Source organism: Mercenaria mercenaria, chromosome 19 (assembly GCF_021730395.1).
Source record: "Mercenaria mercenaria strain notata chromosome 19, MADL_Memer_1, whole genome shotgun sequence".
In the NCBI taxonomy this organism is placed as follows: Eukaryota; Metazoa; Mollusca; class Bivalvia; order Venerida; family Veneridae; genus Mercenaria; species Mercenaria mercenaria.
The window spans coordinates 3,356,243-3,417,190 of record NC_069379.1 but is presented as its reverse complement, the minus strand read 5'-3'; the positions used below and the strand labels follow the sequence as shown (position 1 = coordinate 3,417,190).

At 36.6% G+C, this 60,948-nt stretch overlaps 1 protein-coding gene and 1 pseudogene across 1 annotated transcript; one reads left to right on the top strand and one right to left on the bottom strand.

The window, feature by feature from the left end:
- Positions 1 to 2,287: 2,287 nt before the first annotated feature.
- On the bottom strand, positions 2,288 to 21,874 carry LOC123523232 (dnaJ homolog subfamily A member 1-like; annotated as a pseudogene).
- Positions 21,875 to 30,172: 8,298 nt separating this feature from the next.
- Positions 30,173 to 41,221, top strand: LOC123565577 (U6 snRNA-associated Sm-like protein LSm7). Its single transcript, XM_045359445.2, has 4 exons — positions 30,173 to 30,205; positions 37,410 to 37,518; positions 38,340 to 38,411; positions 41,021 to 41,221. The coding sequence occupies exons 1-4, from the start codon at positions 30,173 to 30,175 to the stop codon at positions 41,158 to 41,160; spliced, it is 354 nt and encodes a 117-aa protein (XP_045215380.1). The 3' UTR covers positions 41,161 to 41,221.
- The last annotated feature ends 19,727 nt before the right edge of the window (positions 41,222 to 60,948 follow it).

Below are 60,948 nucleotides of genomic sequence, written 5' to 3'. Positions count from 1 at the left end.
TATGATCTAGCCTACTGACCTAGTTTTTGAACCCACATGATCCAGTTTCGAACTTGGCCAAGAGATCATCAAGACAAACATTCTGACCACTGCCGCCTCCAGAGTATAAACAAGGCAAATGTTGACTGACGATGCACGACGACAGACAATGACTGGTCTCGATGGCTCCCTTGAGCACTTTGTGCTCAGGCGAGCTAAAAAAACTCAGGTGCACAACTCCACATCCTGTAAAAAATTCCTGCATAACTAAATCAAATACTACACAAAATTGTTAGATCTTTTACGCACATTTTGACTAACTCGAGGGCCATTTCTCTGTTCTTAACAAAAAAACAACACAAAAATGCTGGTGGACAACTTCACCTGCTTAAAAGCAATCCTGTTTTCATGACTATAGGTCAAGTACATTTTTGAGATATGCACAACACAATTTTGGATGGATGGATCAACATCATCACAGGACAAAGGCAAATCTAATACACAGAACCAAAGTAAACATGGAGCTGCGTTTTCAAAATGCAAAATCATGCCCACTGTGTATGACCAAAGATGTTGTTTTTTGAGACAAGTTTAAAGGTGAAGATCATACGACAGTCAAGGTCATCTATATATAGGGTCTGTTTGTAATGTTTGTTGAATGAGAGTAAATGAACTAAATTGTTTCATTTATGTGGGCTGCAAGACCAAAAATTTTGTTTATTAAGGTTTTTAAGTTTGCAGGTGGTCATATAAGGGTCAAGGTCATTTAGATGTAGGTAAGTTTGTATTTATTTATTTATTTGGGTTTTACGGCGCACCAACACAGTATAGGTTATATGGCCCCAAACAGGACTGCAAACTTGGTTCCAGATCTCGTTTACATCGAAATAAAAACATGAGGCATGGAATCAAAATTTGCATACCTGCTGGAATCAGAGTTACTGCAAAACCAAGTGTTAAGACCCTATTAGTCGCCTCTTACGATCATGCAAGGGTAAGGCAGTGGTTCCAATTCTTTTCATACACAGATCGTCCCATAACCACATGGGGCAGGTAAGTTTGTAAGTCTTCCTACAAGGATTGTTAGTGTGAGAATGGACTTTATCATGTTAATGTGGGCTTTATTCAATCTGGTTCGTAGGGACTGGCTGAGTTCACTCGCTATATGGCCGGGGACATGAAAAAGATTGGGGCACAACAGTTCTTTTGTATTTATTAATATCAAATCCTTACCAAAAGCCATGTTTTCATATCAAAACTTAGTAAATTTGAGTGAACATTATTTTTGCTCCAAAAGCTATCTGTAGTTTTAAGTAGGTACAAGGACTTGCTCTGCAGAACATAAACCCATGGGCTGACCTCTGCCAAATTTCAGGTTTGACAATTTATAAGACAAACGGCAACTGTGCAGTTTTCAATGCCTCTCAAAGTATTTATTCAGTCACCAAGGTAGAACCACCAACCTTCCATTAAGTTATCTGAATGGCTTCCTCACACAAAGAATAATACACTCTAAGCGATGTTTTTAACCAAGGGCAGTGAGGGGCAAGAGGGTTTGAAGTCAGTGACCCTAACCACCCAGCCACAGGGGCAACCTCCTTCCACTGCTGGATATAATGGAATACATTTTGCCCATACAAGAACATAGGAAACAGAAATATTCATTATGTTAAAATTTATTGTACATATTCAAAAATGTTTACAATTTTTTAACGGATTTAAATACATGTGTAAATACATCATTCTCAGAAACACTGACATACATACATACAAACACCCACTGTCCTCAAAAATAATGAAGGACATTTAATTTTCTATTTAACCCTTATCATGCTGGATTATTAGCACACATTAATTTTGTGTTGTAACATCTTAAGACTCCCTCGGGTAATTATGGTACCCTCGCCCTACCAGGGCCGGGCACCAACCAATCCCATAGGATTCTGCAGATGTGATGTAACTACACGAAAAAAATACATGCGTTGTCCCTACATTAATACCCCAAAACACTGCTCTGATAAAAATGTTTAATTTTGTATCAAAGTACAGATAATTCTATCTACTTTACAGCAGAGTTCGGCAAGATATTATACTTTTAGAGGGTATTTATATACTGCATAGAATGGATGTTTATTTTAACTTTTTATTGACTACCATATACACCCTTATTAAAGCACCCCTTACCCCACTCCCCACCGGCAATTACTAAACTCCTCTAAAAGAAATTTTTACATTTTTTTTTTTAGCAAGTATTAACCACATGTCAAATTCTAATGATTGAATTTCGACCCAAATTACTGTTGCTTAATTTTAAATGAGGGGGTGTTGGGATGGTGTCTATTATGGAACAGGTGCTTATTTCAGAAATTACAGAATTAATAACAGAAGTAGTATTTCAATTTCAATTCTGGAGGCAAGCCTCTTTAATACACAAAATATTCATTTTCAAGATAGGTTTTCAGCAAACAAAGATACTTCCTTTTAAGGTAACTTATCTGCCAACCTGTTAATTATTTACCCCTTAGCCTGCTGGCGGCAAGTGATTCTGCCTTTGCGACCAGTGCAGACCAAGATTAGCCTGCACGTCCGTGCAGTCTGATCATGGTCTGCACTGTTCGCTATTCAGTCAGTAAATTTTCAGTGAACACCCCTTTGAATAATAAATGGTATTACCCAAATTGAATGATGGACCAGTCCATTACAGAAATTTAGCAGGCTAAGGGTTAATGATTCTTAAACGTGTAACAAGACATTTAACACAGAAAGATTCCTTACAAACTGAAATCAGTGACACTTTACAGAGTACATTTTAAAATTATCAGTCTGTGAAAAAAAAATGCATTTATATGTGCCAAAATGTTTAGGTACAATGCATACAAGAAAATCTCTTCCATGCTAACTAACAACACTGAACCCAACAGAATTATGGAAATATAACCCATGAAATATCTTTCTTGATTACCACATCGAAAAAAATGGCAAATTTATGAGTGTATGTTATGGAATCATTTTAGTATTGGTCTAACAACTTCAAATGCTCCTTTAAGCAGAATATTTAAATAAGCAGAGTATTTATCCAAGAAACAAAAGAAAAGAATTTCATAGTCTTAAAATGTAAGAAAATTATTTTCATTTTATTATAAATAAAATTTATCAGAAAAGCCTTCGGAAGCAAAAACAACCGAGCAAAATAATATTCATGATGATGAGAGATAATGAAATCTGAAACACCCTTCAAGCCCCTAGCACCGGCTTCAACGGAATTCCTTTACAGTAAAACTGAATGGATTCCATGATCCCAAAGGACCAGAAAATACAACAACGCTGAATCCAGGTACAGGAAGAGTTTTCACAGTTGTCGTGTGGCTCTTAAAGACTGTTGTAGTGTACGCTGAATCCAGGTACAGGGAGAGTTTTCACAGTTGCCGTGTGGCTCTTAAAGACTTCTGTAGTGTACGCTGAATCCAGGTACAGGGAGAGTTTTCACAGTTGCCATGTGGCTCTTAAAGACTGCTGTAGTGTACGCTGAATCCAGGTACATGGAGAGTTTTCACAGTTGCCGTGTGGCTCTTAAAGACTTCTGTAGTGTACGCTGAATCCAGGTACAGGGGGAGTTTTCACAGTTGCCATGTGGCTCTTAAAGACTGCTGTAGTGTACGCTGAATCCAGGTACAGGGGGAGTTTTCACAGTTGCCGTGTGGCTCTTAAAGACTGCTGTAGCGTTTGTTCATAGAATATGTAACATACCTTCGATGCATGGAACTCAATCAAGCAAAACAAAGGCAGACTCAGTTTGATTTTCTTTGCATGGGCCACTTTATCACAAAACAGGGAATCTGGTAAACAAAGTTTGCAAATCAAAATCTGCATTATATATGGGCTAAGTGGGTGCACATTTAAAAAAAAAAAAAAAAAGTGTAAAAATTTATGACAACTGATTGTTCATTACAGTCTAAATTATATTTTCGATTTTAAAATCAGATGAACTTTAATATTAAGGGCTGATAAATATACATACTTTTCCATGTTTTACTCTGAAATTACTGCAAAAGAGTTGCGGAAAACTCGACGCCTAGTTAATAAACAAGAGCTGTCACTAATGGTGACAAATGCCCCCGCAGCGCCTTGACCTTTGAACTGGTGACCTTGACCTTTGACCTGGTGACCCCAAAGCCAGTAGGGGTCGTGTATACAATAAGTACTATCGGCATGTGAAGTTTGAAGGTCCTGGGTGCAGTGGTTCGAGAGTAAAGTGCCTTCATGCAAAAAGTTAACGTTTGACCTTGTGACCTTTGACCTACTGACTGGTCATGTACTCAATAAGTACTATCAGCATGTGCAGTTTGAAGGTCCTGGGTGCAGTGGTTCGCGAGTAAAGTGCCTTCATGCAAAAAGTTAAAGTTTGACCTGGTACCTTGACCTTTGACCTGGTGACCCCAAAGTCAGTAGGGGTCATGTACTTAATAAGTACTATCAGCATGTGAAGTTTGAAGGTCCTGGGTGCAGTGGTTTGCGAGTAAAGTACCTTCATGCAAAAAGTTAAAGTTTGACCTGGTGACCTTGACCTTTGACCTGGTGACCCCAAAGTCAGTAGGGGTCTTGTACTCAATATGTACTATCAGCAAGTGACGTCTGAAGGTCCTGGGTGCAGTGGTTCAAGAGTAAAGTGCCTTCATGCAAAAAGTTAACGTTGTGACGAACGAACGAACGAACGGATGGACAGTTGAAAACTAATATGCCTCCCTTCGGGGGCATAAAAAACAGCAGAAGTTGTTCCTAATACAGGGCAGAATAGCTTATGTCCCCAGAGAAACCATGACTTTGGAAAGCCTGAAGCCCTTGCACCTTGGCTCAAAATGTTAAAAGCAAAATAAAATCTACAACAAATACAGCATTTAAATATCAACAGTCGTTAATGAGATGCGCACTGTACACGCTGACCGCCCATTCCCTCCTCGTCCTCATCGTACGCCTCGCCACGACGATGATGTGCCCTTGGATCATAATCCTCAAGTGTGTGTTCCTCGGCTCCATCTGGAATTATCACTTCTTGGCGTTTTGGTAAACACGATTCTAGTTCCCCTAGTTTGTTTTTAGGTATTGCACCAGCTGACGGGAATACAACGTTAAATTTGACAATTAAGCGTCCCTTAGTAAATGGGTCACGATACAGAGGCATACCTTCATTTAGAATGCATTTGATGTCATCTGGCTTGACCACTTCACCTGAAGAAAACCAAAACAGTATTGATATCAAAATAAAATTGTTTATTCTCAAGGAAAACATCTGATGGTATATTCTCAATTTTGAAAAGTTAAAACTTTCAAAGAGCTGGCCATAATATCTGTGTTCATGCACTTTCTGACGCATCAATTTTAAAACTCTGCCATCCAAGATCTACTCAAAGCATGAACATTTGTATAGGTACATCTATGATACACACTGTACATATACTGTAAAAGCAGATATTTTCGCAAGGATTGAATTTTCGCAATATTCGCTAGGCCCTACATCTCACATTGCATAAATCAGAAGGATAATATACATTCAAGTTTGATACAATTTTTACAGTTACAGCAAGGAGCTGCGTTCAATAAACGCTTGATGCCCCCAGTGGCATCCTTATCGATAGATTTTGCTCCTATGTCCAAAACGAGGTCAAGGTCAAGGTCAAACTGAGGTCAGGTGATGTCTGAAGATGAGGAATGGTCACAGTTTACATCTGTATTAGTATCAATTCATTCTTGTAAGGGGTATGTATTGATGCTAGACGAAACGGTCCCATTTGGTTAACCAAGAGATGGCCCATGTAAAGCAACCAAAGTCCAAAATGAGGTCAAGTCAAACTGAGGCTAGGTGATGTCTGAAGATGAGGAATGGTCACAGGTTACATCTGCATTAGTATCAAGTCATTCTAGTAATGGGTATTGATGCTAGACGAAACGGTCCCATTTGGTTAACCTTGTACAGACGGACAGGACAATCACTATATGCCTCCCGCATCAGTAGATGCTGGGGGCATAACAAGAGGGCCATGAAGGCCCTGTATCGCTCACCTGACCTATTGACCTAAAGATCATTGAGATTAACATTCTGACCAAGTTTCATTAAGATATGGTCATAAATGTGGCCTCTAAAGTGTAAACTAGCTATTCCTTTGATTTGACCCGTGACCTAGTTTTTGACCCAACATGCCCCAGATTCGAACTTGACCTAAAGATCATCAAGTTTAACATCCTGAGTAAGTTTCATGAAGATACAGTCATAAATGTGGCCTCTAGAGTGTTAACAAACTTTTCCTTTGATTTGACCTAGTGACCTAGTTTTTGAACCAACCTGACCCAGATTTAAACTAGACCTAAAGATCATCAAGATTAACATTCTGACCAAGATTCATTAAGATATGGTCATTAATGTGGCCTCTAAAGTGTTAACTAGCTTTTCATTTGATCTGACCCAGTGACCTAGTTTTTGACCCAACATGACCCAGATTCGAACTTATCTGGAGATCATCAAGTTTAACATTCCTGACTAAGTTTCATGAAGATACAGTCATAAATATGGCCGCTAGAGTCACAAGCTTTTCCTCTGATTTGACCTGGTGACCTAGTTTTTGACCCCCACCTAAACCCAGATTTAAACCTGAGCTATAGATCATCAAGATTAACATTTTTGACCAAGTTTCATTAAGATATGGTCATAAATGTGGCCTCTACAGTGTTAAACTAGCTTTTCCTTTGATTTGACCTGGTGACCTAGTATTTGATCCTACATGACCCAAATTCAAACTGGACCTTAAGATCATCAATATTAACATTCTGACCACGACTTTATTGAGGATAACACTCTGATCAAGTTTCATTAAGATTGGGCCAAAATTGTGACCTCTAGAGTGTTAACAAGCTTTTTCTTTGATCTGACCTGGTCACCAGTGGTGACCTAGTTTTTGACCCCAGATGACCCAATAGCAAACTCGTCCAAGATTTTATTGAGGGTAACATTCTAACAAAGTTTCATTAAGATTGGGCCAAAAATGTGACCTCTAGAGTGTTAACAGTCAAATTGTTGACGACGGACACAGGGCGATCACAAAAGCTCACTTTGAGCACTTTGTGCTCAGGTGAGCTAAAAATATTGAACCTCGTAAACATACTCCAAATTTCAATTTGCGAAATTTTGACCCAAAGAAAATATGTGCTTTAAGGATTAGTTATGTTGACTTTGGCAAGTAACTAAAAACTGGCTCTTAATACGATTCCCAACTACTGTAAAATCGTTTAATTTCATGAGCATTAAATTCGTGGTTTTGGTCAAAACGGCCATTTCGTGTGGATATGAATTCATGGATTTCAACTTTTGAACATAAAATGAATGGGAAATTTACATGTTCATTGGGATTTAATTTTGTGGAATTACTCAACCATGAAAATTAGTCCCCCACGAATATTAATGATTCAGAACTAGATGTGTGTCCTGTAATGAAATCTACACAATCTTCAACTTACTCACCATGGTAAATTGTTATAACCAATGTTCTTTTGTCCAGTGTCTCTATAGTTTTCTGAAATACCACACAGTGCTTCAACAAGCTGTAATTCCATTTCCATAATCAAAATCCAAACCGTTTACGTCGGAAAGTTTTATGCTCCTTCTCGTCAAGAACAATTATTATGTCCCCTGGTTCCAATCCCGGCTCTTGGTCACCTTCTCCGGTAAATCGGATATTTTCCCCATCCTTCATACCTGTAAGTTAAATATTTTCCAAGAATTGGAAATACAGTCTAGATAATATCCATTTTCAACAAGCAACATTATTTCAGATGGTCAAATTCAATTTAAATTCAAAGGTTGTGAATTACTTTTAACCAACATCTTAATTCTTATGACATTTTTCAAACACTTTTATAGTATGTTTGGTAACAGAAATATTGAATGAACAAACAGTTTATTTAACACAGTATAGGTTATATGGCGCCAAACAGGACTACAAATTTTGGTTTCACATCTCATTTACATCGAAATAAAAACATGAGGTATGGAATCAAAATTTGCATACCTGCTGGAATCACAGAGTTACAGCAAAACCAAGTGTTAAGACCAAACAGACCACTTACACTGGGTTGGATCCTATTACAAACGTTTTGTAATATTTTATGTAATTTTGTAATTACATTTATACTTCCCTTTAATATGAAAGTATTCAAAAAGCAGACTATTTCCAGTGCTCCAGCTAGGATTCAAAAAGGGCAGGGTGCTGGAACTGAAAAGGGCACTTCTAGGGGAGTCGGTCTGAGAGCATGCTCCCCCCCCCACCCACCCACCGCGAAAAAATTGTAACTGGTCCATGCATTTAGTGCATTTTAACATATTTTAGGCATGGTATTTTGCACACTTTAGGCGTGGTATAAGGCATACTTTGTCTTTTGATAGGCTATGTTTGTCATCTCTATTACACCTATTTATTAACTAAAAATTCTGCTGTTTGTATTTTACTTGGCATTGATTGTCAACTTGTAACATTTCTTTGTAATTGCATACTGTATAACAATATCTATGTGTTTAGGCCTATTTTACTTGTTACAATTTCAGTACACATCTTCTCCATGTTCTTGATATTTATTAATTTATACGTGCAACATATATACAGAAAATAAAGTTTAAACTTCCACTTAAATAAATGAAATCAGGCAAAGTTTTTAAACTAACAACAGTCCTAAAAGCAAGTTTAGCACTTGTAAATAGAACGTATTCCGGGTATCCAAATTTTATATCCGGGTTATGTTACACCTTTTTCTAAAGTCCTCTAATGTCCAGTTTTAAACAATATTTTTGAAAAATTATTATGATGCAAAGACAGTTTAACAGCATTTTACAGTATCTGACATTAAAGTGTACCCTGTCATTACATCTTAGTAAACTAATTTCAAAGAAATCTTCATGAAAAATCGGCCATTTCACAAAGCAGACGACAACCTACTTTCGATTTCAAAAACATGTAAAACGATAAAATCAAAATATTTTCCTATTTAAATTTTATTGTGATTGATTTTTATTAATTAGATTTAAATGTCTGTTGTCTAGACTTAAGTTTCAGTTGTGTATAAAGGGATATTTACGATTATATTACAGAAAACGAAAGTACACTTTGACAGGTGGCGCGAAAATGATAATGATTTCAGACTGGTTTGCAAACTGTTTTAACACTAAGGTTCAGTGATTTTAATGCTAGTGGAGCAGTCTAAAATATCATGGTCTGCCTCGGGCACGATTACAGCAGGTGATTGTTTGCTAATTATATCAATGCCCCCTGGCGTGTATCACTCGATAAAAAGGGGACAATAAAGCAGTGTATTATAATCACTGAGGCAAAAAAGGGAAGTTTGGCTAAAAAGGAAATGAATGGTTGTAAAACGGGCAGGGTGCCTGGTGGGGCAACAGGGCGGAACGAATTTCGGAACGGGCGATGCGCCCTGCTGTAAATAGCTAGCTGGAGCACTGATTTCATTTCGTTTCATTTTAATATCATTTCTTTTTACATTTGCATCTGACAGATATTAGGACATTTCAAAAATCTAAACCAAAAGGCAAAGTTTTTAAGCAAGCGTGTAAAATCAAAATTCATTAATTTCAAATCTAAAGGGAGGTAATGATATTAAAATGCATTTCGACTGAATATTTTGACTGAATACGTATTTGGCAATGTCATTCTTTTATACCAAGACATTTTTGTTTGATCTAGTCTCAGTGACACAGTTTAGGTCATAAGACGACATTCAGAGCTTCTGATGAATTAAGACCCCAGCTGGGTTTGGCTTAAGGCATTGGCTACCACCAACCTTCTGAAAGCCAGCTGGATGAAGTATTATACACCCAAAGTGCGATTTCAAACCGTCATCAATGTGGGTGATTTGGTGAGAAAAAAATTAACCACTTAGCCATCAAAATAATTATTAAGAGGGAAAAAAAAAACCGAAAATCAAACATTCTTAAAATGATAAATACCTTTGTCGACATGGACCTCCAATATTTTGTGATCATCCACCACTTTTTTTCCGAGACATGTCTTACATCTTAGTTTTGGATTAATTTGCTCCCCTTTTCCTGAACACTCCGAGCACACTGACTGCATCTGTTGAACCATCCCTGGCCCGAGCTGTCTTATGTGTACTTGCATACCGGTACCTTTACAGTTTGAACATTTTTCGACAGCGCCTTCCTTCCCGCCTTTACCTAATTAGGATTAAAGGAAGAAAAGTCTTTCACCTTTTAAATAAAAATTTGCATCCACTTAACTAAATATTCTCTTTCTTAACAGCAGTTGTAGGGTAATACTAACTACAAATATTTAAACATAGCTAATATTTACATCAGGTATGTGCTATGAAAAGGAAAAGAAAAATTGTTACTTATATTCTCTGAAACAATTTTTTTTATTTTCTGGGCTAACAAATTTCCTGTTTATGATCAAAATTGATATTTTGTGGGGACGCAAATTTCTGCATTCAAACTTTGAACACGAAATAAACAGGAAGTTTACTTGATTGTTGGGATTTAATTTCAAACATTTATTCAACCGTGAAATCCATAAAAACTAGAGCTGCTTTTGAGAAAAACACGTCTCCCACAACTGCCTAATCATCTGAATAGTAGTGTAAGATTGGATGAGAAATGTTCGAGCGTAAACCCTACTCCCTATATATTCTTAACTCCCAATCAGACTTTCAGTGCTTTGATTACCAAAAACAACTCAGACTTTCAGTGCTTTGACACAACCCAATCAGACTTTCAGTGCTTTGATACAACCCAATCAGACTTTCAGTGCTTTGATTATCAAAAAACGATGTTTCAAGGGCCATAATTCTGAAGTGCCTGGGCCGATTTGGCTAGTTATCGAACTTGGCCGAGAACTTATGGGGTATTCCATGCTCTGGAGAGCTCAAATCAAATCACAAAACAAGGAGCTACGTTCAATAAACGCTTGATGCCCCCGGTGGCATCCTTGTCGATACAAAGCAACCTAAGTCCAAAACGAGGTCAAGGTCAAACTGAGGTCAGGTGATGTTTGAAGATGAGGAATGGTCACAGTTTACATCTGTATTAGTATCAATTCATTGTTGTAAGCGGTACTAATGCTAGACAAAACGGTCCCATTTGGTTAACCAAGAGATGGCCCATATAAAGCAACCTAAGTCCAAAATGAGGTCAAGGTCAAACTGAGGTCAGGTGATGTCTAAGATGAGGAATGGTCACAGGTTACATCTGTATTAGTATCAATTCATTCTTGTAAGCGGTATTAATGCTAGACAAAACGGTCCCATTTGGTTAACCTCGTATGGACGGACAGGACAATCACTATATGCCTCACGCATCAGTAGATGCCGGGGGCATAAAAACAAGGAGCTGCGTTCAATAAACGCTTGATGCCCCCAGTGGCATCCTTGTCGATAGATTTTGCACCTAAGTCCAAAACAAGGTCAAACTGAGGTCAGGTGATGTTTGAAGATGAGGAATGGTCACAGTTTACATCTGTATTAGTATCAATTCATTCTTGTAAGGGGTATTGATGCTAGACGAAATGGTCCCATTTGGTAAACCAAGAAATGACCCATATAAAGCAACCTAAGTCCAAAATGAGGTCAAGGTCAAGTTCAAACTGAGGTCAGGTGATGTCTGAAGATGAGGAATGGTCACAAGTTACATCTGCATTAGTATCAAGTCATTCTAGTAAGGGGTATTGATGCTAGACGAAACGGTCCCATTTGGTTAACCTCGTATGGACGGACGGACAGGACAATCACTATATGCCTCCCGCATCAGTAGATGCTGGGGGGCATAAAAATCACTAAGAAATTTACCACTATATGAACATATTTTTTATACAAACCATCACATTTGGCACAGATAACTTTTTTCTTCAGGGACAATTTCCTTGTTGTACCATTATACAAATCTTCTAGCGACACTCGTAACTGGTGTATAACATCTTTACCCTTCTGTGGGCCTCGCTGTCTGCTCCGTCCACCACCACCAAAGAACATATCGAATATATCCATTGGTGAATGGAAATCAAAACCGCCCCCAGCTCCCCCACCTGCAAGACAAGATATAGTTACAGACACATTCAAAACTTCCAGTATTAAGAATTTAAGAGACCATTTCAGATGACCTGTGTTAAGAGACCACTGTTTGCCCTTCCCTTTGGTGGTCTCTTAATATAAGTTGTAAGTGTTTGAATACAATGCAATTAATCCAGATGCAATGCCAAGATTGGCAAGACCTTGTTTTCTTTAATCTCTCTGGATCCAAGGTGCCTCCGAAATATTATTTTAAACATGGGTGGTACATGTACTTTGGTAGAACAACCGACCTTCAACAAGCCAACTGATGACTGAGAAAGTTTATTTATTTTGTTGGGTTTAACGTCGCACCAACACAATTATAGGTCATATGGCGACTTTCCAGCTTTGATGACGGATGAAGACCCAGGTGCCCCTCCATTATTTCATCACGAGCGGCACCTGGGTTGAACCACCGACCTTCCGTAAGCCAGCTGGATGGCTTCCTCACATGAAGAATTCAATGCCCTGAGTGAGGCTCGAACCACATCGATGAGAGGCAAGTGATTTGAAGTAAGCGACCTTAGACTGAGAAAGACTTGAACCCGAAGACATAGGGGTAAAGTGATTTACTATTAGGCAGCATGCATAACCCCTACACATTAAAGACTCAGACCATTCTACAGAGAAACTAATACCAGATTTTTTACCTCAGTTATATGCAGTCATAGCAGTTCGAATTTAACAGCAAGTTTAAAGAGAACATTACCTTTGATAGCTTCTTCACCACCCTTGTCATAGGTCTCTCTTTTCTTTGCATCCGACAGAACCTCATAGGCTTGACTTATATGCTTGAACTGTGAACATATGAATAATTAATTCTGATAATACTTTTCCAACCCAATCTTGATGAAATATTAACTCGTTTGGAGACAGAAATGAGACGTGCCATGAGAAAACCAACATAGTAGCTTTGTGACCAGCATGGATCCAGACCAGCCTGCGCATTCGCGCAGTCTGATCAGGAACCATGCTGTTCGCTTTCAAAGCCTATTGCAATTAGAGAAACTGTTAGCGAACAGCATTGATCCTGATGGATGCGCAGGCTGGTCTGGATCCATGCTGGTCGCAAAGCCACTATGTTAGTTTTCTCATGGCATGGCTCAAATATAATATCTCCAAAAAACTGTTTGTAAAATACTGAACATGAAACTGATGCAACAAGGCAAAAAACTTTCAAAAAAGCAAATTTTTTTTATAAACATGAGCACTCCGAAGTAAGATTCTGACTGACTTAAACAAAGGTCTTCCCTTTTTCTTGCATTTAACTTTAAAACCATTATGCTATTACTGTGCATATACATAATCAAGCCTTTTTGCACCATCTTCAGAAAGCCTTTAACACTTATGGTACTGGGAAAATGCCTTTTGAAATCAACTGATTCTTTTTTGTTTAACTGAATTTGGAAAAAAATGAAATGTTGCATAACATCTTTTTTTGTATATTAATACTTCAAAATGCGGGATGGCATTTTAATTAGTGTTAACAATAAATGATAGCTGTACATAGTTTATCAAACTCAAATACACATACAAAGCTGCAGAACTATCATAAAAGACGGACAGACAGAACTTCAAGAGCTCAAGGCAAATCTAAGTTTGGGGAGCGGGGCACAAATGTGTGTATAAATTCCACTCTACAGGAACTGATGTTATTTCTAAGGCTTTAATGGAAGTGATACAGATTAAACTTGTATCAATGACCTACCTACAGTGAATATACAGTTTTTATTGCAATAATAGATGTCACTAAATCCGTGTTGTATGAATGAATAATAAATGATTTGTTAACACAAATAAGTAAGACAGATCTCATACATTTGTAATACAAAGATCTATATCTTTTTTTTTATCTCAATGTAAATTCTAGTTTCACAATATGATTAAACTGCATTTGGGGATCTATTAAGGAATTGATATAGACGGAGTGGCAGCTGGTTAAAGGTCACATTGACTAGCCAAGTAGCAATATAGGGAAGGAGATCTCCTACAGGTGGGAGGGGGCCAGGTCAGGAGCTGAGGGATCTTCGAGGAAATTTGGAAAATTTAGATTCTTGCACTGGCCTCAGAGGCTTTGGTGCATTTTCTGACTGAAAATGTTGTGTTTCATTCTCTGAATGTTACCTATTACAATGTCCACCTTGAAAAAAATTTGGCATTTCAACAATCGAAACCAAGAGGCAAGTTTTCAAACTGTATCTAACTTCAGAATTAATTCCTTTCCATCTATCTTAGTTGTGCAAACAGGCCTGTCTTCAATCAATAATCAAAAGGGGTGAAAAGCCTGAAAATTTTACAAAGAGCTAAAAAAAACAAGCAAATTCGATGAATTGGTATCCCCCGCCGAAAGGGTTTGTGGTGAGGAATGGCAAAAAGATATATCCGGCAAAAAGTTAAGGATGTTAATAAGAAGCAAATAATTTCATTAGTCAAAATCAATTTAACAGAAAACAAATGTTTAATTAAAGAGTACATCATAAATGTATGATACTTTGATCCTGACTAAAGAATTTGTTTTGAATGGGATATGCTTACTGTAATAAGCTTAGCTTTTAAAATTAAATGCAGTTAATTGAAATGTGAGCTTGAAGTTTAACTGGAATGAAATATTGTCTTTGAGTGGTTTGGCACCAGGTGTTGCTGTTTTACTTGTACATTTGAACTTAAAAGATCAGATGTCCTTAAGAGAACACAGGTAAGATATCTTGAACATGGCTGAGGGCAAGGTTTGTGCAGTCACAACTTAACATGTTGAAGGTTTGAACATTTAAAAAAAAAAAAAAGGAAAGGGAAAATTTAATATATCTATATATAGATATATGTATATTTTATTTTTTAGGGGGTGGGGTTGCAGGGGAAGGGGGAAGGAAACAAAATTTCACATGCTGTTTATAAATATTGATTGAAAAAAAAAAAATGAAAAAAAAAAAAAAAAGGGAAAAGGGTGAAGTTGGTGGGGGGGGGGGGTGGGGGGGGGGGCAGGGATGCTTGACAGTGGTGGGCATGACTGGGGTGGAGAAGTGAGGTGGGGGAGTGGTACAACTTGGAAGGTTTGAAAAAATCTAAAATAAGAAATGAAAAAAAAAAATTTTTTGGGAGGGGGGGGGAGGGGGAAAGGGGGTTGGGGGGGAGGGGGTGTGCCCAATGCAAGTGGGTGACCAGGTGTGGGTGCGCAAACTTCACATGTTTATAATAAATGTTCACAGAAAAGAATGAAAAAAATTTTAAATGAAATTCTGCCAAATGGTAAGTTTGTTATGTACAAATATGTGGATTTTTAGACAAAAGGGCAATAACTCTGAAGTTACAAAAAAAAATCCTACAAAACTGTCTGTGCAAAAACCACATTATAGTGCTCTAAATTCTGTTAAAGTTTCATAGTTCTAGGTCAAATATATCAAAAGTTATAATGCAGAAATTTGGCATATCTATAGTACCCTATAAGTTAACACTAGAAACTTCTAAGGGCCATGACTCTGGTGTTACTTGGGCAATCTGTCTGAAACTTGATGGGGCCCATAACCTCATAGTGGTGAACATGTATATGAAGTTTGTTTGAAAAAAATGTAAAATAAGGAAAAATTTTTTTTTTTTATTTTTTTTTTTTGGGGGGGGGGGGGGTGGGGAGGGGGGGATAGTGGGGGAGGGGGTGTGATCAAGGAAGGGGGTGACCAGGTGTGGGTACACAACTTCACATGTTTACAATAAATGTTCATGGAAAAAATGAAAGAAATTTAATGAAATTCTACAAATGGTAAGTTTGTTATGTACAAATATGTGGATTTTTATACAATTAAGGGCAATAACTCTTAATTTACAAAAAAAATCCCAAAAAAATTTTTGTGTACACAACCCCATTTGGTGATCTAAATTCTGTTTAAGTTTCATAGTTTTTAGGTCAAATATATCAAAAGTTATGATGAGAAATTGCCATATTTATAGTACCCTATATAGTTAACACTAGAAACTTTAAGGGCCATAAAATCTGGTGTTACTTGGGCAATCTGACAAACTTGACGGGCCGCAAGAACTCATTTGGGTGAACATGTATTATGAAGTTTTAAAAAATATTCCCAACCATTTCCCAGATATGGCTCCCGGGCGGACGGGACAGAAACGGCAGGACGGCGGACGGACAACGCCAAAACTATATCCCTCCGACTTTCGTCGGGGGATAACAAGAGGACCATGATGGTCCTGAATCGCTCACCTGTTCCCACATGACCCAGTTTTGAGTAAGACGTCGTTTTTCTATTATCTGACATAGTGACCTAGTTTTTGAGCTCATGTGACCCAGTTTTGAACTTGACCTAGATATTATCAAGATAAAAATTCTGACCAATTTTCATGAAGATCCTTTGAAAAATATGGTCTCCAGAGAGGTCACAAGGTTTTTCTATTACTTGACCTATTGACCTAGTTTTCGAAGGTACGTGACCCTGTTTTGAATTTTACCTAGATATCATCAAGGTGAACATTCTCACTAATTTTCATGAAGATCTCATGAAAAATATGGCCTCTAGAGAGGTCACAAGGTTTTTCTATTTTTATACCTACTGGCCTAGTTTTTGACCGCACGTGACCCAGTTTCGAAACTGACCTAGATATCATCAAGGTGAACATTCAGATCAATTTTCATGAAGAACCGTTGAAAAATATGGCCTCTAGAGAGGTCAAAAGATTTTTCTAATTTTCAACCTACTGACCTAGTTTTTGACTGCAGCTGACCCAGTTTTGAACTTTACCTAGATATCATCAAGATGAACATGACAGACCAACTTTCATACAGATCCCATGAAAAGTATGGCCTTCTAGAGGTCACAAGGTTTTTTTATTATTTGACCTACTGACCTAGTTTTTTACGGCACATGACCCAGTTTCAAACTTGACCTAGATATCATCAAGGTGAACATTCTGACCAATTTTCATGAAGATCCATTCAAGGGTATGGCCTCTAGAGAGGTCAAAAGGGTTTTTTCTATTTTTAAGACCTACTGACCTAGTTTTTGATCGCAGTTAAACCCAGTTTCGAACTTGACCTAAAATATCATCAGATAAACATTCAGACCAACTTTCATACAGACCCCATGAAAAATATGGCCTCTAGAGAGGTCCACAACGTTTTTTTCATTATTTGACCTACTGCCCTACTTTTGACGGCACGTGACCCACTTTCGAACTTGACCTAGATATCATAAAGATGAACATTCTGACCAATTTTTATGGAGATCCATTCAAGTATGGCCTCTAGAGAGGTCACAAGGTTTTTCTATTTTTAGACCTACTGACCTAGTTTTTGGACCGCACATGACCATTTTCAAAACTTGACCTAGATATCATCAACATTCACACCAACTTTCTACAGATCCCATAAAAAATATGGCCTTTAGAGAGGTCACAGGTTTTTCTATTATTTGACCTACTGCCCTTGTTTTAGATGGCACGTGACCCACTTCGAACTTGACCTAGATATCATCAAGATGAACATTCAGACTAACTTTCTTTAAGTCCCATGAAAAATATGGCCTTTAGAGAGGTCACAAGGTTTTTCTATTATTTGACCTACTGACCTAGTTTTTGACAGCACGTGACCCACTTTCGAACTTGACCTAGATATCATCAAGGTAAACATTCTGACTAATTTTTATGAAGATCTCATGAAATATATGGCCTCTAGAGAGGTCACAAGGTTTTTCTATTTTTAGCTCACCTGAGCAATGTTCAGGTGAGTTTTTCTGATCGCTCGATGTCGGCGTCTGTCGTCTGTCTTCTGTTCAACATTTAGTTTTGTGGTATGCGATAGAGGCTGTATTTTTCAATTAATCTTCATGAATATTGGTCAGAATGATAACCTTGATGAAATCTAGGCCGAGTTCGAAAATGGGTCATCTCGGATCAAAAACTAGGTCACTAGGTCAAATCAAAAAAACCTTGTGTATGCGATAGAGACTGTATTTTTCATTTAATTTTCATGAATATTGGTCAGAAGATAACTTTGATGAAATCTAGGCCGAGTTCGAAAATGGGTCATTGGGGTCAAAACTAGGTCACTGGGTTTCAATCAAAGAAAAACCTTGTGTATTGCGATAGAGGTGGTATTTTTCAATTAACCCTTCATGAATATTGGTCAGAATGATAACCTTGATGAAATCTAAGCCGAGTTCAAAAAATGGGTATCTGGGGTCAAAAACTAGGTCACTAGGTCAAATCAAAGAAAAACCTTGTGTATGCGATAGAGGCTGTTTTTTCAATTCTTCTTCATGAATATTGGTCAGAATGATAACCTTGATGGAAATCTAGGCTGAGTTCGAAAATGGGTCTTTCTCGGGTCAAAAACTAGGTCACTAGGTCAAATCAAAGAAAAACCTTGTGTATGCGATAGAGGCTGTATTTTTCAATTGATCTTCATGAATTTTGGTCAGAATGATTCCCTTGATGAATCTAGGCCGAGTTCGAAATGGGTCATCTCAGGTCAAAACTAGGTCACTAGGTCAAATCAAAGAAAACCTTGTGTATGCGATGAGGCGGTATTTTCAATTGATCTTCATGAATTTTGGCCCAGAATGATTACCTTGATGAAATCTAGGCCGAGTTCGAAAAGGGTCATCTGGGGTCAAAAACTAGGTCACTAGGTTCATATCACGTAAAAACCTTGTGTATGCGAAAAGGCTGTATTTTTTCAATTGATCTTCATAAATTTTGGTCAGAATGATTCCCTTTGATGAAATTTAGACCAAGTTCGAAAATGGGTCATCTGGGGTCAAAAACTAGGTCACTAGGTAAAATCAAGAAAACCTTGTGTATGCATAGAGGCTGTATTTTTCAACTGATCTTCATGAAATTTAGCCAGAATGATTACCTTGATAAAATCTGGGGCTGATTTCGAAATGGGTCATCTGGGGTCCAAAACTAGGTCACTAGGTCAAATCGAAGAAAAACATTGTGTATGCAATAGAGGATGTATTTTTCAATTGATCTTCATGAAATTTGGTCAGAGTGATTGCCTTGATGAAACTAGGTTGGTTTTGAATATGGGGTTATCTGAGGTCAAAAACTAGGTCCTAGGAAAAATTTAAAGAAAAATCTTGTGTATGCGATAGAGACTGTTTTTTTCAGTTGATATTTATGAAATTTGGTCAGGTTGATTGCCTTAATGAAATCTAGGTCAAATTTAAATATGGGTCATCTGAGGTCAAAACTAGGTCACTTGGTCAAATCAAAAAAAAAAACTTCTGTATGTGATAGAGGCTGTATTTTCAGTTGATCTTCATGAATTTTGGTCAGAATGATTCCCTTTGATAAAATCTAGGTCGAGTTTGAACATGGGTCATCTAGGGTCAAAAACTAGGTCATATCTAAGAAATGCTTGTTTTATCGCAAGAGACCAATTTTTTGGGTCCATCTTAATGAAATTGGTCAGAATATTTTTTTCCCAAAAATCACTAGGTCAAACATGTTTTACACTGTAATGGAGTATTTCTTAGGTGAGGGACCTAGGGCCATCTTGGCCCTCTTGTTTAGACCTACTGACCTAGTTTTTGACCGCACGTGACCCAGTTTCGAAACAGACCCAGATATCATCAAGATGAACATTCAGACCAACTTTCATACAGATCCATTTAAAAATATGGCCTTTAGAGAGGTCACAAGGTTTCTTTTATTATTTGACCTACTGACCTAGTTTTTGACGGCACGTGACCCAGTTTCGAACTTGACCTAGATATCATCAAGGTGAACGTTCTGACCAATTTTCATGAAGATCTTGTGAAATATATGGCCCCTCTAGAGAGGTCACAAGGTTTTTTCTATTTTTAGACCTACTGACCTAGTTTTTGATGGCACGTGACCCAGTTTCGAACTTGACCTAGATATCACCAAGGTGAACATTTGCCCAAATTTTCATGAAATTTGTAAAAATTTAATTTAGGGCCTCTAGAGAGGTCACAAGGTTTTTCTATTTTTAGACCTACTGACCTAGTTTTTGACCGCACATGCCCCAGTTAAGAAACTGACCTAGATATCATCAGCTAAACCATTCTCCCCAAATTTTTTTATAAAGATCCATTGAGAATATGGCCTCTAGAGAGGTCACAAGGTTTTTCTATTTTTAGACCTACTGACCTAGTTTTTGACCCATGTGACCCAGTTTCGAACTTGACCTAGATATCTCAAGGTGAACATTCTGACCAACATTCATTAAGATCTCATGAAAAATATGGCCTCTAGAGAGGTCACAAGGTTTTTCTATTTTTAGATCTACTGACCTAGTTTTTAACCCCACGTGACCCAGTTTCGAACTTGACCTAGATATCATCAAGGTTAACATTCTGCCCAATTTTCATGAAGATCCATTGAAAAATATGGCTCTAGAGAGGTCACAAGGTTTTTCTATTTTTAGACCTACTGACCTAGTTTTAACCCCACATGCCCCAGTTTCGAACCTGCCCTTTAGATATCATAAAGATGAACATTCTGACCAATTTTCATGAAGACCCTTTGGGAAAAAATATGGCCTCTAGAGAGGTCAAAAGGTTTTTCTATTTTTATACCTACTGGCCTAGTTTTTGACCCCACGTGACCCAGTTTCGAACTTGACCTAGATATCATCAAGATGAACATTCTGACCAAAATTCATGAAGATCTCATGAAAAATATGGCCTCTAGAGTGGTCGCAAGGTTTTTCTATTTTTAGACCTACTGACCTAGTTTTTGACCCCACGTTACCCAGTTTCGAACTTGATCTAGATATCATCAAGGTGAACATTCTGACCAATTTTCATGAAGATCTTGTGAAATATATGGCCTCTAGAGAGGTCACAAGGTTTTTCTATTTTTAGACCTACTGACCTATTTTTTGATGGCACGTGACCCAGTTTCGAACTTGACCTAGATATCAAGATGAACATTCTGACCAACTTTCATGAAGATCTTGTGAAATATATGGCCTCTAGAGAGGTCACAAGGTTTTTCTATTTTTAGACCTAATGACCTAGTTTTTGATGGCACGGGGACCCAGTTTCGAACTTGACCTAGATATCATCAAGTGAACATTCTGGACCAACTTTCTTTAAAGATCCCACAAAAAATGTGACCTATAGAGATGTCACAAGGAAAAGTTTACGCATGGATGGACGGACGCATGCACGGACGACGGACGCTGCGTGATCACAAAAGCTCACCTTGTCACTATGTGACAGGTGAGCTAACAATACAAATTATATCCTATGAAATGAATGTGCTATATATGTGCATACTCAGTAGAGAACTTATGATGCAACATGTGAACTTTTCTTCATAGATTTTCACCGCCAGGTTTTTTTCCTTCTGTAATAAGGGCCGTAAACAGGCCCCTAAAAATCTCCTAAGAAAATTTCTTTATATCATGCAGTTTTCCCCAAAACCTAACTTCACATCAGGTTTTTTATTCCACTTTGCACAAATACCAAGGTATTTTTTCCTGCAAAATCACAGGCCTGGGCCCCTTCCCCTCTTCGTAAAAAAAAATTCCCAGACTCTGATCTAAAGACAAGTGAACAAGAGCTTATGATATCCTCTATTCAAATATGTGGAGACCAATTATATATATATAAATCTCTTAATTACTCATTTGTTTACTGTTACCTCAATGATTCTGAAAGTGAACAAACCTTTTCTGGATCCTCTGGGTTTTTGTCTGGATGATATTTCAGTGCCATTTTTCTGTAGGCTTTCTTGATTCGTCTGGAGTTTGCACTAGGTTTAACACCCAGCATGTCATAGTAACAGTCTCCTTCACCATCTTTCAATCCTGAAACAGAATTTACAGAAATCTTAATATTTAGCCTGCTAGAGGCAAGTGATTTTGCCTTTGCAATCAGTGCTGACCAAGATCTGTGCAGGTTGACCTTTGGTCTACACTGTTTGCTATTCAGCAAGTCAATTTTCAGTAAACACCCCTTTGAATCAACAATGACAAATGGTTCTGCCCAAGTTGAATGAAAGACCAGTCCATTTTAGAAATTTAGCAGGGTAAAGGTTAAAATTTTTAAGAATTCCATTACAGATTTTACAGATGTGTGAAGCATTCAGTAAGATTGATGCTGTACTTCTTATGCCTTGCAATCCGGTAATTCAGGACTTAATTTTCAAACTCCAACTCAAGAGTTACTTCCCCTTATTACTTTAAAAGTTGATATAGGTTGATATAGGTTGAACTATTACCTCCCTTCTATATGGCTCTAACTAAAACAGCTCATGTGCAATATTAACAGTAGTGCTTTTCTAACCATGTAAGTACGAATAACATCTATCTGAAAAGCTGTTTCATCTGTTTTTAAGATAAACATTTAAAGCATTAGCTGCATTACGGACCTTTAAATTAAATAATAGAAGTTGCTCCTTTTTTACTGAGAATTTCTTATTAGAACAATAATATCCAAATGTCCACTCTATCCATTTAGCAACTGAAAATCTTAAGACTTTATTTCTCTTCATGCTTATTATTTGATTTTCAAGTTCTTAGTAGATTTTGTCAACCTTGGCCAAATTGAGAACCTTGGGGATTTTGTCAAGGCAAGTCTTCCACTTTAATGATACTGGTTCAAACATTTATGATAGCTTAAAATTTAAGCAATTGTACATTACACTAAAATATATCCTATTGTTTTGTAATCTAAGTAGACTGTAGGTAACAGGTATGGGCAAACTGTTGGATTAGATGCATTGGTCATTTCATGGAAACACATAGAATTTCACACAGTGCCTTAATGCCGCCAATATCATTGGTTGTGTCCAAATGTTGTTGTGTTGATTATTTTGACATTTTCCAATATCTAAAAAAAATTGGCAATAAATAGGTCTGAACCTGTTTCTTTAGGTGTGATTGTTGTTTGACATGTGTTTCCTTAACAAAGAAAATTTGTTAATCTATTCAGGTGGTAATAAAAATTGGACATGACTAACAAAATGAAAGTGTCACAAAACAGAAGTCAAATCCAGTTTAAAGGGTTATTAAAATCAACGCAACTGTTGATCACAAGAGACTACCACTCTAAAGTTTGTATAAGACTGGGGAAAAAGTGATATATTCATTTAGTAAAATAAAAATATTGCAGGGTTCGATCTTAACGCAAATCCCGCGATCCGAGGACACCTATTTTAGCGGAGGGCTTTCCCGAACTTGGAAGCTGGCTGTCCGTCGGGACAGTAGTTTTCGTTCAATATAGCTAAAAAACTTATCAAAAATACCCAAAATGACAGAAAAACCTTGCTTTTGAAACGATTTCGAAGTCGACATCTGTTCTAACCACAGTCCGGATGTTTACCCCTCGAATACTACTGTACGTAGATGGTCCCCGTCCTATAAAATATAAATGTGAAATCATAGAAGAGCAGCAGGTACCAGTCTAACATGTCGGTACGGTCGGGGTTTTACCATGTGACCCCGCTTTCGGTCCTATATTTTCGCGATTATTTGTTTCCTGGGCAAAAAGGTCATGTGGAAATTTATCGATGGCGTTACGGAACCAGCCATTAAAAAGCCAAAAACAAAAGATCAGCGTTTGGAAACACAACGTGATTACGAAAAAAACCCAACGTAAGCGTGATTTTCAAAGTTCATGGCTGAAGGAAGATGTATTTGCTTTGGTTATATATGTTTATTGAATCTTTTTAACTAGTGTTAACTAGGGGTGGGCAATATACCGCGGTAGACCGGTTATTGCAATATTTTTTCCGACGATACGATATTGCGATATGATTTTCGAATACCGGTTATTTTATAACATTAAGTAACACTAACGTAAACCAAGAAGATTCACAAAAAAAAATCCTTTTCTTGCCAGCATGATTCAACTTTGTTTTCATTTTTCTCCTTTCATTTCCGGTGCAGGTAGCAGACTGGTTTACAGCTATTTTACGGACCCAATTCCACATAATAAAATCAATAAGAAAATTTAGATAAATATAATTTCATATTTGTCAGCGACTCATTAGTAATATTTCTATCAACTAGAATTTATTATTCAAACAACAGCTATACCACTTTCCTCGTTTATAATCGGTGAATTGAGCAACCTGTGTTATATGATTGTATCCGTAATCCGAATGTAGTGCTGCACAATAAACTAAATAATATTTTGACGCAGTCTACTTTCGCTTTTGAATATCCAGTAATCGGCGTCAGCAACATGTCGGACTCAAGTAACCTCAACAGTTAATAGTATTTGTGTATGACAAATTGACAATACTCCCCATAATCTAGTCAAAACTTTTATTTTTTTGTTTACTGGTATTTTTATTTATTGAGAAGGTCGAGCAAACACTCGTGTTGTTGATACTAGTCATTTTACTCATTTTTAATTGAATAAATTTGAAAAAAAAAACAGTATGATTCGCCATGTTTTGTTAATTAAATAACTGGTACAATATATCGCAGTATATTGCAATATCCACTTACAATATTGCAATATATCGCAATACCAATTTTCGTGGCAATACCCACCCCTAATTTAACACAATCGATAAAATCACTGAAAATGGGAGGGATTCCTGAAATCAGGGAGGGACAGCTGAATTTTTAAGGAGGATTCCCGCCAGGATTGTTAGAAAAAAAGTAAGCATCTAACCCTGATTAGCATACCATATATTGACCACTTTATGCAGAACGAGCACTGTGCCCTGATAGGTACCCTAGCCTATCTGCAGGTCTAGGATTTTGTTGTCTTTTACAGATATTCTTTAAATATACGGACAGTCCATAATTTCATAGGCTATATACCAATAAAAGAAATCGTTCTTTGTTTCATATAAAATTAATCTACTTCAGAACAATTTTGATACAGTTTCTAGATTTTCATTCCGTCGTAGACCTATTTTCCACAAGATATCCATACATTTTCTTCAGGAAAACAAAAAGAAAAAGGGGTGTTGAATAGTATGCAGTGAAATGCAAGTCAACTGAAATCAGGTACCCTCATATTGTCGCATTTCAGAAAGCAGTCCGCAGAATAAACACCCTACATTCGTTTTCAAGTAAACAACTGAAAAACATGCGAATATTAGCATGAAAAGTGTCTTATTTTATGTAAAATTCATTCCACGAGTGAAATAATACACATTTGGCCCCCGATTTACATGTAAATGCGCGAAAAATGGAAAAATTAGGATCTATTTATTAGGGGCTCACTGAAGCACATTTTTGACCGATTTAGACTTGATATATGAGATTTGTTAAAAACAATTTAAATCAAAACTGCAGGTCTGTAAAGTTATATACAGAAAAATCTTTAAATTTATGGATTGTCTGTAAAAAACACGAAATCCTAGACCTGATCTGGTTATGTCACACAAAAAATGGTTCAGTCCACCTGATCTTTCTGGCTAAGTGAGAAAGAATACTGTATTTTCATAATTACTGCATTTTCTGTCTAGTGTAGTGCTCGCGTACGGTCTGGTACGGCCTACGGGGCGATAGCCTGAACCCGGAACACAGCAAGAGTGATTTCCCTTGGCGCGGGCAGCACGAAAAGACATTGCTGGTGTTGCTAGTCAATATTATTTGGCTATTGTCCCGAACAGCATAAAGTACAGACTGATTCCACCTGGTAAGTTTCCCACAGTTACAATATTGGTGGCAGCGGTTCATTTTGAGCCCATACTACGCCGACCAGTAAATCGCTACCGAACTTCTATTTTTAGGCTTGGCCAACTTGCCAGTCTAAAAGCGGTTGTGACTTGTGTTGGAAATGGGACCGGGTGAGGCGTAATTGAATTTAGTCGATTACGTTCTAGGTCTAAAACACTTATTTAAGTGTAATAGGTTGAATAATTGAAAAATTATTCGACATTTCCAGACAGTTTGTTGGGACTTATACAATCGGAAATCCCTATAGTTGGCATTGTAGTATACCTTGAAGTTTAAGGATCCTTAAAAGAATTTTTTTGGGTCAGTCTGGAATTGAAATAATTAAATTTATTTCTGATTTGTTGTTGTTATTTTGATTTTATCAAAGATGTCGCAACAAAAGAGTCCAGAAGGTAAGTCAGTTACATCTGGTATTAGTGCACAAGTGGTTTCAATTAATTTTGCTACCCTTGAGCAATTGAAATGATACCTGGAATTAATACAAAAATTGCCAGTGCAATTTTGTTGGTGCTTTGAGGCGACGGGGAACATAACCCTGAAAGTTTTTGTCCGTGTTGTGTCGTAAGAAATTTACATAATCTGAGCTGGGTCGAATTGATTTTACCCAGAATAAACTATGGCCACTACAAGACAATGATAAGGAGCCTGAGGCTAGAAAAGAGCCCAGTGCTTGGTCACAAATTAAGACCGGAAATACTCTAGTAGGCCTGGGGACTTGATCACCCCTAGACCGAGAATGCATGCTGTATCTTCTGGTATGCAAAGGCCATTTTTGAAAACTCCGGCTGAATTCCTTGGGACACCAGCATCGGGCAGGAATAAGGTATCGTTACCAGAAACGAAACTGAATTTCAACCTTGGTGAAGGTAGCACTCCTTTTGGTGATGATGGTAATGCCAATGCAAGTAGACCATCATCAGATGGGGGAGTGGGAGCCGACTATAGTCAGCTGGCAAAGAAATTAAGTTCTTTGCAAAAGCATTTGGCATTTGATGGTAAGGGCAGCTGGGAAGCTTTTGATTTACAGTTTACAAGCTATGCTCTGGCATGCGGATGGTCAGATGCGGAGGAATTTGAGGGCTTGTGCTGGTGCCCTTACTGGCAAAGCTATGGACTATTATGTACTGATACATGATAGTGGTGAGGTGAACTCTTACCAGGGTTTACATAGTAAGCTTGAGGCGCGGTTTGGTGAGCACGAGTTGCCAGCTGCGGCTCAATTGCAATTTCAACAGGCTTGCCAGGAAGAGGGCGAGTCGTTAGATGATTTTGCAGACCGGCTTTTGACACTTGCGGCAAGAGCATTCAGAGGCCTGTCAGATTCGTTTGTGACTAATCAAGTCATAAGTCGTTCCTGTCAGGGCCTGTTAGATAAGGATGCAGGCCACCATGTGTTTATGCTTGATCCTACGAGTATCCAACAGGCCAAGCAGGTAGTCCGTAAATACCAACAGGCACACATGGCTATATTTGGTTTGTCAAAGCACCAACCTAAGTTGTTTGAAGAGGAGGAATGGTGCAAAGAGGAGGAACATGCTTTTGCAGTGGAGAAAGGGCCCGGTAAGCACACAAGGGGCACCAGATAATAGGACTGTCATGCAGGGGACTTAAGCAATTAGAGCTTAAATTTGAAGAAGTCATGACAGTCAGATCCAGTAGAGGTGAATCTGGTGAACTACCATAGAAGCTTTATAAAAGCAGATTCTATTTTATGCTTTGACAGGCAAACTTCGGTTTGTGTGGCGGGGAGAATGGGTCAGAGCTTTTGAAGTTTTGATAAGAGGCTCTGATGCAACCGCCTGGGTTAGCCTTGCTGATGGGGATGGATGAGTTTATGCTTTACACCAATGCATGGAATAAATAGATCAGTGCATGGGTACCATAGGTTCAGGTCGGCAAGGAGAAGGTCATTGCATATGGTAATTATGGTAGTTATGTTCTTATTTGGTAGACTTTATTGTACGGAATGACCACTCAAGTTTGAGGTGGTTCATGGGGTTCCAAGAGCCTCAAGGTCAACTGGTGAGACGGTGGCCGGAGGAGCTGTCTCTGTTGAATATTGTGCTGCAGCACGGGGCAGGTCGTGAGCATGATAAAGCTAACGCAATGTCTTGAATGCCGGTTAGAGGCATTGCCAAGAGTGTCATGCTGGGACACGACTGGAGCAGTTACCTTGTGGCAGGTGTAATTACTGTTAAGAAGACAACGAAAGTTGGGGTCCTTTAACCATGTAGACGACGCAGTGCCGTTGGTCATAGGGGACACCGAAGCTTCCATCATAGAGCGTTTGAGGGACCTAGGACCAACAAGGGCATGGGTACGACTGTCTACGGGTTTCTTGATGTAGACGACGCAGTGCCGTTGGTAAAGGGGTTACCTGGAGGTTACATCACAGAGCATCCGGGGAACCTGAGACCAACATTGGCATGGGTACGACTGTCTACGGGTATCACGAGGGAACCACAGATGACACTGAGGGTAAGAGTGGCAAGCCAGTCCTTGCAATAGTAGTCTCAGATGCGGGATGACCCTTCTGAGAAAAGTAGCCTACCAGATGCTGGTATGGATTTAGACTACTCTGAGGTAGTAAGCTCCTTTGTGGTAGATATGTTTAAAGATGCTATTATAAACATGAGTATGGTGACCACAAGGAGGGTTGAGACTGAGGCTGTTTAGGGCCTCGGTAATCGGTAATACAGTCACGTCTGGACAGTCAGTTCAGTGCCTACTGTAGGACAACCAAGTTCACAGTCTGAGGTCCTATCCCCGGAAAGGACAAACAAAAGACTTGCCGTGCTTAAGGGTGCGACAGGTACCTCTGACTCTACAAAGGGTCTGGGGTCTAGCCTTCAGAATTCCATCTCGGTACCGGATCAAGGAGCTCTGAGGGATAAAATTGGACTGTGTAGTTGGTGGTTCTTAGTGGTGGAGCTGAGTGAAGTGTTGAAAAAGGATGAGAAGTTGCTGTTTGTTTTGGATTGGTAATGAGGTAGGACAGATCCGGCATAGTCCGATCTGTTTCGTGCCAGTCAAGCGGCTGAGTCATATCGGTGAAACAAGGAACAGTTTCTTCTGTTAGATTGTGTTTTATGTTAGTGTGACTAAGGTCAAGATGGCATTCATCTTGGTATGCTGAAAAGTCTGAAGGAGGAAGCTATTGAACTCAGTCATGGCTTAACTTCTTTGGGACATCGGACTAAGAAACAGATTAGTCCGGTGAAGCCTCGTCCTAGAGACCCTTGACCAGGAATGTATGGCCTCACACAGTTTTACTAGGATAGGGCAGGCACCGCAAGGCCCTGTCACAGAGGGGACTTGAGCTCTGCTTGGACTAGCAGTAAGGTTACCTAGGCCCCCACTGTTAGGCAAAGCTCAGGTAGAAGCAGCTGTGTGAGGTTAGGGTCAGCCGTCTGTTTGACTAAAGGTTGTTTATTAGTAAGTGTTCGGCTGCTGACCATTCTTGGAGTACGAACAGTTCTTATGATAGCATTGACTATCTATAGAAGAACTGAGTCTGTTTAAGCCATAGGGGCTGATCCCGGTGCACTACGGATGCGGAGATCCATGGTCGCCGGTAGCGGTGGTATTGTGGCTAAAGTGACACAATACTAGTACTGGTTAAACCCAGGAACATCTCATATTTATGAGCAAGAGACCATGGTATACTTTCATGGTCTAAGGGACCATGGTATACCTCCATGGTCTAAGACACCATGTCTACTTCCATGGTGTAGGGACTACCTCCTTTCAATAGGAGGGGGAAAGAGTGTAGTGCTCGCGTACGGTCTGGTACGGCCTACGGGGCGATAGCCTGAACCCGGAACACAGCAAGAGTGATTTCCCTTGGCGCGGGCAGCACGAAAAGACATTGCTGGTGTTGCTAGTCAATATTATTTGGCTATTGTCCCGAACAGCATAAAGTACAGACTGATTCCACCTGGTAAGTTTCCCACAGTTACAATACTACTTTGTCTCTTAAGCCTAAGTTTTAACACCTGATGTGTCTCCTCATTTGAAGAACTTCCGCATCCTTTACTGGCTCAGAAAATATAGGAAACAAAAAGAATCTCAACAAAAATTGACGAAAGTCAAACCCAAAAAATAGTTTTGCGTTGTTTGTATACTTAAATATGAGGGAGATATGTCAAAAATTTAAACAATAACAACACAATACCTTTGTTTAACTATTAAAATTGTTTTCTTTCACGTGAACCTGTATCTTCGTTTTAATTTCTGTATTTTCTGTTTACCAACGTGCGAACTTTCCAGACGTTCGTCAGAACATGCAAATTAGTTGTGTCCCGCTTTAGCAGCTTCAACGAATCGCAATCGATAACTTGGCGCACAGAGACCGGGAGCAAGTAACTGAAAGAAGAGTATTCACACTAAAGTTAAAATTTGTCAACTTCCGGGACCGGCAAATATTCGCATGTTGAACGAATCTACCACAAAATGACTTCGCAGCAACCTCCAAAACAACAGCAGGTATAATATTTAAGATAAATGCTAAAAAATTTATCAGGCAGTATCTTGGTCTTGTAAATTTTGATTTTTAAATTTACACCCGCGTCGATCACAATTTCTGCCCGATTCGTACCCGAGGCGAAACGTCACAATTTGCCTCAGTCAAAATTTCAAATGCATTTTTTTGTTTCACTTGGGGTCAAAAATAAAAGTTGTAAAACTCTTTTATTTTAAAATTTTTTAATTTACCATATACCTTGGTTCTACAAAAACAATGGTGGTTGTCGCTGCTGATAGTTCGACAATATTTTTTTTTCGATATAAAAATGAATCTTCAGGGAATAAAATAAAACAGACATGCCCATTTTTAAAGGACGTTTTATTCAAATAACTCTTTGAGACCAACAAAATTGTTACCACATGATAAGGGTACATAAAGTAATGTAGAAAACCCAAAAAACTAATAATTACAAAAAGATTTGTAGTTATTATCTTCTTTCGAAGTTCAAAATTCTAAAAATTTTGTTTTTCTCTTGCTTTCAGTTTTTGCATTACCTTTTGAAATGCTTTTAAATTCAACTCAAATATGTTTTTTCTAAAAATTTCGTCATTTCTCTTTAATAATGGTCTCATTTTTGTGATTACGACTATGTTGGCAGGGGATATCGCAATTTTAAAATGAAAGCCGAAATTTACCCAAAAAGTCTACGGACCAAGACATCATCGCCAAGTGCTTTCTCATGGGTTTTTTAGAAGACAGTCTTTTAGTTCTGTTGAACTTTTTATGTTTAAAATGATCAAGACAAGTAAATAAAAAAAAAAACAAATTTAAGAAAAGAAGTATAATGACGGTTTCTTCGGAATGTGTTTTCGAATAATTGAAGGATTTGAACAACTGTGACTAAATCAAAATGTCATTATGTGACAAGTTCTGTGCTGTTTGCTTACATAATTGGGACTAGCTTTTTTCATATTTCACTTTTATACTAAAAATAATGATACTTGAAGGTTTCCTCACGAAATAGGCTGTTAAAAATCTCCTTCAGCTTGGTGTCTACGGAAAAGACATTTGACCATAATTTCGGGTCTAAAAGACAGATAGAGTAATAAGTTTCTGATCAATGCTCATGCATTAATGGGCTTAAGACTGACCTTGCAGCCTGTTATTAACACCATTTAGACTATGTTTATTTATCTGTAATAACTTTTAACCTTAACTAACAGAATAAACCACAATCTTCCTGAAATTGGATGGTGGAAGAAACCACCGATAGACTTTGTTGAGGAAAATTTTTTTACATGCTGTTATCAACCAATCAATCAAAAAATGGTAAAAAAAAGTATAAACACAAAGTTTAACATGAAGAACTCTTATGAGTTCATCTAAACATTTCATTAAAGTAGAACATTAAAAAAGTAAGAAGAACTTGTTAAACTTATAGCTGAGAACAACATCTTAAAAAGATTACAACTGTGTGACTGTCTTAAAATGGAAACTAATGAAACAAACCCCCTTGCTGACTGCTTAAATAGCTGTATGTTGTAAAATACTCATATGACATTTATTCTGTGAGATCCATAACTCATACTAATATTTTAAAAGTAGTCCTGCAAAATAAAATTCCTGGAATTTTAACCTGTTTACAGAATAATTAAATGTTCACTGGAATATTTTATCACTTAGTTTTGAGTCAGCTAATGACTTACATATTATGCTTTTTTCTTAAAATTCCCAAGATACATTCTCTTTTTAGCCAGTAATATTTTTTTGGATTAATATTGACCTTTTTCCATTATATAAGATAGTATGACCGAGACAAAGTTTTTTTAACTATCTTTTTATCACATTTACTTCTTTTTTTCATGTTATCACCTATATTACAATGTAATATTATTTTCTTATACTATTTTATTACAAATGTTAGTAACTCCAATGGTAAATCAAAACTATAATTTCAAAATTCTAGACCTCTGCCTCTGAGCATGGGGAAGTTGGCAGTTACTTGCAGAGAACATGTTTGTACAGTACAGAATCAATTAAACCCTTGTTAAGTTACATAACTGAAATTCTGTTGAAAAAAGGGCATTAAACCCACAAAAACAAACAAAACTAAATAGCTCCATTTTTTGAAAGGAGAAAGCGCAAGGAGACTACGGTAATCACATAGTAAATTGCTTGTAATTTCTTTTTAAGATGATTTAAACTGCTTCAATTTTATGTGATTTCAGTCAGTTTCAGAATAAAAAATTGATAGGCAAATGAAAAAGAATGAATCTTTGAAAACCAATCACCATGTTATCTTGGCCCTGAAGAGCACAGAAATATGCCATTGATGGATTATAACAAAATGTTTAAGTTGAAAGTGGACAAGCCCACACCAGTCTAACAATAGATCCATTACTCCTTAGAAATATGACCAAATGTCAAATGATTTTGCTTCTATCTCTCATTCTTTCTGTTTTAACTAACTTGTAAAAGATTGTTTTTTTTTTGCATTTCATAGTCTCTTGATTTATTTCAAAGAACTCTTGATATATTTCTAAGGTCCAGTGCTGGTTTTTTATTGAAAATTGAAAATAATGAATAGTATTTGCGTAATGTCTTGTCCGTAGACACCCTCATTGCATGCCTTGTTTTTGCCATAACAAAGGGAGGGTTAGAAAGAAATGTATTATTCCTTTTTTGATAGCTTTTAACATTTAATAAGTCATGTAATAAAATTAAAACTATTCTATATCCATTGTACTTCTCAGATTCAGATTGTACACACAAGAATAAATGGGTAACATTTTTGCATTTGGGAAGAAGTAAGTTTCATTAGAAATATATTTATTCTATATTTTGTATAAACATTAAGTGTGGTGTATCATTTAAACTTGATAAATACTCCAGTATGATTTTATAAATTTTATTTGTCAAAAAACCTTCGTTTTCTTTAGTGTCTAGGACAAGACTGTTCTACGGACAAGAATTTTGCAATTCAACAACTATTTATGTCTATATAACCCAGTTTAATTCCGTCTAATGTTTATCAACTTAGACACTAAACCTAGCAGCTTTCATACCAACGGTGATCAAACTCTAATATTGTTTTCCTTCACAAAGAAAATAGGTGCTTTCGGAAGGACAAAAAATTGGCGCATTTATCTTTGTCTGTTCAGAGTCAAATTTGAGGAGATAAGAAAATTCCACCTGAAAAAAATGCTATTAAATTTTCAGAAGGTAGACTGAAATTCACACAGAGACAAATAAGACAGTAAAAAAAGAAATATTTCTAATGAAATCACATATTGATATGGGGGAAGAGCAAAAAGGCAAAAATATAACAAACGGTCATGTCAGTCTTCAGACATTCTTCTGTTTGTGGGTGACATAGACAGCTGAAATAACTTGCCCGCTGGGAAAAAAGACGATTTTCCTGTAAACCAAACAACACAAAAAGGTCTTGCTGGTTCAGGTTTTAATTAAAATGAAAAGACAAAAAGCACATTTTTGTTTAAGGTGAAACAAAATAACGCTGAATTTTGGGCCTTTTTTCTGTTATTGGACAGCATGGGGGTTAGTTTTTATGTACATCAGCTACCCGATAGTAGTTTTACCTGCAACTGGGTAGTGATAGTAACTCCTGAATGTGCTGAAGACAGAATATATAAACATGCACTTTTAAATTTGGGTGTATAACATGGAGCACCTAAAAAGTATGCATTTGATTGTGACTGAGGCGAATGGGATTTTAATGTTGATACTGAAAACAGTGTTGTTTTTTTATCTACTATTTTGGAATAAGGGCCTTTACAGTTGTTAAAAATGGACTGTTTTATTTCAGGATTAATGAACATAAAATACTTTTTAATCAAATTTTATAGGAAATATTTAATCATTAATTGACATTGAAAACAAAACACAAAAGTGACAAACATATATCCTACAAGCAAACATGTATCTCTTTTTGAGCATGCAATATCTAGACATGAATATGTCATGTGATTCATCACTTAGATGATATGATTCCAGCCACTGACATCATTACTGTTAGTTTTTCTAAATTTTACTTTCAGTTTTCATTTGACTAGTTTTAGCTGTTGCAGGTATGGTATATTTTTTCAGAGGTAGACGAATTGATACAGCACTTTTTCAATTTTGGGAACAGGTCCTATACCAGTTGAATTTGGAAAATGAACCACATTTTTTTTACTCAAATTGGGAAAAATAACTGGGTTTCTACTCAAATTGGGAATATTTATAATAAGTTAATAACATCATTTATAACACGTCCTCCTTTTATTCAGTGTATATACCATGCCATAAACATGATACATGATTGAATTCATAATGCAGTGTCATGCAAATTAAATCCTCCTTTAAAGCGCCAGTAATCATGAAATGCTTGTTTGCATACAGCTTGCTGGATCTTTATAAAACTTGATCTGTAGCATTATTATAAGGTCCTCTCCAAAATTTTATCAAATGGGGGCGCTTGGCCTAGTTTAGGAGCTGCTAGGGCTACAAACATACCTTCAAAAGACGTTTTCTCACGAACAACATGATGGATTTTCTCCAGCATTATAAGTTCCTGCCCAAAATTTGTTTCAGATAAGGGTGCTTGGCCCCTTTTAGGGGTAGCTAGAGAAACAAACAGAAATTCTTTAAAAGACTTCTTTTAAAGAACCACTTTATGGAAATTTCTTAAACTTGGTCTGTTGCATCATTATAATAATAAAAATGATAATAATAATAACTTTATTTATTGAGGAAGGCACAGTTGGGGCTTGCCCAATCTTCCCTGTGGTCCTCTTTATCATAATTTACAAACAATATACACAAAAAATATACATGACAAAGAATTCACAAAGACAAATTAAATTCTATAATACCGGTAGATAAATTTATTAGAGGGTTTTCTCTCAGTTTTGTTCAAATAGAATCTTCTAGAACTAAAAATAGAAATGCATTTCAACGACTTCTTCTCTTGCCTCATTTGATAGATCTTTAACAGACCTGGCCTATAGCATCATTATAAAGTCCTCTCCAAATTTAATTGAAATATCAGACCTGGCCCGTAGCATCATTATAAGGTCCTCTCCAAATTTAATTGAAATAGGGGCTCTTAGCCTATTGGGGCTTGCTAGAACTAAAAACACTTGAACTTGTCATGTACAGCCTAATGGGTCTTTATCATACTTGGTCCTCTTTCAGATTTGTTTTAAATATACAGTCATGTATAAATAAATGGATATGGGGGCAACTTGGCATTTTTTAGAGGCAGCGTTAAGCAACTTCTTCTCATGAACATGGTTCTTCATCAAATTTGGTCTAACCCTAACTCTAGGTTCTCTTCTAGGTTTATTCAAAAAGGTTCACTTTGTGCCAAGTTTTATAAGATTTCTTTCGAGAACCTCATGTTAGATCTTCATCAAACTTGATCTGCAGTACCACTTTTAGATCCTTTACAAAGTTTATTCAGATGGGAGCACATGACCCCATTTTAGAGGCCACCAGAGCTAAAAACTGTAAAACATTTAAACCTTACTGTGCTGGACATGATTGATACTGTATTTGCTTCCAGTGTAAATTTCATGATCTGTGCAGTCTGATCATAATCTGCACTGTTCATCATTCAGTCAGTTTCTTTTTGGTAAGCACCCCTTTAAAAAGTTAATGGTAAATTGAAAGATGGACAAGTTCATTAAAGAAATTTAGTAGGGTAAACAACCTATTCTCCTGAAGCCCTTGATCTTCACCAAACTTGGTCTATATAGTCCTTGTATGGACCTCTCTCACATTTATTCAGATGACTCCAAGCTAAAAATAGAAAAACATTTAAGCAGGTTCTTTTCATGAAGATCTTGATGGATCATCACCAAATTTAGCAAAGTAAAGGGGATAGGCATAGGACTTTAAAATTTTCCCGAATTAAAGTTTGTTAACATTAATTTAATCTTGCTTTCATGCTAAAATGTTTTATATACTTATTTGCATATGTATCAGCATTTGCCATATTGGTTACTTCACTCAAAAATCTAAATTTTGAATTTTAATCATCACTTTTTAAATAAAATCTATAGATTACATAATAAGTTGCAAAACTATTGTAAGTGTATATAAATAAAGAACAAGATACAATAGTTGTGCGCCAAGCCCTCGAATATTCTTTTAAAGTATAAAATACAATAAAGCAAATAATAGCGAATAATAGCAAACCCAGTTAGATTCACGAAAATATTAGATAGGAAAAACATTGAAATCATATTTGTCTAAAAACTTAAGTCTTAGATTAGATATTTAGCATGTAGCATTCTAATGTATTCAAATCATGCCCCTTAGGTTAAAATTGGCCACTACCGAAGGTTCACTTGTTAAAATTGGCAGCATCAGGATGTTTTATTCCCCACTGCCAAAGTACCCAGCTATTTTGCCCACAAGTCACAGGCCTGGGCCCATTCCCCTCACAGTAAAATGAAACCACTACTGTAAGAACTATTGACTGCAAATCCTGTTGTTGCCCATGTAGGATTTCACTTTTATTATGCTGCCCTTCGAAGAAGGAGAGGTATATTGTTTTGCAGATGTCTGTCGTTTGGTCGATATGTAGACCGATCCATTTCCGGATGATTACTCAAGAACGCTCAGGTCAAAGATCATGAAAGTTGATAGGGAGATTGGTCATAATCAGCAGATGACCCCTATTGATTTTGAGATCTGTAGGTCAAAGGTCAAGGTCACAGTGACCAAGAACAGTTAAACAGTTTCCAGATGATAACTCACCAAATGATTTGTTCCTTGTGCAATTACTGAATGCATCAAGGGGGTCATTTTATGTTCTACGAGCTCTTGTTGTGGGGCCTCTGTCTTGTGGTCACTGACTTCAAATCACTTGCCTCTTACCAATATGGGATCAAGCGTCGCATGGGCCTTGGAATCTTCATTTGAGAAAGCCATCCAGCTTGCTTACAAAACGTCGATGGTTCTACCAAGATACCCGCCAGTGATTAAATAATACACAGAGAGGCTTGAGTCTTCCGCCACCATCAAAGCTGGAAAGTCGCCATATGGCCTATAATTGTATTGCCACAGTGTTGGTGCTACATTAAACCTAACAAAAACAAAAACACAAACATCACAATTCCCCTCATATAAAAAGAAACCCCTACTCAGTACTGTAAGAACTTTTTTGCATATCCTGTTCTTGCGCTTGTAGTAACTCATTGTTATTGTCTATTCTAGACGGAGAAAGGAGCAGGTGATAAAGAAAAGAAGAAGAAGGAGACTATTCTTGATTTATCAAAATACCTGGAGAAACCAATCCGAGTCAAGTTCAGTGGGGGAAGAGAAGGTAACATCATTTATTTATATACTTAAGGTAGTTAATCACAAAATAATTCCAAAAACTGTGATAAAATCAGCTGGGTATTTTGGGATCTCTTTAATCATGTACAAATGTCTCAAAAAATAAACACACATTCCATTTGTAAGAAGTTTCATAAAAATAAAACTTCAATGTTGTAAAAACAAATTCTGTACCAGAAAATGTCATAAGATGTGTGAGTGCTTGGTATAAAAAGGTGGTATCTTCTTTACTTCCCAGGAACTGCAACCACCCCAGACTTAGCCATCACATTATATATACAGGCATTTTTACAAGGAAATTGGGAAGAGGCCATGGCCTTTTTAATTTGGAAATTCATACACGATAATAACTCATTTTTGAAATAGTGCATTTTATTAAAACAGAGCCATTTTCTTTCTGCAAAAGTTGTCTGTAACAGGGAGAAGTTTGGTGGTTTCTTAAATGATCCCATTACCCTTGTTAAGTATTTTTTTCACAATTTAGGAAGGTTCTCAGCAACAATCTGAGAAAAAATAAGCTTCTGTTCAGCTGGAAATGGACAGAATACCTGCCTCTCTTATATAAGGATGAAAAGCCATGATATATTCCCAACTCAAAATGATATTGGCCCAGTTACCCCAAAACTGCAGAGAAATGCACAATACTTCATTTTGCAATGCTTTCAGAGTAGTATTAACTTATAAGGATAATTAATCTTTACCCTGTTAAATTTATAAAATGGTTGGGCCATTCATTCAATTTGGGCAGTACCAGTTGTTAATTAAAGGGATGCTGTCTGAAACATTAATGTGCATTATATTTTTCAGCCAGTGGTATACTGAAAGGATATGATCCACTGTTAAATCTTGTATTAGATGACACCACAGAATATTTGAGAGGTAAGATATGATCCTCAGTTAAATGTTGTATTAGGTGACACCCCAGAATATTTGAGAGGTAAGATATGATCCTCAGTTAAATCTTGTATTAGGTGACACCACAGAAAATACATTTGAGAGGTAAGATAATAAAGATATGATCTTCAGTTAAATCTTGTATTAGGTGACACCACAGAATATTTGAGAGGTAAGATATGATTCTCAGTTAAATCTTGTATTAGGTGACACCACAGAATATTTGAGAGGTAAGATATGATCCTCAGTTAATTCTTGTATTATAGGGTGACACCACAGAATATTTGAGAGGTAAGGTGTGATCCACTGTTAAATCTTGTGCGTACATGTATTTGATGACACCACAGAAAATTTGAGAGGTAAGATGCAAGCCATTGTTTAATCTTACATTAGGTGACACCACAGAATATTTGAGAGGTAAGATGCAAGCCATTGTTCAATCTTACATTAGGTGACACCAAAGAATATTTGAGAGGTAAGGTGCAATCTAGCGTTAATTCTTGTACAGACATTAATTAGGTGACACCAAATAATATTTGAGAGATAAGGTACAATCCATTGTTAAGTCTTATACATATTTGCTTGTATAAAATCTTTTATTAGAGGTAAGATATGAACCAATGTTAGGTAGTTTTAGACATAAAGCATTGTTAGATGTCTCATAATTTAAGATTGAAGGAACTGAGGGCTTGTGGGTTAATGTTGGGATCCAGTCTCAAAAGTCAGTATTTGATTGGTTTATTCTGCATTCAAATCTGGAATTGACCAATGGCAAGGCTGAATTCTGAGACTGGTTTATACCCTTGCATTTTTCCAGTGAGTCTAAACCCAGTATTTATGATAAGAATATTAATGAAATTCAATTTTTCTGATATTATCAAATATTATAAAATTATGAAATACAGCAAAACGATCTTTGTAATGAATTCAACAAATAACTTTATCGGTTTTTAGCTCACCTGAGCCAAAGGCTCATGGTGAGCTATTGTGACCACTCAATGTCCGTCGTGCATCGTGTGTCCATCAACATTTTCTAAAAAAGTCTTCTTGAAAACCACTGGGCAGAATTACACAAAACTTCACAGGAATGATCCTTGGATGGCCTCCTTTCAAAATTGTTGAAAGAATTGAATTCCATGCAGAACTCTGGTTGCCATGGCAACCCAAAGGAAAAACTTTTAAAACCTTCTTGTCCAAAACCACAGGGCCTAGGGCTTTGTTATCTGGTGTGTAGCATCATCTAGTGGTCCTCTACCAAAATTATTCAAATTATCCCCCTAGGGTCAAATATGGCCCCACCCCGGGGGGTCACATGGTTTATTAGCTCACCTGTCACAAAGTGACATGGTGAGCTTTTGTGACCGCTTGATGTCTGTCTTCCATCGTCAGTCATGGGTCATGCCCCGCCTCGGGGGTCCCAAGTTTTACATAGACTACATATGAAAAAAAGTTTAAAAATCTTCTTGTCTGAAACCACAACACTTAGACCTTTGATATTTGGTTTGTAGCATTGTCTTATGGTCCTCAACCAAAATTGATCAAATTGTACCCCTGGGGTGAAAAGAAGCCCTGCCCTGGGGGTCCAAAGTTTTATATAGACTTACATAGGAAAAAAACCTTAAAAATCTTCTTGTCTGAAACCATACGACCTATGCTTTTGATATTTGGTATGATGCATTGTCTTGTAGTCTTCTACCAAAATTGTTCAAATTATGCCCCTTGAGTTAAAAAGAGGCCCCGCCCTGGGGTCACTTAGTTACTATGTGAGTTATATAGGAAAAAATACTTAAAAAATGTAGGGCTGTCATCGATAGAAACGATATCGATGTATCAATGATATTTTTTTGTCGATCGATTATCGATTCCCATTTTCAAAAATCGATATTTTACAGAGAGAAAAAACTTTCCAGATAAACACTCAGACCCTCAAAAACTATTAAGTTCACAAAGTTGTTAATTTGGATAAATGAAAAAGAGATGTGAAGGCAAAATAAAAATGAAAGGTTTTATTAATTTTTATTTATTTCTTTTATTTCATAAATACAAATACAACACAATCAAACAGTAATATGAAAAGTAGGCAACAAAACTAAAAATAGCATTTACAGGAAGGTATATAGTATGCATATGAACAAATAGATTGTTAATCTAACTTAATAATCGATATATCGATGTATCGTCGATATTTGTCTTCTGATATATCGGTATCGTCGATATGCCTAAGACCCAATCAATGACAGCCCTAAAAAAATGATTTGATCCTATTTCCAAGACTGTTTAATAATAATTACCTGATGACCCCAAGTAATATGATGTCACTTGACTGTGACCTTGACCTACTGACCTACTTTCTTGTTTTTTTAAGAGACAGCCTTGAAATTTTGATGACATACACAGTTTTGCACACCAATCGTTAAACTGAATTTCATTGACCATGAATGTAACTTACTGACTTTCTTAATATTTTATCATCAGTTTCATCTTTGAAACTGGTAGCTCGTATTACTCAGGTGAGCGATCCAGGGTCACCATGACCCTCTTGTTAGATTATGGCTAGGAAAGTTCTATCTACATGTGTAATCTTTATATTTTAGATCCAGATGATCCGTACAAATTGACTGAAGACACAAGGAGTTTAGGACTTGTTGTGTGCCGAGGCACATCAGTTGTCTTAATTTGTCCATCAGACGGAATGGAAGCTATAGCAAATCCTTTCGTGCAGCAGGACGGATGAGTGGGTGTTAACATACTGTTGTTATGAACATGTACGAAGATTTAGGTGTACAGAAGAATTTGGAGGATATCGTTTTGATGTATATATGATGACTGCAATACATGGAAGAACATCTACAAATAAAAATCGTTGAGAAATGGAAAGTTATTAAGGACAGTTGTTAAGTACTGTTTGAAAAAAAGAACAAAAGTTATTACTGAAATGATCTTTTCTCCAGAGCACCACTTCTAAACTCTAAAAAGACAGTTTGTTATATTTTCAAAGATAGTGTGCAGTGCTTTAAAACACCATAACTCCAGTAGATGATAACTTAAGTAATGGAGTAATCTCTTCTAGAGAACAGCATTTTAATGTCAATATTAAATGATACCTGGAATAAATAGGACTAATATGCCAGTATCAGCAAAGAAGCAAAACTAGTTCTAAAATTAACAAGTACTATCTGGAAAAAACAACAGTTACCTAATAATCTCTTCTTTGGAGCACCTTTTTTAAAGAAGACAGTTTCTTATATTTGGTCCAAATAGATCCTGTTTAAAGTTAGTATGCAGTGCTTTAAAAGCACCATAACTCCAGTTTACTAGTTATTTAAGAAATAATAAGTTCCCAGATGTGGTTTGTCGTAGAATAACCAGAGTTTTGAGTTTTTATGCGTAAGAATATATCACGAAGGCCGTAGACCTGAGTGATATATTGTTTCGCATAAAAACTCAAAACTCTGGTTATTCTATGATAAATCACACTTGGAAACTTATTATTTCGATTCTAACACGACATACTAGTATCAACAGTGTTAGAAAATAATAGTAACTACTTTTTACGACCGTGTTATGCACCTGGATCAGGTGACATCATTGCACGTGAGTGATATATTGCAGTATAACCCGAGATAGATTTTGCTCTACATGAATGTAGATTATTTGCTGGTCGTGTTAGAATGATAACTAAATTATGAATTTGTCTTTGTTAGATAATAGCTTTATAAATGTCATTGTTAATTGATACCTGGAATAAATGGGACTATAAATAATCAGTCCTTTTAGTTTTCAGTGCCCAGGAATCATACATACATGTCGCTTTTATAATTAATAACAGTGCCCAAGAACCATAACTACATGAACCATTTAAAGTTAAGCAGATGGAACTATATTCTTTTCAAGACAATAGGTAAAGATGTCAAAGTTTATTGAGAAATGTTTAATGCCTTATAGGGCTGTCATTGATAGAAATGATATTGATGTATCAACAATATTTTTTGGTCGATTGATTATCGATTCCCATTTTCAAAAATTGATATTTTACAGAGAGAAAAAACTACCCAAATAAACACTAAGACCCTAAAAAACAACTAAAGTTCACAAAGTTGTAAATAGGGATAAATGCAAAAAAAGGAGTGAAGGCAAAATAAAAATGAAAGATGTCATTAATTTTTATGTATTTCTTTTATTTCATAAATACAAATACAACACAATCAAACAGAAATATGGAAAGTAGGCAGTAAAACTTAAAATAGCATTTACAGGAAGGTATATAGTATGCATATGAACAAATAGGTCGTTAATCTAACTTAATAATCAATATATCGATGTATCGTCGATAATTGTCTTCTGATATATCGGTATTGTCGATACGTCAAAGACCCAATCAGTGACAGCCCTAATACCTTACATTTTGAGAGGAAAATATTCAAACAACATCAAATAGGAAAGAAAGATTGTTTCACATGAAAATTAAATGGCATATTAAACATGTATATTACTCTACACAACCACTGATTAACTGTTTACTGGTAAACACATTGAATTCCAGGAAAGGGCTGCTTAAAGGGGCCACACTTCAGACAGTTCAGCGTCTTTAAAAACTCACCATTTTCAAAGAACTGTTACATATCTTCGTTTTGATGGGTTTGCAATAATGTCCCAGTGCTTAAATTTCACATAACTAGGCTGAACATAGTTTTTCAGCAATTGTTTATTTTTATTTCTTTACAAATGGTATTCATTTTTAAAGGGGGACAACTGTTTGAGACTATTTTAAGTATCCATCGTACGGAAAGGTACAGCAGAACATGTAACGGTCAGGTAGACTGTTGTTCGTTATCAAATATTTCTGTGTTTTGAAGACACACTCCTAAACCTTAATAATTGAATTGTTTCCCCATTTGTTTTTTAGCTCACCTGTCACAAAGTGACAAGGTGAGCTTTTGTGATCACGCAGCGTCTGTCGTCCGTCCGTCCGTAAACTTTTGCTTGTGACCACTCTAGAGGTCACATTTTGAATGAGAACAGGTTTGTACTGGTACAGAATCCAGGAACACCGGTTAGGTTAACTGCCCGCCGTTACATGACTGAAATACTGTTGAAAAACGGCGTTAAATCCAAAACAAACAAACATTTTGAATGGGATCTTTATGAAAGTTGGTCAGAATGTTCACCTTGATGATATCTAGGTCAGGTTTGAAACTGGGTCACGTGCTGTCCAAAACTAGGTCAGTAGGTCTAACAAGAGGGCCATGATGGCCCTATATCGCTCACCTGTTATCATTGCACTTGAGGACAAGAAGGTCCTCAGAAAAAATATCTAAGTCCAAAGGACAGGAACAACAAAGGAAAGAAATTTAACCAAAAAGAAAAAAAAATTCTTACAAGGTACAGATATGTCAAAATACACCTAAAAATTGGAGGTACCATCCATGTTGTACCACAGAAGAGTGGTCTCGGTTTTTCCCTACGGCCAATAATAAAAAAGTTACTAAAAATAAGCTATTTATAGTAACGTAAAAGGGAAGTAATTAAAAAGAGAACTGTTGAAAGTGAACAAAAGAAGGATCTGCCAAATAAATCTGTTGACATAAATGAAAGTTCAGATCAGTATCTTCATTTGTTACGGAGATATACCCATTTTAATTTGAAATAAAGGGAGGTAATTTGACATAAAATCAGTCCATGGTTATCTACCCTGATTGGCTCAGTCCAACTAATGACAGTAATGAAATTTCAAATAAGTCCTATAAGTAATTACTAATATAAATCCATTTTGACTACAATCAAGGAAGGTAATCGGATATAAAATAACCTATGATTGGATCTGATTTGTCATGGAATCCAAGATTTATTGTTGTTGAAGATATTTTGGAAGTTTGTATAAAAAGAAACCATAAATGAAGTCTCCATATGGCTGCAAAAGCCAAAATAGCCAATATTGGACCTTTCAGGGGCCATAACTCTGGAACCCATGATGGAATCTGGCCAGTTTAAGAAAGGAACCAAGATCTTGTGGTGATACAAGTTGTGCAAGTTTGGTTAAAATCAAATCATAAATGAAGTTGCTATTGTGCAGAGAAGGTCAAAGTAGCTAATTCTGGCCCTTTCAGGGGCCATAACTCTGGAACCCATAATGGGATCTGGCCGGTTCAATAAAGGAACTGAGATCTTATGGCAACACAAGTTTTATGCAAGCTTGATTAAATTCAAATCATAAATGAAGCTGCTATTATGCAGACAAGGTCTAAAGAGCTAATTCTGTCCCTTTCAGGGGCCATAACTCTGGACCCCATAATGGAATCTAACCAGTTCAAGAAAGGAAACAAGATCTTATAGTGATACAAGTTGTGTGTAAGTCTGGTTAAAATCAAATCATAAATGAAACTGCTACTGTGCAGACAAGGTCAAAATAGCTAATTCTGGCCCTTTCAGGGGCCATAACTCTGGAACCCATAATGGAATCTGGCCAGTTCAAGAAAGGAACCTAGATCTTATGGTGATACAAGTTGTGTGCCAGTTTGGTAAAAATCAAATCATAAATAAAGCTGCTATTGTGCAGACAAGGTCAAAATAGCTGATTTTGGCCCTTTCAGGGGCCATAACTCTGGAACCCATAATGGGATCTGGCCAGTTCAAGAAAGGAACCGAGATCTTATGGTGATACACGTTGTGTGCAAGTTTGGTTAAAATAAAACCATAAATGAAACCACTATCGTGCAGACAAGAAATTGTTGACGCACGGACGGACGACGGGTGATCACAAAAGCTCACCTTGTCACTGTGACAGGTGAGCTAAAAATAGAAAAACCTTGTGACCTCTCTAGAGGCTATATTTTTCAATGGATCTTCATGAAAATTGGTCAGAATGTTCATCTTAATGATGTCTAGGTCAAGTTTGAAACTGGGTCACGTGCGGTCCAAAACTAGGTCATTAGGTCTAAAAATAGAAAAACCTTGTGACCTCCCTAGAGGCCATATTTTTCAATGGATCTCCATGAAAATTGGTCAGGATGTTCATCTTGATGATATCTAGGCCAAGTTCGAAAGTGGGTCACGTGCGATCAAAAACTAGGTCAGTAGATCTAAAAATAGAAAAACCTTGTGACCTCCCAAGAGGCCATATTTTTCAATGGATCTTCATGAAAATTAGAATGTTCAACTTGATGATATCTAGGTCAAGTTCGAAACTGGGTCACGTGCAATCCAAAACTAGGTCAGTAGGTCTAAAAATAGAAAAACCTTTTGACCTCTCTAAAGGCCATATTTTTCAATGGATCTTCATGAAAATTAGTCAGAATGTTCATCTTGATGATATCTAGATCAAGTTCGAAATTGGGTTACGTGCGTTGCAAAACTAGGTCATTAGGTCAAAAAATAGAAAAACCTTGTGACCTCTCTAGAGGCCATATTTTTACATGGGTCTTCATGAAAATTGGTCTGAAAGTTCACTTTGATGATATCTAGGTCAAGTTCGAAAGTGGGTCACGTGCGGTCAAAAACTAGGTCATTAGATCTTTTCCGTGAGAAATAAAACGAAGCAAATTTAACTATTTGTTTACAATTCAACCATGTGAAAGGCATGTACTATCACGAGACTCCCGTGCATTTTGAACCTCGTGGTGAATAAACTGAATTTACTTTAAAGTATGGTGTCTCAGATGAGCCAGTTATTTGTTAATTTCAGAGAACATACATTAAAGAAGTGTTTATGAGATTATGCATATGTACCAATATTTACTAGTCTACTTTATAATATGAAAAAGGCAAAGCCTCTGAGCGAGCGTAGCTTAAACGGCAAAGAAACTATCCACTGCTTAAAACAATTCCGAGAACCTATTCACTTGAAAAGAAACAAAAATTTAGTGTCATTATACCTGTAACAGCGAATATCATACGTTGCAAAATTTATGGAAAGCCGGTGTCACGATGACGTCATTACCTGTTTGTGGCGTTCTTATGGCTTTATGCTTATTTATGACATTTTATCCCATTTTCTGGCCAATGCTTGATCTTTTAAAAGAAAATCATATTTTTTTCTACCAACTGGAAATCTTTCTTGCATTATATTTGAGTGATGGATAATATTCAGCAATCAAATGAAGTTCTGTATTCACTGCCAACAAAGCATTTCCTGTGAGCACCTGTCCTCTAGGGACACGCACTTTGTAAATAAAAGCAAAATTGAAATTATTTCCATATCATAACTTTTTTAAAATTAAAGACACCTAATGAACATAGAGATTGTAACTCAAATATAAAATTAAAAAAAAAACAAAAACAATTTTCCCGACTTTGACGGAAGTAGAACAAAATGGCGGCATCCAAAATGGCGGCGCCCAGACGAGAGGAAAATTTTTCAGCTACATCACTTTGCCCCATTCGGCACACCTTTGTTATATTCGCCTACACATTGCCGTAAGGCGAGCTACGCGCTCGCAATTGCGCTTCGCGCAATTGCTCGCGAGCTACGCCCGCTATTAACGACGATAGAAAACAAGTGTGCACTCGCCAAATAGCAAGTCTAATATGAAATTAGGCGCTGCCTATCTGACGGGAAAACCTAGTGATAGTGATACGGATTCTTTCTTTTTTTCTGCATTAAATTGTTCTTTCTGATATTTTCTGTTTGGCTTTCAGTTTTGACAGTAAGCCTGATGGTTTTGCTATTGTTATAAAAATAAGAAGGGGAAATGTTTTAAAAAGTTTTGTTTAAATGAACATAGATCTAATCATCTCTTCAAATGTATCAAGACTAGACAGACAAATATGGAAAATAGTGTTCATGAGTTAAAGATAATAGTGATATTTGGGTGCACAGAATCTATTCCCAAAATGCACCATTAGTTGTACTGATGATAAAATAGAGAAAAGTGGAAACTTCACATGTCGCTCAACACGACAAAAACGAAACTGTTGCATAAACCCGGACAGATAACGGGGGATTTTTGACCTGTCACTTTTTTATTTCTGCATATTGTTATCATTTATTGGTATCAAAATAATGCTTTTCCTGAGAACTTTACATAATTCAAATTTATATCTAGTAAGCAAATTTTAACTCACACGAAGTGAGCGCCGGAAAGGGGTATGTAGAATGGGGGCTGTACGAACATTGATAAATTCGAACACTTTGTCATTTACAAAATTTTCCTCATAGTATTATATATGGTGCAACAGTCATTCAAAAGTGACCCAATATCAGGCCTTTATGTGTTGTCAGTGAGCATGCGTAAAACACACTCTTCCTCAGTAGTTTTGGATAAATATTTTATTATATACAGATGCAAGTCATTTATTTATACATAATATTACCAATTTTGTTTCTGTTTATAACGATCATGCCTTTGCTATCAATTTGTTTCTCTAATACAAATTTCTGAATCCGGAAATGCACATATTCTTTTCAGTTCATTTGTTACAAACAAATAGTTTCTAAAAACGACAAAACAATCCAAAAAATAAAACACAACAATTTACACATTATGCCTGCGTAACATCACATTCAATATCATCTTATTCTGATATTCTTTTGTAGTATAGATACCGGAACTTACATAATCCTGCTATCCTAAACACTGACTATTTTAATTCTTTTAAATGCCATTATTGTCAAATGATACTCTTTTAGGACAAATTGTGTTCCACTAATACAGCTACATGTATGGTAAAACTCGTGTATGTGAGAATGACAAACAACCATTTACTTGTGAAATTCTTATTTCAAATTCATTGTAAAAAGTTCTTGACCAGAATTTTATATATAACACAAACACTCTTGGTCGAAATTCAATTTAATTTACCTAACTGCTAACAGTCTGGGACCATTTTTTGAATATGATTAAGGTTAATTTCTTAGCTTGATAGTGATGGTAGTGAGCCTCTCAAGTTTATAGCCAACATTTTTTTCCAAGTGTAATTTTACTAAAACTCTAGTCAATGAATTGACTTTTAGAAAGTAGTTGCATGTATGTGAAAGATTGTGGAAGGGAGGGGAGATAATTGCAATATCGATATATACTTTTCCATGCCTTCGAATATTTTGTTCAAAATTTACAGACAGAACATTGGTTAACTATACTTATTATTGATTTGTGTTACAGTAATTGAAAAAAGTGTGATAAATATAAAGAAAAAAAATTAAATTGGGCCTAAGCTAAAAAAAAAAAAAAAAAAAATCAAACATCTTACGAGATTCGAACTCGGACCTTGCGCATGGAAAATATGTGCACTAACCACTGGACCACAGTGACTTGTGACATAAATGTTTGATAAAATTATGTATATAAATAAATTTTGTTAGGACAGCGTGTCTATATTCGTTTTACATTGACATTTTTGAAATTATTGGCTTTTCTACATTCAAAGAAATAAATAAACAATGGTTTTGTTATGCAAACAGTGCAGTTATGTAGCTTACATCATAATTCATTATTGGAAACAAAAAGCGGGCCGCTTGAATCATCCATAAACTCGTTTCATAAAAAAAACCCGAATAACACCGATTTCTATTGATACCGCGAATTTTCAACTGGATAGAATAATTTGTTTTAATAATGCGGCGCCCGATCGTTCATAAGAAATTTTATTTTATCAAATGTCGTCCTGAAAATTATTTATTGCGCAAGCACGGCAGCAGGTCCGGTAGAATTATGGGAGAACAACAACAACAAAACCGGTGAAGGTATAGAACATATTCCCAAGTTGAACGGTATATAGGTTTACTTTGACATATATACACGTACACATTATCTATAGACGGAAAAACCTTCGGTTTTCCCGTATGAAAGTGTGAAAAAATATCATTGTTTAACGAAGAACCAAGATACAGAAAAGTTACTTTTGAGATATTGCTGATTTTAATCATCAGGTTTTCGTGTGAGAAGTTCAACTGATATTGCATTTTGTAAAATGTTTCGTAGTTATCTACAATTGTATACAAATTGTATTACCTCCTAACATATTTGGCTGTACATTTTTTATGCGATTTATTCTCACTGTGTTTTTAAAAACATGCTGCATAAATTTCTCATATTGTATAAAAAGTCGATGGATTAAAGTTGGTTAGTTTACGACGCATGAAACATCTAATAAGGAATCACTATACACATCGAACTTGTCCCGGACCAGTATGCGGAAATACTGTGGCCAAATGTTTCAAGATTGTCTAAAAATATTTGCATATATCGTGATAAAGCAAATATTTCGATCGTTTTCATAATTTATAAATATACAATCACGTATGTGTGAGAAAGTTACGTCAAGTTATTTCGGTAGTTACCGCAGGAAGTGCCGAAAATTGTTCGCTTTCAAAGCCTATTGCAATCAGAGAAACTTTTAGCGGACAGCATGGATCCTGACCAGACTGCGTGGATGCGCAAACTGGTCAGGATCCATGCTGATCGCAAATGCCTTATGTTGGTTTTCCCATGGCGCGGCTCAATTACATACTACAAATTGTCCTGAACTACACTGAAATACTGACCTTAATGTGCATTAGCCGTTTTGTTAAAAATTAGAAGTACTTAAAGCATATGGGCCTTCTTGGCCGAGTGGTGAAGGTCGCTGACTAAGAATCACTTGCCACTTACCGATATGGGTTTAGCCTCACTTATAGGGCGTTGACTTCTTTATGCGTGGAAGTCAAAAGGTCTGTAGTTCTACCAAAGTGCCCGAAGTGATGAAATAATGCACTGATGTTCACCTGGGTTCTTCCTCCACCATCAAATCTGGAAAGTCGCCATATAGCCTATAAATGTGCCGGTGTGACCTTAAAGCCCAAAAGTACTTCACTCCGACGTTTAGCGGGAAAATAAAATGACATTAATCATTTTATGGTAATTTTATGGTTGTGCCATTGTAAAAAACAACTTAACTATACTTTTTTTACTATTTTATTACTATATAAGAGACAAGTTTGTGCATTTTGCATACAGTACAAGAACATACATAACAAGAGTCGTTTGTAAAATTTATACACTCTCACAAAATGGCTTATAGGGGATTTTATAATGTAATCTTTTATCAGTTTTAAGTTCTTTAAGACTCTGGACTTTCACATACTGACTCCGAATCAACAGTGATCTTCTACTGTACACATTAAATCATCCTACAAAGTTTGAAGATATTCTATTGTTATTGATTGGTTTCTAGACTGTTGTTCACTGTTACCTTGACATTTGATACATTGACCGTTAAATGTAAGGGGTCATTCTACTGACCAGAGTCAATCCGATGAATATTGACTGGGGTCTAAGCCCAAAATTCAATCTAGTTATTAACCGGAATTCATTTTCGGTCTCGATATTACTCTGTTCTTGGTTTTTAAAATAACATGTCACAAACCAAACCAAAAGACATAAATGTTTGATAAAATTATGTATATAAATAAATTTTGTTAGGACAGCGTGTCTATATTCGTTTTACATTGACATTTTTGAAATTATTGGCTTTTCTACATTCAAAGAAATAAATAAACAATGGTTTTGTTATGCAAACAGTGCAGTAATGTAGCTTACATCATAATTCATTATTGGAAACAAAAAGCGGGCCGCTTGAATCATCCATAAACTCGTTTCATAAAAAAACCCCGAATAACACCGATTTCTATTGATACCGCGAATTTTCAACTGGATAGAATAATTTGTTTTAATAATGCGGCGCCCGATCGTTCATAAGAAATTTTATTTTATCAAATGTCGTCCTGAAAATTATTTATTGCGCAAGCACGGCAGCAGGTCCGGTAGAATTATGGGAGAACAACAACAACAAAACCGGTGAAGGTATAGAACATATTCCCAAGTTGAACGGTATATAGGTTTACTTTGACATACATACACGTACACATTATCTATAGACGGAAAAACCTTCGGTTTTCCCGTATGAAAGTGTGAAAAAATATCATTGTTTAACGAAGAACCAAGATACAGAAAAGTTACTTTTGAGATATTGCTGATTTTAATCATCAGGTTTTCGTGTGAGAAGTTCAACTGATATTGCATTTTGTAAAATGTTTCGTAGTTATCTACAATTGTATACAAATTGTATTACCTCCTAACATATTTGGCTGTACATTTTTTATGCGATTTATTCTCACTGTGTTTTTAAAAACATGCTGCATAAATTTCTCATATTGTATAAAAAGTCGATGGATTAAAGTTGGTTAGTTTACGACGCATGAAACATCTAATAAGGAATCACTATACACATCGAACTTGTCCCGGACCAGTATGCGGAAATACTGTGGCCAAATGTTTCAAGATTGTCTAAAAATATTTGCATATATCGTGATAAAGCAAATATTTCGATCGTTTTCATAATTTATAAATATACAATCACGTATGTGTGAGAAAGTTACGTCAAGTTATTTCGGTAGTTACCGCAGGAAGTGCCGAAAATTCCATTTCCACCAAATTTTCCGTGAGATAAGCAGCGCGTAAGTACATAAATTCCGCTATAATAAATTTAACCTTTCTTATACTTGTACAATCCTTGAAAAGAATTTTGGATCGTTGCCAAATCTTGTTCACATTAAGTCTGAGATTTCTCTTACAATTTGAAGCAGTTTGGTACACCATACGTAGAAAAATTATATCCGCACATTGCACTACTCTTATGTATGCTGAAAATAGCAATATGTACAGATTTATTTTCGTTTTGATACATGAGGTGGTCAGACTTGAAAACAGATTTTGTACTAAGTTTAGTTCTATTCAGTAAGACAATTCTCCTATGCACTAATTGAAACTTTGAACTAACTTTTGCCATTCATGAATTTTTAATAAAATATTTTGAAAGGATTTATAAATCTAACCAAAAATTCGGAAAAATACAGGTAAAATATCTTCTTTGTTTATTTCCAAATTTTAGTTTTACTTTTTATACAGCTTCTTTTAGTTCAGGTCTTGCAAACTGAGCTGTTTTTGTACTCTGGAACAGCTGCATTTGAAAGCCTTTGTTTCTGTTATAATTTCATGTAAAACAATGCTTTCTTTCTATGATTTGATGACGTTCGAACTTTTTTTCTCCGGAACATGGACCTATACCTTAAAGTAAACTCTGAATTAATTACCAATAAAGACATAATCGACTTTTCCGATAATGTTTTCGTTATCGTTCTGTATTTATACGTCCTTTCGGACGTATAATAACTATGTTTACACTTACAACACATAAATGCATGCATGATGTACATTGTATTCATTTGATATCACTAAAGAGAGTCATTCTGATTAGAGTCCACACATAGTGATATATAAACTTATTATCTTAAAACTGTCTGCCTTTAAAATGAATGCCAGTTGTAAAGAAATAAAAATAAACAATTGCTTTAAGCTATGTTAAACCTAGTAATATGAAATTGCAGCAATGGGACATTAGGCCTAAAAAAATTCTTTGTTTCCGGTAACATGCTTAAAAAAATTAGGGTAGGTAGGTCGGAAATTATTTGTTTAGGAATTTCTTTTAAGTGAGACTTTTCGGAAATTATTTTTGAGTCAAATAATGAATACAAATTATAAGTGGATTATGCCTTTAGAGCATCAGGAAGTTGATTTCTAACATCACTGGTCATGTTTAAAGCATAAAAGCTGCAGTTTTGCAAGTTTTTGTTAAAAAGTTGAAAAAAAATATTCTCCAAGGCCATAAAAACATTTAGGGTCGGGCCAAAAATTTAGGGTAGGTCGGGATACCGGAAACAAACATTTTTTTACGCCTTATTGCAAATGCATAAAAACAAAGATACGTAACATCGTGTTTTTTAAACTATATGAAAATATGGCCACTTTTATTGCAGACGACAATCGTTTCGCAGCATAACAGAAGGCGCGCGGTTTACTGAAATAAATGCTATGTAAGCGTTTTATTGATAATAAAATATGACCCATGAAAAGGAGCCCCGATGACCAAGTTGTTAAGGTCTTTGACTTCGAATCACTTACCCCCTCATCGGTTTAGGTTCGAAACCTCACTTCCGGTGTAGAATTAGCCATTTACCTAACTTACTGAAAGTCGGGGGTTCATCTATAACCAGTTGTTCTCGAATACAATTTTTCAATGTAACACCAGCATTTTATATTATATAACTTAATAGAAAACACCTTGCTGAGTAACACACACACACACACACACACACACACACACATTTCCAAATGAAATGAAAATTTCACAAACATTGCTAAACATTTGAAACAAAAATGCAGTTCACATCATACTCTGTATCAATTAAGGCCTAAAAATGTTTGTTTCCGGTATCCAATTTTTTTGCCCGAACGCCTTGGAGAAATGCTTTTTCAACGTTTTAACAAAAAGTTGCAAAACTACAATTTTATGCTTTAAACATGGTCAGTTATGTTAGAAATCAACTTACTGATGCTCTAAGGTATAGCCCCCTTATTTGTATTCATTTTTTGACACAAAAAATAGTTTCCGAAAAGTCCCACTTAATAAAAATATTCAAAACAAATAAAAAAAATATCCTACCTACCTACCCTAACTTTTTGAGCATGTTACCAGAAACAATCTCTTTTTAGGCCTTGTGTAGCGTTCTGTTCAAACACGCCTTATTAACATTCCAGATGATTTCAAGCTTTCCAGGTCTGCAAATCCTTTATGAACGTGACCTGTCCAACTAAATTTTCCACTTACAAGACACAAACCCCTTTCGGAACAATACAACCCATTCAGATTCACGTCTGTATCCGAACTGTACCACCATGCTCCGTGCCTCTCCAGAGCAAGGTTCTGTACAGAGATATCTCTATCTCTGTCATAGGTTGAGAACGGATATCCAGTGGTACCGCTGAACGACTGCCTTTCCGATATACATGTACCTGCATTACATGAAAACAAGTCTGTTTAAATCTTTTGTTGTTTCGGGGTTTTAGCGATGTTTTAAGAGTATTTCTGTTATGTAACGGCGGCAATCAACCAAACCAGAGTTACTGAATTCTGTACCATTCATAACCAGCTGCCAACTTCTCCACATGAACCAGGGGTGGAGGGCGAATGATTAATTGTAACAATTTAAAAGTTAGAAATAAGTTAGAAATCCATTCCATAGGAATATTCGTTTCTTCTACCTATCCCTTACAAAAAGTACTGGATAAAGGTTGAATATTATTTTTTCACAAGACTTCAAACTTTTGAATAAATAATGCGTTTACTTGAAACTACCGTCTGAGGGATGTCCAAACGTGCTAACAAGTCAACAATCACGTATAAAAAGAATTCTAACATTGGAAATGGATTACACAAGAACTAGAAATACATTGTTTGTGTTTATCTTGACTTTCATAGAAATCTTGACTTTGATTTCATCTACCGGTATAGGCTTCATAAAATACAACTTTGATAACGATTTAACCGGGTACAGGTGTGTACCAAATGAAACAGTTTTTGAAGTCGACAGCGTGTTTGACCCTACTGAGTGTGGCGCACTATGTTACTTGAATAATTTATGTGTGAGCATGTTCTTTGAACCGAATTCCCACAAGTGCATTGGATGCCGTGTTAATTTGATAATGCGGAACGACCCTTACGAAACACTGCCTGACTCACTATACTTCAAAACTAACTCGACATACAGTAAGTATTATATTTTTTTATGTTTTTGTGCAGGCCGCATATTATTGACCAGTCTCCCTCACTTCAGTATCATTGCAAGATCTTGGAATGTACATTGTACATAGTTCCATAATAAATCATTTCCAGACTTCATGGCATCCACTGCGACAATCAACATGGTTTCCGAAAACGGCGCTTGTGTGAGACCCAGCTTATTACAACACTCCATGGCATAGCGAGTCATCTACGCTCTGGATATGACCAAGTCGACGTTATACTCATTGAATTTTCAAAAGCGTTCGACAAGTCTGACATGAGAGACTACTGCACAAACTACACTACTATGGAGTACGGAATGTCACCCTCCAATGGATAAGGTCATTTCTGAGTTATAGGAAGCAGCATGTTCTCCTGGATGGCGTTACTTAATCACAAACAGATATATTATCAGGTGTCCCGCAGGGTACCGTATTAGGCCCTCTTCTGTTCCTCGCATTTATCAATGACACGCCAGAGGTAACAACATCATAAGCACGCCTTTTTGCTGATGATGGAGTTGCTGTCTTGACCTTCGTCTTGTTCTGGTGTTATTACATTGCAGGATAGGCCCTGGATTTATATCAACCAGCCTGTTATGGAGTTTAAATAAGAAGATCAATCGATGGTCGAGTCTTATCTTCTGTAAGGACTGCCAGCCTAGGTGGTTGATCATGTTGGCCACACAGCCTGGAGTTCTCTCCAGGTAGTTGTTACAGACAAACCTAGTGCCCCTTCTTTGTACTTTATCAAGTTGATTGATGTCGCCAGCTAAGTACGGGTCCCAAACGGCTGCTGCGTAACTGAGCATTGGGAGAACCAGAGCATTATTTGTGTGTTCACGTACACTGTGTGTACAGTTACATAAATTTCTGCTGAGAAATCCAAGCGTCTTTCAGGCTTTGGCTAAGGTCTTGTCAACATGTATCTTCCAAGTGAAGTCTTCACTAAGGTTAACGACTAGGTATTTGGCGCTGTCTACAGCCTCTAGTGTATGTCCATGCAGCATTTAGGTATGGTGTCTTCGATACCACTTACTGGTACATACATGGATCACTTGGCACTTCTAAGGATGGAAATTCATCTGCCACTTTGATTCCTATTCTTGTAGGGCATCAATGTCCTTCTAAAGTTTGGCATCACCTACTTCTGTCTTGATCTTCCAACAGAGTAGTCCATCATCAGCAAATAGGCGTGCTTGTGATGTTGTTACCTCTGGCATGTCATTGATAAATGCAAGGAACAGAAGAGGACCTAATACGGTACCCTGCGGGACACCTGATAAGACATCTGCTTGTGATTAAGTAACGCCATCCAGGAGAACTTGCTGCTTCCTATAGCTCAGAAATGACCTTATCCATTGGAGGGTGACATTCCGTACTCCATAGTGGTGTAGTTTGTGCAGTAATCTCTCATGTGGGACTTTGTCGAACGCTTTTGGAAAAAACAAGGAGTATAACGTCGACTTGGTCCTTCCCGGAGCGTAGATGACTCGCTATGCCATGAAGTGTTGTAATAAGCTGGGTCTCACACGAGCGCTGTTTTCGGAAACCATGTTGATTGTCGCAGAGGATAACATGAGTCTGGAAATGATTTATTATGGAACTATATACAATTTGTTCAAAGATCTTGCATGATATGAAGTGAGGGAGACTGGTCGATAATTTGCGGCCTGGTGTTTGTCTCCTTTTTGAAGATAGAGACGATGTTTGCTTTCCGTCAGTCTTCTGGTACATTCCCTGTGTTGAGTGAGTGTTGAAAAATAGTGGCAAGTACTGGAGATAATTCTTCAGCAGAAGTTTTCAGGATTAACGTTGGGATGGTATCTGGTCCTGCTGCTTTGTATGGATTCAGCTTTTTCAGCAGTTTCACTACCCCTGGTATGGTCACTGTAATGTTTCCCATGGTTGGGTGAGGACTGGGACCTTTGTCAGGGAAGATGGTGGTGTTTTCCTCAGTGTATACTGACTTAAATTGGTCATTCAGGATCTCGGATTTCCTTTGGCTATCGCTATGTAGGAAGCCGTCTTTGTCAATCAGTGGGGAAACTTCTTAGCTATTCTGCTTTCTACTAAACGCTTTGGATCTGTGTGCATATCCTCACTTACAACCTTCTGAAGGTACTCCTTCTTAGCCTGCCTAGATGATTTCTGGATATCCCTCTGTAAATTTGTAAAAGCCTCCAATCCTTTTGCTTTTGATCTTTTTGCTATACAGTGAGCCTTCTGCTTACTTTTAATTAAGCGAAGGAGTTTAATGTAGACCCAGGGATGTGTTTGGCGTGTACTTGACATCTTGGTCGGTACAATTTTTTCAACTGCTGAGGTAATTGCAGATTTGAAGTTGGACAACATGTGTTCAATTGTTTGGTCATCTGTGTTGAAGTTAAATAATGATAGTAAAGTTATAATAGTTACCAACTGAGTTCCAGTTATCTACCTTTTGTGAAATAGAAGAAGTGGAAACTCCACACAAAAACGAAAATGTTGGAGGCTCGGTTTGATTGAGCTTGTTCATGGACAATAGCGGAAATTGATGCTACCGTCCATGCCCTCTAGCCGCGGGTTGAACAGAACTCAAAATTTACACATACTACAAGTACATAAACAATTTAGAGACATTCGCTGATGTGTTCATGCGGCGGTGCACATGGAACCTTCAATGATACAATAGCATGTAATTCCATGAAAAGCGTCGTTTAGTCCCCTGTTAAAATAATGGATCTGCTCTAAACGAGAAATCAATGGGCAGAACTAAACAAACTGGAATTTAGAAAGGGGATCTGAAATTAAGCCTGCATAGCTTAGGAACTGCCTAAAGACAAAATTAAAAAGCAGGCACTATAGCCAAGGGTTGAATATACAATACCCAAAGCCATGAAAGCGGGAATATTGGAACCAACTATTATAAATCATTTTGATGGTAAGTGGTTCCTATATACCTGAAATGCTGTACTAATGTATTCCCCCCCCCCCCCCCCCCCCCTTGCTATTTCTCTCTTTTTCAATGTCAAATCACGCAAACATTAAATCGCTCGAACTGAATTCACGCCCGTATTGAGTGTGAAGAGCAGATCTACAGATCGCGGGGTCGTGAGTTCGATCCCCGCGGGCGGGGCGTTTGTTCTCCGTTACGATTTGATAAAAGACATTGTTTCTGTAATCATTCGTCCTCAAACTCTGTTTCATGTGGCGAAGTTGGCAGTTACTTGCGGAGAACAGGTTTGAACTGGTATAGACTTCAGGAACACTAGTTAACTGTTCACTGTTGTGTAATCGAGATACTGTTGAAAAACGGCGTTAAACCCAAAACAAACAAGACTAAAGGTTAACATAGGTTAGATAGTGTACATTCAATGCGTGCGTACACTCAGTGCGGGAGAATTATAATGCCGACCCGACAGTTTAGCTAGAAGCGACGTTTTTTCCGTTTCGTAATTTAAGTTTAAGATCTCAAATCTTCAAGTTTTTTAACATATTAATGATATTTTACCGGAAAGCTTCTACTTTAATTTAATAAAGCAACAAAACATAAGACATTTATAATACTTACTGTAAGTCGAGTTAGTTTTGAAGTATAGTGAGTCAGGCAGTGTTTCGTAAGGGTCGTTCCGCATTATCAAATTAACACGGCATCCAATGCACTTGTGGGAATTCGGTTCAAAGAACATGCTCACACATAAGTTATTCAAGTAACATAGTGCGCCACACTCAGTAGGGTCAAACACGCTGTCAACTTCAAAAACTGTTTCATTTGGTACACACCTGTACCCGGTTAAATCGTTATCAAAGTTGTATTTTATGAAGCTTATTACTAGTATATGAAATCAAAGTCAAGATTTCTATAAAAGTCAAGATAAACACAAACAATGTATTTCTAGTTCTTGTGTAATCCATTTCCAATGTTAGAATTAATTGTAACAATTTAAAAGTTAGAAATAAGTTAGAAATATTAGTTTCTTCTGCCTATCCCTTACAACAAGTACTGAATAAAGGTTGAATATTGGATTGTCACAAGACTTCAAACTTTTGAATAAATAATGCGTTAACTTGAATCTACCGTCTGAGGTATGTTCAAACGTGCTAGCAAGTCAACAATCACGTATAAAAATAATTGTTCAACCATTGTTGCTAATCTTCTCGGTCTGTCTAAGATTTTGGCGGTGCTACTTGATAAGACGTACAAATTTTCGATGATAAGCACTAAGTATGGCATGTCAAACGTTGCTAAATTATATAAGTATGTTATTATTATTGTATGTTTGTTATTGTTACTCAATGTCTTGTCATTCATATTCTAAAAGTCATTATTGTTATTCTATATTTCGTTATTCTTATTGTATCTTTGATATTGTTATTCAATGTCGTGTCATTCATATTCTAAGTAACACCATTGTTATTGTATATGTCGTTATTCTTATTGTATGTTCGATATTCTTATGGTAAAAGTCATTATTGTTGTTCAATATCTGACGATTCTATTTACAAAACGTGTCATTCTTATTCTATGTTATGTGATTGTATAATTTGTATAGCGTCGCTGTGCTATTTATATCGCTTGTGCTATTTATATCGCGGGAAATCCCACATTCAATAAGAATATCAAGCTTACAAAAACAAAAATGAATATACAACAACAATAACGTCTTTTACAATAAGAATATCGAACATACAATAAGAATAACGACATATAGAACAACAATGGTAACACTTAGAATATGAATGACACGACATTGAATAACAATAACAAACATACAATAATAATAACATACATATATAATTTAGCAACGTTTGACATGCCAAACTTAAGACTTTTAAACTATTTATACTACAATAATCATATATAGGAAAACCTCGTAGCATTTATTGAGCAAACTACTTACTTTTTGGCAGAAAATGAGGAAAAAAGCGCTTTCTGCGAATGCTCATTTTACAAATAAACCTTTCGGACAGAATGCTCTTTTTTCACAAAAACACTTTTCGGACAGAACGCTCATCTTCACAAATACACCTTTTGGACAGAATGCTCTTTCTTTCGGACAGAATGCTCATTTTCACAAATACACCTTTCGGACAGAATGCTGATATTCACAAATACATCTTTCGGACATAATGCTCATTTTCACAAATACACCTTTCGGACAGAATGGTCATATTCACAAATACACCTTTCGGACAGAATGCTCATTTTCACAAATACACCTTTCGGACAGAATGCTCATTTTCACAAATACACGTTTGGGACAGATTGCTCTTTTTCACAAATACTCCTTTTAGACATGTAATTAGGTATGTAAAGCATTGTGGATTTGTCGTGTAACAAATGTATTATATTTTGGAAATAATACAAACAGGCAAGTGTATGTAATTCGTATCCCAGTGGGGACTAACTGTGCAACACTCAATGCAGATTTACATTTGCAGATTAACTTTACTGCCATAATGAAGAAGACTGTGTGTGTAGTTTGTCCACCGAAAACATGGTTTGGTAAAACTGTATCTTAATGACACAGCAACAACCCTAATGACATGGAATTTCTTTTCCCCCAAAAATGGTGAAAATAGGTGATACATTATCCAAAATACTTCAGAAAGCCATTACTTTGGACGGAGAGGCATATGTTTTTACTTACATCTAGTAATTTTATCTTTGCTGTATAAACCTGTACAGATGGTAAAGATATTTACGTGTAGATGATAACATTTTAACATTTCTATTGACAATTCTGAAGTTTGTATCAAAATTTTAAGAAACCCCTCGTATTGATTATATATAACAGCTTGGAAGAGCAAATTAAAATAATGTGACAGAGCATGAGATTTTGGGTCCAAATGCAATTTTGGTCAAAAATGGGGTTTTGGGCTAATCTGACAGATTGGCCCGTTCTGAGTAAAAATCTTCAATTTGACAACAAAAATCAGCCGTTGTC

Bases quoted from the DNA above. Each gene is read 5' to 3' on its own strand.
- LOC123565577 (XM_045359445.2), top strand. From the start codon at position 30,173: ATGACTTCGCAGCAACCTCCAAAACAACAGCAG. The intron at 37,519-38,339 runs GTAACATCATTT...TATATTTTTCAG, and splicing joins GTTCAGTGGGGGAAGAGAAG to CCAGTGGTATACTGAAAGGA. The intron at 38,412-41,020 runs GTAAGATATGAT...TTTATATTTTAG, and splicing joins CACCACAGAATATTTGAGAG to ATCCAGATGATCCGTACAAA.